Here is a 72089-nt window from a genome sequence, read left to right as displayed (position 1 = left end):
GGACCAAGCAAAAGAGAAACACCGATGTTGCTGGAATTAGTGTCACTGGCCCAACCCTTCCTTCAAATTCCAAGCCTGGCTTGCTCCTCTGTGACTTTCCGTTGTTTCTGAATATAACTTGTCAGCCTACCCTCCATTACAGAGACCAACTGCAGGCTGAAAGAAGGGGAAGGAGAGGCTGGAGCCATTTAAGCTGTCACTGGCATGATCAGTGTTTTTAAATCACTGCCATAGAATAACACAGCTATATATTCATGCTCAGAAAACCTTATTACTAAAAATCATCCACAGGACAGAATAAATGAACAGTCTGGTCCCCTTGATGGCTTTCTGTCTGAGGGCAATGCAACCCCCCCTAAGCAGATCGACAATGCCTCTCTTCCACACACTGTGAGCACAAATGAGAGGCACTTTCTAGTTTATGGCTCTATCACAAGCATCGTGCTGCATCACACCAAGGTCCCATGAGGGAGTATTTCTACATATTTTTCTTACTGTTCTCTCATTTATGATCGACTGATGGTTTGATAGAATATATTATCCACATTTCATTATTAAAAGTGATCCTAATGCAGGAGTATAACATGCAGCAAAAACAACAGAACCATATAACATTCCAACAGTCATTTAAAAAACAGGATAACCGCAAGAGAAGATGGAATAGCACAGACTCATGAAAGGGAATCCTTAGCTGGTGCCAGAAGTATTCAAGAGTCAATGTTAGGCACAGTTAAACAAGGAAATTATTAGAGAATTGGATGCTATCTCTAAGGAAGCCATACCCTAAGACACTGTATTATGGACCATACAGTCTTCTCTTGACCTTTTAGTTTCTTTTGAACTGCCTTACAGCTCACATTTTTCCTATTTTTTGTGTAGGTAAAAAATAGACTTAATAATGCTTGAAATGTGACACATTAAATGTGATATTATGATACTGTATGTGCTTTCTCTGTCTCCTGCTTAGCATCTCTCACTGGCAAATTGTCCCCCCAGTTTTGTTTTATGAGGAAGATCTTCAGTATGATTATGTCCTAGGCCACACAGAGGGTCTACCTGCTTTTTAACTATATAAATTATTTATTGTTTGTTTGTTTATTTAGCTATTTATTTATATGTCAAATTTCATCACCATCCATCTTACATGAAGCGACTCAAACTCAGATTTGATTTGTGCACATACTCCCTTTGATTTCCATTGAAAAACTTAAATGAATATCAATTTCTTTGCAAGCCAAAGACTCTGTGCCTAAAAATAGCAGCCATCCCCATATTGCGCTAAATGATAGTGTGAATACTTGTGACTTGTTAGATATGTTTAGGATTGTTTGTGAGTCCTGCCAATTGTGGCTTACTCAAGAAAACATGGTTAAGCAAACCACAGTCCAGTGACATTTTTGAACCAGGTTAGTAAATGAAAGTGGGAGTCTTTATTTATTTATTTATTTGATTTCTATAGCCGCCCATCTCATCAAGTGACTCTGGGAGTTCTCTGCCTAATTTCAAAAGCCCTTTGCCATCAACCAATTAATATATTTTGATAGAAAATTTTGTTCCTTTTCTGGCAGCTTTCTAGATGGACAGGAAGGCAGAGAAAGAATATAGCTGAAAAATTGCTGATGTTCTCTGTCTTGTCAGCACGGTATTTTCTTTCCTTAGGACTATTTAGGTTCCCCTGAAAGATACAATTACAGTGTCAAATCTTATTTGTTAGGATGATGATGATGATGATGATGATGATTTAACTAGATTTCTATCCTACCTCGCCACCAATGTCTCAAGGCAATATATGCAGCATTCCTTCCTTCCATTTTTCCCCATGAAAACCTTATGAGATAGGTTGAGTTGAGAGATGGTTAATGGCCCAAAGTCACCCAGTAAGCTTCTATGCCTGAGGCTGCATTTGAACTTTTCCTTTACCACTGCCCCAGAAGCAGCAGCCAAAATGAACAGCATCTTCTGTGAATTATAGAAAAAATAATAGGAAGGAATTTGGCAGAAACATTTTCTGCCCCTAAAGTTTTCATTTCACCCTGAAGATGTTTACCCCTGAAAATCTGACCCAGCTTAGCTGTGTTTTCCTTATAACACTTCAACTTCCATTGGCTGTAATCTTATATCTCCTTACCTGGGAACAAACCTCATTTAATTCAGCTGGAATGATTTCTGAGTATGAGAACTGGCACTGCAGATAGTGAGTGAGTTTGTCTCATCACCATAGTGCTGAACTCATACTTGAAAGTCTTTTCCTTATCCCTGAACTCACCCAGCAGTATTTTTGTGCTATATGCAATGCAAGCAAAGGCTTCTGCAATATGAAAGAGATGCAGTGATGCACATAGAAGAATTTCATCTTACTTTATGCTCACACAGAGGATCCCATTTGCAGGTTGTTGAGGTTGTTTTTTGGGGGAGGGGACAAATGGTATGTTAATTACCGCTTTCTTTAAAAGAAAAAGGAAAACGATAGCTTTTTGCCTTGTGGACTTCACCAGTTTTTTCACTGAATTGAAAGGGCCATGATGAAGAGACAGGGTTGATTAACTCACAGGAATTCAGCCTTTGTCTTTGATTGCCTCATATTAACTGTATAAAATTATACCCTTTTGGAGGCCACATGTAAAAAAAATTTTTTTTTTAAATGTCAAAAGAAAGAGAAAATATCGATGCTGGAGATAACGGAAACAATGGCTTGGTTAAATTAGAGCCTTTTAAAGACAGCAAAACAAGTCCTCATGTGAACAAAAGGGAGGGCAGAGAAAGAGATTCTAGCTACTTTCCATCTTAACGAAGTAATAGAAATCCAGGGAAGAGGTGGACTTCGGGAAATAATGGGAGCTGGCCATGGTGCTGAAATGTGGTTCATTGTCCTCAGCCTACAGTACAAGGCAGAAAAAAGAAATTTACAATGGATGCAATCTCATCTCATATGAAATAGCAGTTCATTAAGTTGTTTAAGTTGTAATCTCAGCCAACCAAAATAGCCCAATGGTATTACTTGTGCAGGGAAGAGTCGTTGTATGCAAGATGGGCGGTAGAGAAATATGACAGACAAATAAATAAATAGATAGGCCCTGAGTTTGCTGAAAGGATAAGTGATTCATCCTAGCTTTGCCTCAGCCCAATCTGATAGTAGTCTACCATATATTTTTGTATATTATGTCAGCTTTGCATACAGCACACTACAGCACACCTGGCATTGGTCACTGTTGTCAGAGCAATGGTATCAGCCTTGATTGTTATGCCTAGCAGTGAGTTGGTTCAGGGTAGTGGTGCAATGCTGAAAACTGTGGCATTTTGTCAGCACAGCAGTTCTGATGCCCAATGCAACCTACATATTTGCCAACACAGCAGCTCAGGGGATTTAACCATAAAGTACCATCTGTATTTACAAAAAGGAAGAAGCAGCAGCTCAAATGCATAACTATGAGATCTGGTTTATCAGAATGAAGCAATTTTTGTGGAGTCAGTTTGACCTCAAGAAGTGACTCATCAACATACATTGCCCAAGATAGATTAAACCATCTCCGTATGTGCAGACTAGTGAAATGAGGTGGAAAACTGATCTAGATCTTACAAATTACTGTTGAACTATAGTCCCTCCCTCCTACCTCCCTCTTAATCCAGAAGTCACAGAAGCTTTTAAATGCTTTGAAAGTGAAAGGGATGATAGAAATGATGGCATGAAGATAACATTTTTAGAGGATAATTAAGAAATGGTTATCTTAGACAAAAGGGGACTTGCTTCCCATAGGTCTGAGATTCTAGCCCTTCTAATATGCAGAAAGGTCTGCCCCATTCAGTAGTCCATGCATATGAGGACATTTACAGGACATTTGCTTCCTTTATTCTAAATAAGGGATCCATTCTTTAACTCTCTGATTAGTAACAGCACCAAGGGTCTTTTGAATTTCTCTGTTTCTGCAGGTTAAACAAAATTGACTATAAAGAATATTATAATGGACATTTGAATACAGCATGTATATTAAGACATTTAGGAAGTAATGTTTGATGACCTAGTTGCATTTAATGTCTATGGTACCCATGAGCACAGTACATAGATTGAATAATTAGTGTGTTTAGATTTTAGTATGTTTGTACGTTATTGATTCAAAATGTTTGTATGTCTCACTGAGGACTGATGTAGAGTATGGCATAAAAATCTTGCAGATGAGTGGGTGGGTGGGTGGATGACACCAGAAGCATGGACTCAACTGTTGCCTTTCTTTTGGGCTGAACCACAACTGTGGGAATGACATTCTGCATGATTAGTCCAACCCACAAGTACTGGCTTTATAATACCACCACAGGAAAAACAACTTTCACATAGTGCAAATAACAGATCTTTGTGGTTCTTTTCTTTTACTAAACGAACAGTAAAAGTATATGTCTTCTACAATATAACCTAAAGAACTTTTTTAAGTGGATGAGTGATCCTGCCTGCCTGCCTGCCTGCCAGGAACTACTCATTATTTGTGAATTAAGAGGACTTTTATAGCAATCAAACAAGTTTTTAAACTTCTTTGAATGCAGTACAACTGAGCAGTCTGCAACCTACTGTATCTACCACAGTTCTGTTATTTTTGTTATGGCTACCTGCACTAAGCTGGATTTTGGGGAAGGAGAAAGCATAAATATGTACATGGCTATATATATATATCCCCCTCCCAGTGCAGAACCAGATAAAAATGTTGCTTCCTCTTACATTGAAGCTTAGAGTGACTGGTGACTGTAGCTGCCCTCTTAGAGTGGTGTCAGCTGCTGGTCTTCAAGGCCCATTCACTTGAATTCAACCTGTGTCACTATCCTAAAGAGAAGCATAAGATAAGTAAAATGCTTTCCCATCTCTTTACTTTACTCACGCTTAAAGGGAACAGCAGAATAAGCAACAACTGCGAGGAGGACTAGCAGAAGGATCAAGAGATTTCAGAGGTGGACTATAGGCCCCTTGCAGGGTCTGGACATTGGCAAGTACATTACCTATCCCTAATATAGCATTAGGCCATCCCTTCAGGTTTTTATATTGTATAAAGGCTTTGAAGCATCTGTGCCATAGTCAGTAAGTCCAAGTGTGTGTATGTGTGTCTGTCTGTCTATCATTGTGTATCTACTGTATCTATCTATCTTCATGCTTTTTTATTTCCTACATTAAAGAGAAATGATTTTCACTTTAAGGGTACTATTCATCATTGTGGTACTGAGCTATACACATGACACAAACAGCCCAACAGCTGTAAGAAGGAGTTAATCAGTTTCTAGTTGACTGTGTCACAATTTGCTTGAGTAATAACTTTTATAAAGAACAATATCAGGAAATGTAATTTTTAAAAGGAAGACTACTAAATCAATAGGCGCTACATAACTAATCATTTTCTATTTATTCAGTGGAGAAAGGTAGATGTAATGGATGCCTCGTTTCCCAATAAGGCATGGACTCACTTAGATGGGGCTAAGGATTTCCGTTTATTGAGTACAGAGTGCACGCACGCAAAAAGACGGGAATGCGGGCGTGGTTGCGGGGTACCCCGTATATACCCGCGTGGCAGACCTTGTCCTCCTCCACCCCCTATTGTCCCACAAGCTAGATCCGGATCCTTGATGGGCAATCTGGAAACGATACCAGTCTGTTGATGGGCAATTAGGGTGATCACCGCCGGTTTCCTCTGTCTTCTCTCCTTGTCCGGTGCAGGTGCGTCCCCCGGGGTAATGTGTGGAAGTTCCGCCGATCTGTTGATGGCTCCTCTGGTCCGGGCAAAGGCGTGCCTCCTTTGTCCTTGTGATTGCTTTTAGTGTTTGAGTGCTTAAAGGATTAGGGTTATCCCTTCCTCCTTCCTGAAAGGCATGTTCCCCGTTGTGATGCATGGATGCCTTGCAACGGGGAACATGACAGTAGAGCTGTGAGCAGAAATCCCAGACACAGAGGTGAGATGGTGCAACAGCATTCAGAATGGCAGTAACCAGAGAGAGTAGATCCTTTTTGTCATTATAGCAGAAATGTAGGGCTGGCAAAAAGATGGTAACAATGTGCATTTTTAAGGAAGCGAATAAAGTGTTTGGATAGTTAAGGCAGGCAGTCTTTTTGTCACCAAGGGAGATATGTATGTAATTATTATTATTTATAAATTTATTAAATTTATATGCAACCCAACTCCCCATGTCTGTGGGCAGTTTACAATTGTTAAAATATTTAAAAAACAGAGAACAATACAAAATATATGAAAACAGCACAAGACAGAGGAACAATGATGGCAAGGAAAATAAACCCAGAGGGGAACAGAAAGGAAGAATGAGGCATCAGTCATCTTCACCAAAGGCCTGGGCAAAGAGCCCGGTCTTTAAGGCCCTTCAAAATACCAGTAGGTGGGAGCCATTCAAATTTTGGAGAGAACCTCATTCCAGGGGGCAGGTGCTGCTACAGAGAAGGCATGTTTCCGGTGTCCTGAAAGGTGGCATTGTTTAATTGATGGAACCCAGAGCACGCCAATCCTGCCAGTTCAAACTGGTCGCGCAGAGACTGTAGGAGACAGGCAGTGTCTCTAGTAACCAAGCTCTATGAAATGGACCAGCACCTTGAATCTCACCTGGAAGCAAACTGGCAACTAGTGCAGTTCACAAAGCAGAGGTGTTACATGGGAGTATCGAGGCATGCCCATCACTGCCACACCACTGTATTCTGAACCAGCTGAAGCTTCCGGGTGTCTTCAACAGCAGCCCCACGTAGAGTGCATAGCAGTAGTCAAGCTATGAGGTGACCAGACCATGAGTGACTACATGAAGGGCCTCCTGATCTAGGAAAGGGTGCAACTGGTACACCAGATGTAGCTGGACAAAAGCCTTCCTAGCCACAGCTGCCACCTGCTCATTGAGCAGGAGCCTTGAGTCCAGGAAGACCCCTAAATTGCACACCATCCTTGAATGGGGAAGTGCAACCACATCCAAGGTCAAAGTTGGAATATTCTCAGATCTGGGCAGTCCAAATACCCACAGCCACTCAGTCTTGGTAAGATTGAGTCGGCGATGGTTCCTCCCCATCCAAACCCACACAGCATCCAGGCAGTGGGATAGAAACTCAACAGCCTAATTTGGCTGGCCTGGAGTTGAAAGATATAAACTGGTGGATGACATCATCCAGTTGTTTCATGTAGATGTAAAAAAGGAGGGGAGAGAGAGTAGGACCCTGCAGTACCCCACATAGAAGGGGCCTAGGGAGCAATCTCCCCCCCACCCCACCCACAACCAATATCAACTGGAACTGGCCCCAGAAAAAGGAACAGAACCACCGTAAAACAGTGCTCCCAATCCCCAACCTATGGAATTGGCTCAGAAGGATACTATGGTTGATGGTATTGAAGGCTGCTGGGAGATCAAGGAGCACAAGGATGGATGTACCACCACCATCCCGGCTCCACCAATGGTCATCAACAAGCACAACTAAAGTTGTCTCAGCACTAAATCCTGGCCTGAAACCCAAATGAAATGGGTCTAGAAAACCTATTTCCTCCAGGGTTCTCTGATTTACTCTGTACCAATAAGCACGTATCTGCATGTGTGGAAAATATCAGAATCAACTCAAAACAATTAGAATGCAAAAATCATGGCAAGAAATAAACTGGTCAAAAAAAAAAAAAGACAAAATACAAACTGAGCTGTAAAATTCATACAAAGAGAAAAAGGCTTTACTGCTTGCCAGCTTTGAAGGCCTGCTCCAGGACTACATGCCATCCTACCATTGCCTGATTTTTTGGGAGGGCTGCATCTAAGGCTGGCTAGATAGGCACCCATCTCCTCAATAGTAGCTACTCCCAAGAGGCTGCTCCCTTGAGAGAACCACTTTGGGGTAACATAAAGGTGAGGGACTTACTTGTCCTGCTGTGGTCTTTGTCTTTCTCTGTGAGAACCTCAAGTGAATGTCATGTTCCTTAGTGAGAACCAAGAATAGCTGGAAAGGATGCATAGGAAAGCCCAAGCTGGTCTATTTGTGAGAGGTGAAGTGCTGACAGATGACAGCCTTGGTCACATTCTGGTTACCCTTTAAGGAACATAGACTTTGTATCACCATGCTTATCCCTAAACTGAATAGCATGATGGGTATATATCAGCTATTTTTCATTCTTTAAAATTTTGGTTTCTGTTTTATTGACAAGTATCTAAAAAAAACCTTAATAGTTGATGCTGTGTGTGTGTGTGAGTGGATGGATGGATGAATGCATGGATAGATGGATGGTTTGGGAGAATCAGATGGCTTTTGCCTGTTGTTTAAAAAATATTGAGTTTTAGGTACTTGCTGAAACAAGTTGCAGTACAAAATACCTCTCCCTGCTCACCTTCAGTAGTGGAGAAATAGATAACCTTAAGAAGGCACATACAGAGAAAGGCATTCTTCTAGGTATCTGGGATCCAACCAATTTAGGAACTCATATATAATGCTTTCTTTTATATCAAGTGAGCATTTTATGTTTCCTCATTCATCAATACCATCAGGGTGGACAATACTACTGAACTACTTGAACCAAAATGAGTATATGGCTGTTCTGAAAGCTCATTATTATGACAGCTTTCTAGTATATAACTTATACTTAAATTATATAAAGTTATATAATTTATATAACTTTATTAAGATTTTAACAAAAACTAACAGAAAACTAACAGAAACTAATATTTAGAAGAAAGAAAAGAAAGAAAAAAAGACAAAGCCAAAAGTGCAGAAAAAAAGAAAGAAAATATAAAGAAGTAATTTCTGATTTTCCTTACAGCGGTTATAAGTATAAATTTGCCTCTTACTCTATGGTTACAGCATGAATTTCAATTCTTCAATAATCTATTTTTTTCTAATCATCAGAACCATCTATCATAAGTTCATGTGTTTCTCTTTCACACAAAAAGTCTATAAGGGTTTCCAATCAGCAATAGACAATGTCTTTTCTCTGATCAAAGATGTCAGTTTGGCCATCTCTGCAAGTTCCATCATCTTCACTGTCCATTCCTCCACTGTGGGTTCCTCCGTTTGTGCATATAATAATGTTGCTGCAGTTATCATGTACAAAAATAAAGTTCCATGACTTTTTTCCAGCTATGCATTGATCACTCCCCAAAGAAAAGCCCCTGGCTTCAATTGTATATTAATCTTTAAAATCTTCTGAATTAAAGTATGTATTTGAGTCCAGAATTTTCTGTCTTTTTGCATGTCTACCAAGCATGATAAAATGTCCCCTGTTATTGTTCACATTTCCAATATAAATTTGAAATACCTTTATACATTCTAGACAATTTCTCTGGTGACATATACCAATGATACATCATTTTATAAACATTTTCTTTAAGATTATAACATAATACAAATTTAAATCCTTCAACCACATATTCTCCCACTGTTCCATTTGTATATTGTAACCCAAGTTTTTACCCACTTGATCATACATTCTTTCATTTATACTTCTGTTTCAAATTTCAACAGACTTTTATACATTTTAGCAATAACATGTTCATCTTGACATTCTCCTTGACAAAATTTTAATATGTCATGATAAGTTATCCATTTGTGCTTATTTATCATTTCTCTTCTATGAAATGCTTCTTGTGCTGAGAACCACGAAGTATTTTCAGATACAACCTGGGTTTGTATCTATTCCATATTCTCAGTACAGCACATCTAACAAAATGGTTTTTAAAATCTACATTAACCTCAGGTGTGTCCTACCATAAATATCCATGCCACCCAAATCTCAAGTCATGTCCTTCTGAGTCCAAAAGCCTTCTATTTCTCAGCAACATCCACTCTTTCATCCAAACTAAACAACAAGCTGCAAATATAATTTCAAATCAGGTAGGCCAAATCCTCCTCTTTCTTTTACAACTTGTAACACCTTATCTTTAACTCATGTTTTTTTCCCCTGCCACACAAATTTAGATATATCTTTCTGCCATTGTTTAATTGGTACATCAGTTGTCAAAACACGTATTGTCTGAAACAAAAATAACATTCTAGGCAAAACATTCATCTTAATCACAGAAATTCTCCCCAACAATGACAATTGTATTTTCTCCCATCTTAACATATATTTTTTAACTTCATTCAATGTCTTAACATAGTTATTTTGAAATAACTTACAATTCATATTTGTCCTAGTAATACCCAAGTATTTTACCTTCTTCTCGATCTTAAAAACCATTTTATTCATCAATTCTGTTTGATCTTGTATCTTCATTTTTTTTGTCAACATCTTTGTCATCTGTTTGTTAATCTTGAAACTGCTAGTGCACTGAATTCTTTTATTAGCTCTATTACATCAAATGTTGTTTATACACTGAAATAAATGCGCAGGCCTCCAAAAATTACAGTTCAGCTACAGCTCAACTAACATTTGGCTTCTCCTACTATATCAGTCACATAGAGCTGGATGGTGACTGCAGAGCAAATGAATGGTCCCAACACTCTGAGCATTGGTGCATAGAGGTATATTGCCTCCTTTCTGCAACACTGGGAGAAAAGCCCTATCTCAACCTTCAGCCATTTCTGCTGCACAAACATTATTAAGGGCAAAGCACAGTAGACTGATAGAGAAAATCATTATGAGGGTCTTTGTACCTTAGGCAGAAGAGAGTTCCCACATTCTAGCTGCAGTAGCAGAGGTACTTTAGGCAAATTATTTAATAAGAAGGATTGATTTCATCTGTTAGTAAGCTTTGGCTGCCCAGATCACCTTGGATTTCTAGGTGGTTTGAGTTCATAAGCAGTCCAACAGCTCTATATGTAAATCAAGGCCTATTAATACACATATTGAGGCCTATTGAGAAGAAAGGAAGCAGTTCTTTATTCTCTGGGGCAATTTCTCCAACTGGCACCAAAGGCTAAGCTGATGGGGGACAATGGGAATTGTTACCCAATACATCTGGAGGACTTAAACTTGGGAAAGGCCATTCTCAGGAACAATTAGGAACTTAGGAACCAGAATTGTACTGCCTTCCTAGTAAATACTATTTCTAAAGTTGTTTTTATGTCAAAGATACAATAGAAGTGCCATTGCCCTTCCTAAGGAAACTGAGAGTTTATGTAGAGCTTGCAGTTTAAACTTGATGATAAATAAGTTAATAACAGTTTCCCTACACCGATCTAAATACTTTTCAAAAGGAGGGAAGAGGGAGTTATTTATCATGGTGTCCTTGGAAAATACAACTGAGACTTGGGGTTGGGGGGAGAGGGAAAGTAGAAATGTACAATAATATGGATTTCCTTAAAAGAAGGGGGCTTCTGGGCAGGAAGAGGAAAATCAGTTTGGGTTGCAGTCCCAATGCCTTTACTTGGAAGTAAGTTCCATTCTAATTAATTATATACTAGCATTGATGAGTCTACAAAGATGTTAAATTAAAATCTAAACTTGCATTGTAATAAAATGATCATCATATGCTATCAGTGCTATTTAATTGTATCCCGAACATTCTGTGAATGAAAATAAAATCCAAATTTTACAAAACAAAAGAGGGGGGCAAGTTCTATGTATGGATTTAGATTCAGTCCTAATAAGAGCAAACCTGTGGAACTCAATGAGACAAGTTAATCACAACTATCCTAAATCCCACTGATCTTAATAAATCTAAGCATGATTAAGTTTGAATCCAACTCAATCTCTATATGTGTAATCCCTTGAATTAGGCATAGTTTTGATGCTAGCTTCTAAAAATTGACTCAGATCTAAAATAGTCAGAAAAACAGTCAGGTTGGCCCAGTGGTTTGAACTTATTTTGGATTCCTGGAATAATAAATTCTTAAATCTCTTACAAGCTATCATTAATAGTACAATGCTGATATAAGGGTATATGGGAGGATATATAGTTTTGTGGCTGATAGCTGTATTTACCAATGAGGCAGTAGTTTTACTAGAGGGCCATTTAGGCCCCTGGTTCCAGCCCCTGCTTAGTGCAAGTATCCAAATTAAAACATCCCAAGCAAATGTCTGTCTAATCTCTACCTGAATATATCCAATGAAGGGAATCCCAATGGATCATTAGTTCCACAGTTCTTACTTTTAGGAAAGTTTTTTTCCCCCTAACATTCAGTCAAAATCCTTCAGTCAAAACCAATGCTTCTCAGAAAGATAACTAGAGCATGCCCCAGAATCACTGGAGTACTTTGTATAAACTGTGTGAATTTTTTGTAGTATCCAGGCCACATCAAAATTATTCGTGAAGTAGAGTTTGCATTTTTTGCCAATACAATCTTGTTATTCCACTACAGACCAGTCATTTCCTAAACTCATTCTGAAGTCAATCTCTTCTGTCCCAATATTCTTAGGTAACTCCAGTGTCTGTAATCTGAATCTAACCTGCATTTCTAATTGTTAAGTAGCTCGGTTTGCACAACATGCTTAAGGTGATTACTAAATTAACTCTCTTTATGGCCCTGACCCCCACAACATGCTTAATGGGGTAAATGGAGAACAGGTGTATTGTGAAAGCTCCAAAAAGTCCTCCATGAAAAAAATGGAAGAGAAATATTGACTGAAAACACAATTATCTCCATTAGAGAACCCACTGCCAAGACCTAACAGCACAGAATGCAAATGCTGATTGGTTGGAGTCCCCAAGCCAGGCCTGATTGGTCAGTGGGAGCTAGGGATGCCATGAGGCCTTGCCAGTACTGGGCATTCCTGGATAAAATGAGCAGGCATAAACAGAGATAAGGTGATGGGGTAGAAAACCAATCAAGCATGTGTCAGGACATGCATGGGAAAGAATGCAGAACTAGAGAGGAGTAGAAAGAGACAGAGAGGGGAACAATGACTGCACCTCTGCACCTGCCCATTCACCTTTGCACCTTCTGTGCATAGGATATACCGGATAGGTCAGGAGACAAATATTTTAGATCTGGTTTGGATAAGGGAAATTTAATTTCAAATTCCTCCTCATCTATAGAGCTCATGGTATGACCGTTTATGTAGTTAAAGTTGTACCACTATGTAGAATTACTTGAAATAAGTCCAGCTGAACTCAGTGACCCCCATACTGCAGTAAATATGCCCTTGGCTGATCCATCCATCTATTCATCTATTATCTATCTATCCTACTACTATCTATCTATCTATCATTTATTTGTGCCTTCTGGTCTGGATTTTATCCATGGGATAAAGAATAGTAAAGCACTTTGCAGACATTTATAGATGTTATGCATAATGATGAAGTCAGCGTTCCAGAAAACCTGTTTAGGTGTTTGGCATATAAAAGCAATAGGGATCAATGATGCTGCCTGTTCATGCATCAGTCTCCACTCTTTAAGAATTTCACAGCAACAGATTGTTGGTTTGTTTTAATAATTACTCACACCCTTGGAGAGCTTTCAGGTAAGGAACATAATCTTTTAAAAATATTAATTAAGCTTTAGGTGATTCTATGATATTGCACAGTGCACCAGAGCAACGAACAGGTAAATATGTTACCCAAAGTTGAATATGGAATAGGAGCCAGTTCAACAGCAGAAGCAGAAACTTGTAATGTTGTTTACTAAGGTTACATGGCATTTCAAAATCTCCATTCATTTTACAGAAGATAGATTAGGCAGCTGAAAAAATATCAACAGGAAACTAGCTGTAGAGTCCTGGTGAGGGGTTCAGTTAATACAGTAACAGACGGTGTGAAACAGCGACATTACAAATTACAAATATGGGTTGCAATGATGCTCCATCTAGAGCATCTGCTTTAACATTTGACCAGCAGAACATATGGCATCCCATCCTGAGGTCAAAAATTGTTCAACTAGCATCTGCTGCTGACACAGATCCAATAACGGCATTAGCGGGATCTTTCTACACCCAGAGCCATGAGGTAATGTTATTTAAAATAAGAAAATACTGGACTTGCCCTTTTTAATCAGCACCTTAATTTCAGAGGATCCTCATGCTGATATTAGTGTTCTCTTGAGAAACCCAGCTGCTTGTGTCTTCCAAATTAATGTTTCATGCACACATGTAGCACTTCCAGAATAGCCTTTAAAAAAAGGAAAGGAAAGCAGCTTGGGAAGGGAATAATTGGAAAGCAACAAACAGTATGAGGAATGAGGTGCTCAATGCTTTCCCCACTTGTCAGATATGACTCCAAATTGCTCTCTTTCTGCTGCTTTCTACCCTCACTCCAATGTGGTAGGAACTAGACTCCATTTCTAGTTATTCTAGAAAGTTTCATGACAGAAAAGAGGAATGATTCGTACATTTGCAGGGAAGGTGATGCATCCAGAGCAGTGTTGCTCAACCTTGGGAACTTTAAGATGTGTGGACTTTGACTGGCTGGAGAATTCTGGGAGTTGAAGTCCACACATCTTAAAGTTCCCAAGGTTGAGCAACAGTGATCTAGAGACGCCATAAAATAACTTTTGTATTTGCACACACCATTAGCATAAGCTAAGACAGGGTTGCATTGTTTATGAGTCAGCATGTGATAGGAAACCAGCCACTGTCCTAATATGCTATGTGCATCAGGACAGCACCTTAACCTGTAATATGATTTATTTGGACATAACATGTTATCTGAACAGAGCAATCTTGTTTTCTTGACAGGGTGTAGCATGCTGTCTGAGCACAGCTAATGGATCATGTGAACATAATTCACAGATAAACTTTTCAGACACCTTTCCTCCCCAGAAAATGAGAGGAAGCTTTTGAGGGTGAGTATATCTGCACGTCACCTTCCCTTTATTTGAATATATCTGTCCCATATTGGGTTTTGATATGACAACATTATAGATAGATAGATAGATCTATAGAACTAGGTTTAATGACACATACAGTAAATGTCAAATGTTTTAGAAGCAGAAGTATGGATAATGTGTCTATGCCATTTTACCCTCTACATCATTTTAACCTGTCATTTACTGGTGATATTCATTCTCAGAATATAAAGACTATCAGTGTGATACATTTTGCAAATTGTCTAGAATCTGAAGAACCTGCAAAGAAAGAAAGTACAAAAGGCGGTTTGTAATAAGACACAGCAGTGTTCAGCTGTTCAAGAAAAGCAATCACGCAGAAAGTGCAAGGTGACTGCATGGTTCGAGCAGCTCTTTGAATCCAAGCTAATGCCAGTGTATTTGTATTTACTTCTCAAATACCTGTAGTTTACTCCAGCAGTAACTTCAGCCATGAAATATTTGTATCTAGGGCTATGGACTGGTATTATCTGAAAGGACGATATACAATACATGAAAAATCCTTCATAGCAGACCTTTCTGAAATTGTACAGATAGTCCTTGCTTAATGACCACAATTGAGATCAGAATTTCAGCTGCTAAGCAACATGGTCATTAAGCAAATACGACCCAATTTTATGACCTTTTTTGCAGTGGTCATTAAGTGAATCACCACAGTCGTTAAGTGAATCATGTGATTCTTACGTGAATCATGCAGTTTCCCATTGATTTTGCTTGCCGGAAGTTGGCTGGGAAGGTCGAAAATGGTGATCATGTGACCACAGGATGCTATGATGGTCATAAAAGCCAACCTGTTGCCAAGCACCCAAATCACGATCATGTGACCGCAGGGATGCTGCAACAGTCATAAGTGTGAGCACTGGTTGTCAGTCAGTTTTTTCAGCACTGTCGTAAGTCTGAACCATCACTAAACAAATGGTCATTAAGTGAGGACTTCCTGTAAATATTCGACGAATAACTATACTATGATGCTATCCAGAGGAAAGATTGCTACTTCAGTACCTTAGACAGCTCTTCTAACTTGACTGCTTATTACAGATTTTTGTTTTTAAAAAGTTGCTGCCTAAAAGATCCTCTTCTCAACCTCCTCCAGTTTTCCACAACGTATAGTGCCATGATTTCCCAGCTCAAAGATTGTGACTACTTTGGTTTGTTGGCACAAACCTGACCAACTAATTTATTCAACAAGCCATGCTTAAATCACAGCTAAGTTTGTATGGGAACCCAGTTCACTGATGTTAGTGCACATTACTGAATGTTATTCATGACAGTGAGAAATTAACTGACATTTTAAAGTCATATCATCTGGAAATTGCTAATAGAGATTAATTATTGTCACATTTTAGTTATTTAGTGTCTGTTTAGCATTAGTTTTTGAAACTTTCACATTTATCACAATTTTGTTTCATTTAAAACAGCTTGCTTCACCCCTTAAAATATTATCAACCTCTCCAATTTTATATTTCCCTGAGATTTAAAATGATGTCCACTCTTTCATCTTCAGCAAAGGATCGTTACCTTGTCATGGTGCTGGAGCTTGAGCACCTCAATGATGCCATGAGCTAAACCGTGAAGGGCCACCCAAGACGGGAAGGTCATGACAGAGAGGTCAGACTAAATGCGATCCCTGGGGAAGGTAATGGCAACCCACCCCAGTATTCTTGCCGTGAAAACTAAATGGAACACTACAACCAGAGATATGTCGGTATACCATCGGAAGGTGAGACCCCCAGGTCGGAAGACGGTCAAAATGCTACTGGGGAGGAACAGAGGATGAGTTCAACTAGCCCCAGACGTGATGATGCAGCAAGCTCAAAGCCGAAAGGATGGCTAGCAGCCGACGGTGCTGGTGGTGAACAGCGAATCCGATGTTCTAAGGATCAACACACCATTGGAACCTGGAATGTAAGATCTATGAGCCAGGGCAAATTGGATGTGGTTATTGGTGAGATGTCAAGATTAAAGATAGACATTTTGGGTGTCAGTGAACTGAAATGGACTGGAATGGGCCACTTCACATCAAATGACCACCAGATCTACGACTGTGGACAAGAGGACCACAGAAGAAATGGAGTAGCCTTCATAATTAATAGTAAAGTGGCTAAAGCAGTGCTTGGATACAATCCAAAAAACGACAGCATGATCTCAATTTGAATTCAGGGCAAGCCATCTAACATCACAGTGATCCAAATATACGCCCCAACCACAGATGCTGAAGAAGCTGAAGTAGAGCAGTTCTATGAGGATCTGCAGCACCTACTGGACAACATGCCTAAAAGAGATGTTATTTTCATCACGGGAGACTGGAATGCTAAGGTGGGCAGTCAAATGACACCTGGAATTACAGGTAAGTATGGCCTGGGAGAAAAAAACGAAGCAGGACATAGGCTGATAGAATTTTGCCAAGACAATTCACTCTGCATAACAAACACTCTCTTCCAACAACCTAAGAGACGGCTTTATACATGGACTTCACCAGATGGACAACACCAAAATCAGATTGACTACATCCTTTGCAGCCAAAGGTGGCGAACATCTATACAGTCGGTAAAAACAAGACCTGGAGCTGACTGTAGTTCAGATCACGAACTTCTCCTTGCACAAATTAGGATCAGACTAAAGAGATTAGGGAAGACCCACAGATCAGCTAGATATGAGCTCACTAATATTCCTAAGGAATATGCAGTGGAGGTGAAGAATAGATTTAAGGGACCGGACTTAGTAGATAGGGTCCCGGAAGAACTCTGGACAGAAGTTCACAGCATTGTTCAGGAGGCGGCAACAAAATACATCCCAAAGAAAGAGAAAACCAAGAAGGCAAAATGGCTGTCTGCTGAGACACTAGAAGTAGCCCAAGAAAGAAGGAAAGCAAAAGGCAACAGTGATAGGGGGAGATATGCCCAATTAAATGCAAAATTCCAGAGGTTAGCCAGAAGAGATAAGGAATTATTTGTAAACAAGCAATGCGCGGAAGTGGAAGAAGACAAAAGAATAGGAAGGACAAGAGACCTCTTCCAGAACATTAGAAACATTGGAGGTAAATTCCAGGCCAAAATGGGTATGATCAAAAACAAAGATGGCAAGGACCTAACAGAAGAAGAGATCAAGAAAAGGTGGCAAGAATATACGGAAGACCTGTATAGGAAGGATAACAATATGGGGGATAGCTTTGACGGTGTGGTCAGTGAGCTAGAGCCAGACATCCTGAAGAGTGAGGTTGAATGGGCCTTAAGAAGCATTGCTAATAACAAGGCAGCAGGAGATGACGGCATCCCAGCTGAACTGTTCAAAATTTTGCAAGATGATGCTGTCAAGGTAATGCATGCTATATGCCAGCAAATTTGGAAAACACAGGAATGGCCATCAGATTGGAAAAAATCAGCTTATAACCCCATACCAAAAAAGGGAAACACTAAAGAACGTTCAAACTATCGAACAGTGGCACTCATTTCACATGCCAGTAAGGTAATGCTCAAGATCCTGCAAGGTAGACTTCAGCAATTAATGGAGCGAGAATTGCCAGTTGCACAAGCTGGGTTTAGAAAAGGCAGAGGAACTAGGGACCAAATTGCCAATATCTGCTGGATAATGGAAAAAGCCAGGGAGTTTCAGAAAAACATCCATTTCTGTTTTATTGACTATTCTAAAGCCTTTGACTGTGTGGACCATAACAAATTGTGGCAAGTTCTTAGCGGTATGGGGATACCAAGTCATCTTGTCTGCCTCCTGAAGAATCTGTATAACGACCAAGTAGCAACAGTAAGAACACACCACAGAACAACGGACTGGTTTAAGATTGGGAAAGGAGTACGGCAGGGCTGTATACTCTCACCCTACCTATTCAACTTGTATGCAGAACACATCATGCGACAAGCTGGGCTTGAGGAATCCAAGGCTCGGGTTAAAATCGCTGGAAGAAACATTAACAATCTCAGATATGCAGATGATACCACTTTGATGGCTGAAAGTGAAGAGAAACTGAGGAGCCTTATGATGAAGGTGAAAGAAGAAAGTGCAAAAGCTGGCTTGCAGCTAAACCTCAAAAAAACCAAGATTATGGCAACCAGCTTGATTGATAACTGGCAAATAGAGGGAGAAAATATAGAAGCAGTGAAAGACTTTGTATTCCTAGGTGCAAAGATTACTGCAGATGCTGACTGCAGTCAGAAAATCAGAAGTCGCTTAATCCTTGGGAGAAGAGCAATGACAAATCTCGATAAAATAGTTAAGAGCAGAGAGATCACACTGACAACAAAGGCCCGCATAGTTAAAGCAATGGTGTTCCCCATAGTAACATATGGCTGCGAGAGCTGGACCATAAGGAAGGCTGAGCGAAGGAAGATCGATGCTTTTGAACTGTGGTGTTGGAGGAAAATTCTGAGAGTGCCTTGGACTGCAAGAAGATCAAACCAGTCCATACTCCAGGAAATAAAGCCAGACTGGTCACTTGAGGGAATGATATTAAAGGCAAAACTGAAATACTTTGGCCACACAATGAGAAGACAGGACACCCTGGAGAAGATGCTGATGCTAGGGAGAGTGGAAGGCAAAAGGAAGAGGGGCCGACCAAGGGCAAGATGGATGGATGATATTCTAGAGGTGATGGATTCGTCCCTGGGGGAGCTGGGGGTGTTGACGACCGACAGGAAGCTCTGGCGTGGGCTGGTCCATGAAGTCACGAAGAGTCGGAAGCGACTAAACGAATAAACAACAACAACCACTCTTTCATTGAAGATAAAATATCGCAAAAGCAATCTTGCAAACTATTAGCAAATGAACTGATATCTATGGCCACTGTTAAGCTGCTGCCTGTGGAGGGGGAAGTTAATAACAACCTAAAAACTTATTTAAAATGCTGCTTTTCAAATTAGTTAATATGGTCGAATAACGAATATTTATTTATTGAAGTTATTATGTACATCGAAGTGAATAAGAATGTTTTAAATTTGGGCACAACAAATTGACAAAAAACTTTACTTAATAGAGAGATGACATTTTATTTGACAAAATTCATTAGTGTGTATGTGTGTATTTGCCTGGACTTTAATATCTTTTGACACCTTCAAAGCCATTTGCAGTAGCATAACTTTTACTGCATTTGTTTATTCTATGTTGACCTCATATAAGGTATTTAATTATCAGCCATCTTATCTGACCCAAATATATGTTTAGGCAGGGTAGAGATACAAGTTCATAAGAAATATTTCCATTATAGGTATGAGAAGCTTACAGAAAAATCAAGAACTATATTACAGAATGAATCGATACAAACATTGGTTCTGCTAAAACAAAAAATATTAGCATTTCAAACTGAACACAATTCTCTAGAGAAAGATATTTGCAAGGAGGCATACCTACATGCATAGAAACAGAGAAAGTACTGTATATGGAGGCTTCAACGGCCAACGATATCTATTCTAGTTTTCAAGAAGGCCTCTTGGAATTTAACTTTGCTCTCCTAACAAGCCCAAAGATTCTGGAAGAGCAAAGCAGTAGGGCTTTTTTCTCCACCCTTGAGCCTCAGGAGTAGCAAGCCTAAAGCATCTCCATTTGTCATCTTCATGCTTCCAGATGATGAAGAATGATGGTTCCTCTAGATTAATTTCCTACACTGGCCCACTTATTATGACCAGATTCCACTCCTAAGTACTGCCAATCATTGATATACTTTGACTGTGTCCTTAGTTTTACCCTCCTTGTGTTACTGAGGCAACTGTTCCTATATTACCCCTGCAGGATTATCCCCAACCACCAGTTTCTTCTCATTTCTCCCCCACTTTCTTGCTGCTGACTGTTTTGATCTGGGGTGGAGTGGCCCACTGTGATCTGTGAGCTACTCCAGACTGTGTTGGGTGAGAAGGTAAGGTGTGTGGGAGGTACTTGGTTTGAAAAGACAGTGAATGGGGTGGAGGGGTATGGGTGGCTGATATCTCATAGCATTGATTTACTTCCAAGCCTCTGAGTGACAAGTTCAGGAGCAGCTGGGGGGGGGGCATTACTGTGGTGGAGATGGGAGGTGGGGGGAAAGTATGTATGGCTTGGGAGGATGATAATGCATGTGGGAAGAGTTTGCAAGGGAAGCAAGAGTAGGTAGTTCCCATCAAGATGGTGGTGGGCAGAGGGACATATGGTGGGAATAGGATGACAGGCTGCTTGCAGGAATGGGAGGACTAGCATCTTAAACCTGTCTGACCTGCTGTTACCTGAGGGACCAATGTATATGAAATGAGGCAGAAAGGGAGCAGAAACACCTGAACCCCCTCCAGCCCTGCTACAGTGGAATTCATAACAGTGGCGGTCAGATCAGGCCATCTTGACTTTTTACCATTAGCTAAGTACTTACCCAGCACCCTAAAAGAGGTTATGCAAATAGGTGCAATCTAGAACAACAGGTAAAAAAGAAAAACTTGGTCAGTTTAAAAAAATATTTTTAGCTACCAAGTTCATCTCAGTATGGAGGCCCAAATACAAAACTACAATAATTCAGGTTGTGAATCCTCTCCAAACGACTTCCTTGTCCTTTTGAGCACTGTCCAACACCCAAGAGTTGGGAGGGTGAACGCTGGGATCATATACCCTCCTATTGCTCTATCCTCACACCATCTGAGATGCTTGGGCTTTGGAGATATATGGACGTAGGCTAACGTTTTATATCCTGCCCATCAAATCTGGCTGGATGGACTATCGATGTTCCAAATGAGAGGAGGAACATGGAATATTGCTAGCTTCTTTCCACTTACTGTTTTGCAGTGTTATCATTAGGCCTACCATCTCAAATGAGAAATACGTGGATAAGTTGTTCTGTTGATAGCTAACCGCAGAGGAAAAAAGGGAATTGTTTCTTCCAGTAACCAAGGAGGAGGAGGTGAGGGCTTCTGCAGGAAGCATATGTCCACAGGAATATAACAACCACATTTTCTTTGTTTGTTGCCTCTCTATGTTGACAGTTGTCAATCTCCCTGCCTTTTCTGAAACCTGTGAAAGAGTTCCTTTAATCTTCTGCAATTATAGTCAAGCTGTTGTCATCAATTCCTTTTCAAATATTTCTTCCTCAAAGGCATGTACACACCTTTGACATTATCCCAGTTTGGCTATACATCTTTTAGATGTGGTTGAAGTTTACTTGGAAGGACTACATGCTCCAGGAAGAAGCTGTCCAATATTTTGACAGGTGCAAGATCATAATAAATGATTCATCCTGCACTCTTGACTCTCTTACTTTCTCATGTCTTTCCTGGGTTAATGCAAAGTGGTGATCTGGCAGTCTCTTGCTATTTCATATCTATATAAACCAAAAAGTGGGGGGTAAGTCAAAGTGGAAATAAACTATATGTAAGCTTCTCTCTCCTAGACTGAATATACCCTAAAATCTTGTGTCCAAGGAACATTGCTGAAGGCCTTCTGCTTCTTTAGCGTTCTCATTCTTTATGTGCTACTTCCTTCTTCTGGATTTTGAGTTGAATTCAAGTCCAGTGACATAAAGGTAACATAGCCAGGTAGCGAAAGGAAATGTGGTGATTGATCACTGTTAGGACTGTGCTGCGATGGGATTTGTAGTGACACATTTACAAGGGACCAGACTGCCAAGAAATCTAGCATTAGACCTCAGGGAACTATTGGAGCAGAATGGGAGCTTTGCCCACATTACAATTATTCATCCATCCATCCATCCATCCATCCATCCATCCATCCATCCATCCCACCTTTATTATTTTTATAAATAACTCAAGGCGGTGAACATACCTAATACTCACCTTTGTCCTAAATCAGGTCACTGGTCCACTGAAGTTCAATATCTTAGTGACTGGCAGCAGCTTTCTAGGGTTTTAGGCAGGAATTCCCCACCCCAGCCCTGCATCTCTACTTGGCTTTATTCGATACTGAATCTGGGACTTTTTATATGCAAAGCATGTGCTGTCCTTGAAGCTCTGCAACCTGATCAGATTATACTTTGTTCCCTCAAGTTGCTTTAAACATCTTTTTTTTAAAATGAGGGTTCCAAACACAAATCGTTTGTCATTTCATCCAGATGCAAAGAACTGGCACAGAATAACACAGGATGATAGAATTGAGAGGGGTCAGTTAAATAATCAACTCCAGCCTCTTGTTCAGTGCAGGAATCCAAAATTGAAGTATCCAGATAAATGGCTGTCTAGCTTTTGAACACATTCAATGAAGGCGGAAAACTCACCTCTCTGGGTCATTGGTTCAACTATCAGATAGCTCTTACTGTCTTCATATAATCTAAATCCATTATTCCATGTGTTGAACTGAGTCTTGATCTTCCAGATCTGGGTCTTTTTCTGAGTGACACTCCTTCAGGTTCTTAGAAAATGCTATTGTATCACCTCCATGTCTTCTTGTCTCAGGGATAAAGATGCCCGTTTCCTACAATCTCCTTTTGTTAAGAGCTTCTTTCCACTTGTTTGATGTCTCTGAAACTTGTTTAAAATGGGATGCCCAGAATTGCACACTACTCAAAATGGAGTCTGTACTGAATATAATGGAACAATTACTTCCCATGATGTTGTAAAAATTATTCTGCAAGGCTGACCAGAACTTGAATTTCTTTACTAGTCAAGCTAGTCTCTTCCTGCTACTTCTTCCAAGAAAGCCCCGCTGCCTCCTGGGCTGCCAGGCTGAGGAAATAAGGCACCTGTGGGCTCCCCTTTTCAATGCTAATAGCCTTTCCATTCCTGCTGTCAGTGTAATTAACCCTTTGCTCTCCCTGATCATGTAACTAGCTTCCTGTTTCCATCAATTTATCTACTGCAAGCAGCTTGGGGAGCAGGAAGTGCCCTTGTTCCCACACACATGCTTTTACTATGAATGCACAAATGTCAATCTCATGATCAATCACCCTGGCACCATTTTCTGGTGCCAGATGGGAGGGGAAGCTGGCACTTACATAGACCTGAGTGCTAAAGAACCCATAGTTACTGACACATCATGGCAAAGTACCTCTCCCACCACTGTCTGTCATGGCTGATTGGGATGAGATCTCCCCTGTGTAAGTATGTTGCTTCTGCTGCTTAATAAAGATTTGAATGTTGCTATAATCCTGGCATCCATTGTCCATTTTATCTCTGGAATCTCCGCAGATGGGTGGCTATTGCCCTCCACACACACAACCCATGGTTTTGATACTATACTTTGATTAATGTAGCTGTCCTAACAGTCAGGAACCACGCTGAGACGAGGAATAGGTCTCTAGTGTTTTATCACTGCTACTTGAGACAGAAAATCCTAACAACTGAAGAAGCGTGGGAAAATCCAGACAGATAAACCCCAAAAGTCAAGGCGGGTCTCTTCAGTGTCTCTTTGAATGGCTGCTCAACTCCTCACTACTACGTATGCATTTTCCCCCCTGGATAGGGGCCCCCTCCTGCTCACCATCAGTGCTCATGACATCAGCCTAAAATTGTATTCACCCTTTTAGCAACCAAGTCACACTGCCAACTCATATTCACCTTATGAACAACTGTAATATTTTCTTCACTAAAATCAAGCTAGTAACTCTTATGTTCTACCTGTGTATTTTATTTCTTTTTCCTACATGAAGAACTTTGCATTTGTCTCTATTAAATTTAGTATAACCTCATTTCTCTAACTTATCAAGAACATTTGCAATTTTGTTTCTATCTTCTAAAGCACTGTTTCTCAAAATGTAGGTTTTGACCCCTAGGAGTGTTATGAAACAATGGATAAAGGGACACCAGAGATAACTTCCTTTCTGAGCAGGTTTAACCATCTTAATGGATGCTGAATGAAAAGCAACAATATGATTCCAGAGGCCTGTATGGAGCCTGAGTGGTTTTTTAATTATTATTTTGTCTTTTAGCACATTGCGTTTGCCTTTCAAAAGAAATATAGTCATGCCTAGAGGTGCAATGGTATGTGGGAATGACGTTGGGAGGCAGGAGGAAGAGCTGCAGACTAGCCAATGGTCAGACAAGCAGCAGCTGAGTCCGCAGAAGGAATGGGGGTGTGGCAAACATTTCAGAAGGGACCCTTCCTAGTTTCTTGGACTGTCATGGCAAGGGGTGGGGGAGATGTGCTTTCAGACTTGCAAGATTCTGTTAATGTAACCTTACAATAAGGTTAGAGGTAGTGCTTCTGGGTGTACTTCTCATCTGGACTACTCCGCAGGGCTGACAAGAGGGCACAAAGCTTCTATGCCAAACTCTGACCATATGACCTGACATACTCAGTAGAGGGAATCAGGGGCGAGGGCTGTCTTGATATGGCTGCCTCGGGAAAGAGAAAGTTAAATCAGTTTAAACCTGCCAGTGTTTTGCAAGTTGTAGCAGTTTAAGAGTAGTTTAAGAGAATTTGGTTTAAGACAAGGAAACACTCTTCATTGTTTTGTTTCGTTTTCTGACACTGATGAATGAAAGTGGCTACCTTCAAAATGAAAATGAAACCCAGATTTCAGGAATGATGTAAGCAAGATCATCCTTCCCTTTAAAGATGTGGTCAAATTTTATTGGGGATGTGTATTATTATTATTATTATTATTTATTGATGTTGCTGTCTGTTCCTAATGAAACTGTTTTATTTTATGAACTTGTACAGATCTTTTCTTTGCTATAAAGATCAACATTTAATTTTTAAGAATAAATGGTGTATTTATTTCTTGCCCACTCCTAGGTCCAATGAAATCATTAGTGGGGGTGGGGTGGGAGTCGCATTTTAGAGGATCATAGTACTTCAGCGCTCTAGAATATTAGTTATCTTTCCCATTTGTGTCATCTTAAAATTTAACAAGCTTTCTTCCAGATGTTCATCTAATGCATTGAAAAGTATTAGTGTAATAACACCCTCCTTCATATTTCACTCCACTTTGATGAGGACTCGTTGAGAAGCATTATTCGAGGAGAGTTTTCAAACCAGTTCTGTATCTTTCTAATAAGCATGTCATCCAGGAAGTTAACTTGCTAATAGAATGTCATGGGATAACTTGTCAAATGTTTTGCTGAAGTTGAGATATATTATTCCTATAGCATTCATAGAATCTACCGAAGAGGTTCTTTTATAGAAAATGAATAATGCTAACCTTATAAGAGTTGATTTTGAAAAATACATGCTGAACTCTTGCAATCACTGTATAATTTTTAAGTAGCTCAGAGACCATAACTGTCTTATGATTTCATCTAGAATGATCCCAGATATCAATGTTGGGCTGGTTGGTTTGTAATTCCATGAGTCTACAAACTTAGTCAGAAAAAGTCTTCTCATTCAGTTGCCCACAATGCACAATCAATAAATCACAGGACCCACCCCTTGCTATCAACATCTATTCAGGAGTATCTTTTCACCCCACATTGAACTCTTAGTCTTTCCCAAAGTACAAGTTCCTTCTTTCCATGTTTTTTTGTCTTGATTAATACTATTGCTAAAATCCTGTTAGCTCCCCCTGTTTGCTTACTCAGTGAAATCACTGACTGGAAAGTAAGGGAGATAAAATCTCACATACACTGAAATCTGTTTGTTTTAGTGTAGAATCCATGACCATACAACAAATAATGACAGTGTCATGTCTAGTGAATGGCTTTGATACTTCTACAGAAAAACATGGTGGCCTGTGAGATAAATAAGGACTATCTGGAAAATTCAAGACTTCTTGGAAGTTCAGAATCTTTTAGGTCTGAACTGTAACCTTCTGAGATATTCCTGGCACAGGTTACATGGTCACATCCTGGGATGAAAGAGAGATGAAAATGCCTCTTTTGTAATGGTCATGTACATCTGTCTGGTCTTTGTATGTCTGTCACAGTGTGACTGGGTTCTTTTTGAACTGGAGGTATATTTCCTTTGTAAAAGAATATATAGAAAAACAAGACAGTGGAGGCTTTTATGCTTTTTTACTATTTATAGTGAGCCCATTTACAAGTATTTACAACACAGTCCTGATGTTCACTTGGTGTCAGGTGTCCTCCTCAGTCTCCCTCCCAGAGACTTTCTTCCTCTAGCTCTCCTGCTACCTGCTTTGCTTTCCTCCCCTTTAACTCCAGCTCCCTCCCCTGTTTCTGGGCTTAACAAGAGAGAGAGTGAAAAGAAAGGAATGGGCTGGAATTTTACTGTCGTGCGTGCAGCATGGCTGGATCCGCTCAGCCAAACACCTACTGCTGCTCTGTTGGGGGAAGGACCTCCTTCAGGGTCTTCTGCCCAGTCCTTCCCCAGAGACCAGGGCTTTGCCACTGACAGCCAATCCCCTCCTTCCCATCTTGGGTGTTGGGTGGAGCTCTCATCCCTCTGGCTCTTCAATTCCCTTCTTCCAGGGAAGCCACCCCTGGACTTTTCTTCCTCCTCTCCAGCCAGGAACCAACAACTGCTCCACACACTTAACTTGTCTCTCCAACTTTTCTCTCCAGCTACTCAGTTTTGCACAGTCTTTTTCTCTCCTCTCCCCTCTCTCTCCAATTTTGGGTCAGACCAACAGCATGTCCCCTAGCAACTGAGGAGGTGATGTCTCCCCAGGGCTCTACTGCCCCATCACCTACATACTTCGCTGCACCAGTGGGACTGCTGCCTCTACATCTCACTAAACAGACCTGGCTAGCAGCCAGGTCAGCTCATCAGCCCTCAGGACAGCACAGCTACCCTTCAAGGCCAGAGCGGCTTTTCCTTTTTATTCACTCCATATGCCAGCTCATGCCAGCAGAACAGCAGCCAGGCCAGGCCACTAAAAACCCATATGCCACATAGTTATAAATAATTGTTTTTAGATAAGGATTGATTTCCCTCCTGTCTTTTAACACTGTAACTCACCTTAAGAAAATTTATTTATTTACTTACTTACTTACTTACTTTTTATCCTGCCTTTATTATTTTTATATTTACATTAAAACGTTTCGATATATGGGATCTCAGTGGACAAAATGTTGTCTGAGTGTGCAATTTTGTTTCGCTTTTCGACACTGCACAAGTTTTTTCCTTTTTTGAATGAAACATTCTTTTCCTGCTGCAACTTTATAATTCAAAAGGTTAATCACACAGTTGGTAATCTGGACTAATGTAAAGGTGCAGGACTACCTTTATGTATTTTGTTACTGTACTATATATTTTGTTATTGTAATGCCTTCTTTAAAAAATGAACTGAAAGCATCACAGGCATTGGGCATTGTGGAATATAGATACGCAAGCATATGTTCACACCACATCTGACACCGTATTGGAGTGGGAGAAAGATTGTGTCCAATGCCCCATTGCATGCATGGAACTGTCAGTTTCATTTACAGTATGTGGACCAGCACATTTGGCTAGTTTATCTAATACAGCTCAGTCATATTTGCAGAGCTGTCATAGTTATCCACAATGTGGTTATATATAACAAGCTGAAATAGAAGAGTACAAAGTGTCAGGAGTAAAAACAAGAATCTGAAAAAAACAAAATAAAAATGGAGGTTTTTGTTGTTGTTTATTCATTTAGTCGCTTCCGACTCTCCGTGACTTCATGGACCAGCCCACGCCAGAGCTTCCTGTTGGTCGTCAACACCCCCAGCTCCCCCAGGGACGGGTCCGTCACCTCTAGAATATCATCCATCCACCTTGCCCTTGGTCAGCCCCTCTTCCTTTTGCCCTCCACTCTCCCCAGCATCAGCATCTTCTCCAGGGTGTCCTGTCTTCTCATTTTGTGGCCAAAGTATTTCGGTTTTGCCTTTAATATCATTCCCACTTCAGCAAAGGATCGTTACCTTGTCGTGGTGCTGGAGCTTGAGCACCTCAATGATGCCATGAGCTAAACCGTGAAGGGCCACCCAAGACGGGAAGGTCATGACAGAGAGGTCAGACTAAATGCGATCCCTGGGGAAGGTAATGGCAACCCACCCCAGTATTCTTGCCGTGAAAACTAAATGGATCAGTACAACCAGAGATATGTCGGTATACCATCGGAAGGTGAGACCCCCAGGTCGGAAGATGGTCAAAATGCTACTGGGGAGGAACAGAGGATGAGCTCAACTAGCCCCAGACGTGATGACGCAGCTAGCTCAAAGCCGAAAGGACGGTTAGCGGCCGACGGTGCTGGTGGTGAACGGCGAATCCGATGTTCTAAGGATCAACACGCCATTGGAACCTGGAATGTAAGATCTATGAGCCAGGGCAAATTGGATGTGGTTATTGGTGAGATGTCAAGATTAAAGATAGACATTTTGGGCATCAGCGAACTGAAATGGACTGGAATGGGCCACTTCACATCAAATGACCACCAGATCTACAACTGTGGACAAGAGGACCACAGAAGAAATAGAGTAGCCTTCATAATTAATAGTAAAGTGGCTAAAGCAGTGCTTGGATACAATCCAAAAAACGATAGAATGATCTCAATTCGAATTCAGGGCAAGCCATCTAACATCACAGTGATCCAAATATACGCCCCAACCACAGATGCTGAAGAAGCTGAAGTAGAGCGGTTCTAGGAGGATCTGCAGCACCTACTGGACAACACGCCGAAAAGAGATGTTATTTTCATCACGGGAGACTGGAATGCTAAGTTGGGCAGTCAAATGACACCTGGAATTACAGGTAAGCATGGCCTGGGAGAACAAAATGAAGCAGGACATAGGCTGATAGAATTTTGTCAAGACAACTCACTCTGCATAACAAACACTCTCTTCCAACAACCTAAGAGACGGCTTTATACATGGACTTCACCAGATGGACAACACCGAAATCAGATTGACTACATCCTTTGCAGCCAAAGGTGGCGGACATCTGTACAGTCGGTAAAAACAAGACCTGGAGCTGACTGTAGTTCAGATCACGAACTTCTTCTTGCACAATTTAGGATCAGACTAAAGAGATTAGGGAAGACCCACAGATCAGCTAGATATGAGCTCACTAATATCCCTCAGGAATATGCAGTGGAGGTAAAGAATCGATTTAAGGGACTGGACTTAGTAGATAGGGTCCCGGAAGAACTCTGGACAGAAGTTCGCAACATTGTTCAGGAGGCGGCAACAAAATACATCCCAAACAAAGAGAAAATCAAGAAGGCAAAATGGCTGTCTGCTGAGACACTAGAAGTAGCCCAAGAAAGAAGGAAAGCAAAAGGCAACATTGATAGGGGGAGATATGCCCAATTAAATGCAAAATTCCAGATGTTAGCCAGAAGAGATAAGGAATTATTTGTAAACAAGCAATGCGTGGAAGTGGAAGAAGACAATAGAATAGGAAGGACAAGAGACCTCTTCCAGAAAATTAGAAACATTGGAGGTAAATTCCAGGCCAAAATGGGTATGATCAAAAACAAAGATGGCAAGGACCTAACAGAAGAAGAAGAGATCAAGAAAAGGTGGCAAGAATATACAGAAGACCTGTATAGGAAGGATAACAATATCGGGGATAGCTTTGACGGTGTGGTCAGTGAGCTAGAGCCAGACATCCTGAAGAGTGAGGTTGAATGGGCCTTAAGAAGCATTGCTAATAACAAGGCAACGGGAGATGACGGCATCCCAGCTGAACTGTTCAAAATCTTGCAAGATGATGCTGTCAAGGTAATGCATGCTATATGCCAGCAAATTTGGAAAACACAGGAATGGCCATCAGATTGGAAAAAATCAGCTTATAACCCCATACCAAAAAAGGGAAACACTAAAGAATGTTCAAACTATCGAACAGTGGCACTCATTTCACATGCCAGTAAGGTAATGCTCAAGGTCCTGCAGGGTAGACTTCAGCAATTCATGGAGCGAGAATTGCCAGATGTACAAGCTGGGTTTAGAAAAGGCAGAGGAACTAGGGACCAAATTGCCAATATCTGCTGGATAATGGAAAAAGCCAGGGAGTTTCAGAAAAACATCTATTTCTGTTTTATTGACTATTCTAAAGCCTTTGCTCACTTGAGGGAATGATATTAAAGGCAAAACTGAAATACTTTGGCCACACAATGAGAAGACAGGACACCCTGGAGAAGATGCTGATGCTAGGAAGAGTGGAGGGCAAAAGGAAGAGGGGCCGACCAAGGGCAAGGTGGATGGATGATATTCTAGAGGTGACCGACTCGTTCCTGGGGGAGCTGAGGGTGTTGACGACCGACAGGAAGCTCTGGCGTGGGCTGGTCCATGAAGTCACGAAGAGTCGGAAATGACTGAATGAATAAACAACAACAAATCATTCCCACAAGTGAGCAGTCTGGCTTTATTTCCTGGAGTATGGACTGGTTTGATCTTCTTGCAGTCCAAGGCACTCTCAGAATTTTCCTACAACACCACAGTTCAAAAGCGTTGATCTTCCTTCGGTCAGCCTTCCTTATGGTCCAGCTCTCGCAGCCATATGTTACTATGGGGAACACCATTGCTTTAACTATGCGGACCTTTGTTGTCAGTGTGATGTCTCTGCTCTTAACTATTTTATCGAGATTTGTCATTGCTCTTCTCCCAAGGATTAAGCGTCTTCTGATTTCCTGACTGCAGTCAGCATCTGCAGTAATCTTTGCATCTAGGAATACAAAGTCTTTCACCGCTTCTACATTTTCTCCCTCTATTTGCCAGTTATCCATCAAGCTGGTTGCCATAATCTTGGTTTTTTTGAGGTTTAGCTGCAAGCCAGCTTTTGCACTTTCTTCTTTCACCTTCATCATAAGGCTCCTCAGTTCCTCTTCACTTTCAGCCATCAAAGTGGTATCATCTGCATATCTGAGATTGTTAATGTTTCTTCCAGAGATTTTAACTTCAGCCTTGGATTCCTCAAGCCCAGCTTGTCACATGATGTGTTCTGCATGCAAGTTGAATAGGTAGGGTGAGAGTATACAGCCCTGCCGTACTCCTTTCCCAATCTTAAACCAGTCCGTTGTTCCGTGGTGTGTTCTTACTGTTGCTACTTGGTCGTTATACAGATTCTTCAGGAGGCAGACAAGATGACTTGATTATCCCCATACCACTAAGAACTTGCCACAATTTGTTATGGTCCACACAGTCAAAGGCTTTAGAATAGTCAATAAAACAGAGATGGATGTTTTTCTGAAACTCCCTGGCTTTTTCCAATATCCAGCGGATATTGGCAATTTAGTCCCTAGTTCCTCTGCCTTTTCTAAACCCAGCTTGTACATCTGGCAATTCTCGCTCCATGAACTGCTGAAGTCTACCTTGCAGGATCTTGAGCATTACCTTACTGGCATGTGAAATGAGTGCCACTGTTTGATAGTTTGAACATTCTTTAGTGTTCCCCTTTTTTGATATGGGGATATAAGTTGATTTTTTCCAATCTGATGGCCATTCCTGTGTTTTCCAAATTTGCTGGCATATAGCATGCATTACCTTGACAGCATCATCTTGCAAGATTTTGAACAGTTCAGCTGGGATGCCGTCATCTCCTGCTGCCTTGTTATTAGCAATGCTTCTTAAGGCCCACTCAACCTCACTCTTCAGAATGTCTGGCTGTAGCTCACTGACCACACCGTCAAAGCTATCCCCGATATTGTTATCCTTCCTATACAGATCTTCCGTATATTCTTGCCACCTTTTCTTGATCTCTTCTTCTTCTGTTAGATCCTTGCCATCTTTGTTTTTGATCATACCCATTTTGGCCTGGAATTTACCTCCAATGTTTCTAATTTTCTGGAAGAGGTCTCTTGTCCTTCCTATTCTATTGTCTTCTTCCATTTCCGCGCATTGCTTGTTTACAAATAATTCCTTATCTCTTCTGGCTAACATCTGGAATTTTGCATTTAATTGGGCATATCTCCCCCTATCACTGTTGCCTTTTGCTTTCCTTCTTTCTTGGGCTACTTCTAGTGTCTCAGCAGACAGCCATTTTGCCTTCTTGGTTTTCTCTTTCTTTGGGATGTATTTTGTTGCTGCCTCCTGAACAATGTTGCAAACGTCTGTCCATAGTTCTTCCGGGACCCTATCTACTAAGTCCAGTCCCTTAAATCGATTCTTCACCTCCTCTGCATATTCCTTAGGGATATTAGTGAGCTCATATCTAGCTGATCTGTGGGTCTTCCCTAATCTCTTTAGTCTGATCCTAAATTGTGCAAGAAGAAGTTCGTGATCTGAACTATAGTCACCTCCAGGTCTTGTTTTTACCGACTGTACAGATGTCCGCCACCTTTGGCTGCAAAGGATGTAGTCAATCTGATTTCGGTGTTGTCCATCTGGTGAAGTCCATGTATAAAGCCGTCTCTTAGGTTGTTGGAAGAGAGTGTTTGTTATGCAGAGCGAATTGTCTTGGCAAAATTCTATCAGCCTATGTCCTGCTTCATTTTGTTCTCCCAGGCCATACTTACCTGTAATTCCAGGTGTCATTTGACTGCCCACCTTAGCATTCCAGTCTCCTGTGATGAAAATAACATCTCTTTTAGGCTTGTTGTCCAGTAGGTGCTGCAGATCCTCCTAGAACTGCTCTACTTCAGCTTCTTCAGCATTTGTGGTTGGGGCGTATATTTGGATCACTGTGATGTTAGATGGCTTGCCCTGAATTCAAATTGAGATGATACTGTTGTTTTTTGGATTGTATCCAAGCACTGCTTTAGCCACTTTACTATTAATTATGAAGGCTACTCCATTTCTTCTGTGGTCCTCTTGTCCACAGTCGTAGATCTGGTGGTCATTTGATGTGAAGTGGCCCATTCCAGTCCATTTCAGTTCACTGACGCCCAAAATGTCTATCTTTAATCTTGACATCTCACCAATAACCACATCCAATTTGCCCTGGCTCATAGATCTTACATTCCAGGTTCCAATGGTGTGTTGATCCTTAGAACATCGGATTCGCCATTCACCACCAGCACCGTCGGCCACTAGCCGTCCTTTCGGCTTTGAGCTAGCTGCGTCATCACATCTGGGGCTAGTTGAACTCATCCTCTGTTCCTCCTCAGTAGCATTTTGACCATCTTCCGACCTGGGGGTCTCATCTTCTGATGGTATACTGACATATCTCTGGTTGTACCGATCCATTTAGTTTTCATGGCAAGAATACTGGGGTGGGTTGCCATTACCTTCCCCAGGGATTGCATTTAGTCTGACCTCTCTGTCATGACCTTCCCGTCTTGGGTGGCCCTTCACGGTTTAGCTCATGGCATCATTGAGGTGCTCAAGCTCCAGCACCACGACAAGGTAACGATCCTTTGCTGAAGAAAATGGAGGTAGGCTGGATTAATTTAACTCAATATTCTGAATACAGGTAGTCCTTGACTTACGACCACAATAAGGACCAAAAAATTCACTGTTAAGTGGTATGGTTATTAAATGAGGCATCACACAACCGCACCCAATTTTACAGTATTTTTTGCAGTGGCCATTAAGCAAATCATGTGGTCCTTAAGTGAATAATGTGGTTTTCCATAGATTTTGCTTGTGGCTTCCATTTGCGATCACATGACCCCGGGATACTGCAACCATCATAAATACATGCTGGTTGCCAAGCATCCGAATTTTGATCATGTGACTGTGATGGTCGGAAGAGTGAGGACCGGTTGTAAGACTTTTTTCAGCACAATCTTAATTTTGAATGGTTGCTAAACGAATGGTTGTAAGTCGAGGACTGCCTGTATGGCCAAAGCAGCTGCCATAAATAGATGGGTCCAATACACAATAAGGATCACTGGGCATTGTCATAAGTGTTAAATATGAATTTGATGCATGTGACACTTAATACACATGACACAGATCTTGCAAGGTAAATTCACCCGGTAGGCCTTGTATAGCCAAGTCATGGCTTATTTATATTAGATTAACTGAAAGAGACCACAACTCTGTGCAGAGACTTAAAGATATTCTTGTAAACAGTTGCACTGGGGAAGACAATTATTACAAGGCTTATTTTATAGATATATGCAGAAACATTTTATGGAGAAGATTATTGCAAAAAAAACAGTCTAAACTGTATTCTTAAATATGCCTTATAGTAATGGGGAAAAATTAGCCTTAACAAACTGATATTTTGGCTGCACATCGTTGGATGGATATACAGTGTGACTTCTGTAAAACAGTAACTGCCCTTGTGCAGCAGAAAGAGATGGATCATATAATGGGGTTTCTCCAACCTGATTGCTTCCCACGACATTAGAAGGGAAACTTGGGAGGCAACCAGATTCTATATAAAGAGCTGCTAATTTCTGTTTAATTTTCTCCCCTTTATTACTAATCATCTCACTGCAAACATAGTTTACAGCAATATAAATAGGAGCTGTAGCTGAAGGGAATTGTGCAGCTTCTGTCAAGTTTTTAGCACCCAAATGTGAAACAGAAGCAATTAAACTCCAAGGGGAAAATGTAACAGCGTGGAACATATAAAAAACTGGGTCATGAATTCACACAGATGGGAAAGCCAGGAAACAGTGGGAAAGCAGAATTTGATTGACTCACCATCAACAGTAAATGAGCCACAAGAGTGTTACTGTCTAATTCTTTCTTTTAATCTACAAGTTCCATAGGTCAAGTTCAGTACGGGGGTGGTGAAAATGTTGGAAGTAATGAAATGAAGGAAATGCAAGTAGAACAAAGTCAGGCCAAACTCTTAAGCAATTTATTTACTGGTTCTAAACTGAAAATAGTTCACTGGCTGAAATTCTCATACCCTATCACCTCAATAAATCCTGCTAAAGAAAACACGGTGAGAATGGTGCTTGGAAAAGAATATTTTTGCCTAAAGAATCTGCCAAAGACCTGACAGAGAATGCAATTTTGGGGGCCCCCTTATCCAGGGAAATTTCAAAATTTAATAAAGGAGAGGAATGCCCTAGAGGTTCTATTCACTACCTTGAATAGTGCTTGTGTAGTGTGATCCCTGATGCCATATGGGCTATTCTATTTTAATCTAGTTGAAGTCTGCAGTCTTCATGGGTAATCATTCTAGGGTGTTCCTCATGAACACTTCAATGTACAAATAGAGCAGCTAGGTCATCCTTCATCATACTTCTTTCAAATTCTAACCAGGAAATAAGAATTCTATTTGATTCTTGTATATTGCATCAAATGACTCTTACTTTAGCCATCAAGCCTTCCTAACGTGGTTCTGTCTAGCTGCATTAGACCTCTGTAATCCCCAAATAACATGGCCAATAAAAATTGAAGTCCAACATATCGAAAGTCACCAATTTGGGGGAGAGAGTTATATATCCTCTTCTAAGTACATAAAGGCATCTGATGACTCTCTGTGAGTAGTAAAGCAGGACCACCTTCCATATAGCCTCAGTAGCTATACCATATGGCTGTTCCACCATGGTACTAGTTATCAAGGAGGTGAGTAGAAAGATATCTACTGTACGATGGCAGGCCGGCAGGAAATTTAAGTTGCTTACTTTGTTTGTATAAATGTTGAATCTCAGGGGTTTCTTATATAATGTTGTTATTTTCTTTGTGGAAATGTTCAATCTGTCCTCAGAAATAGAAAGGAAAAGATTGTATGCAAGTCAATCCTTATGAATCTGGCTTAATAATTATACTGCTTTAACTTTAATATGATTCCACTGAGCAAGTATTACACTCAGTATGAATTCTAAGATAATCATACCATCTCCGTAATGTTGCAGAATGTTAATTGTGCTAAGTTCATTGGTGATGAGAATTATCTTTCTTTCTGGAAAAAAACCTGGTGACTTCTGGGAGAAGTACAATTCAATGAATATAATATTTAATCAACATGAATGAATGTGGCAAAAGCCAGACATTATTTCACTTTTCATATAATGACTTCAATGGACTCCATCTGGCCTATGCACAGTATGAGCTGTGAAACATGCCTCTAACGTTTATAGGACAAAATTGCATAGTACTGGTTGTGAAATAATATACAGTTGTATAATTAAAGGTACTTATGTGGTGCATGCTCTGATGAATTGGGGTTGTGAGTGTGTAGCCTCTAATATGCTTTTTCCCACATAGGGATGTGCAGGACTGGAGTAAGGAAAGTCATAAATGTATTTTGAAAAGCAAAAATAGAGAACAGAATAAGTTATATAGAGGAGATCCTTTCATCTTATATTTTTAAAGCTGCCTATTGGAGCCAGGTGTTTGTGACAAAGTTCTGGGGTTCAAACTAAGCATGCAAAGTTGCATGCAGATGCCTATATACAGTAAATGGAGCAGAAGAACAACAGGCTCTTTTTAGAAGCTTAAGAATTATAGCCTTCAATTTTAAGGTGTTTAGCTCAAGAGGCAGATATATCTTAAAATATGCTGATATACATGCTAGTTCAGGAACTCAGAAGAATATTTCCAATAGAAATGTAATCAAATTACATGTCTTTCATTTCAGTGGAGTCTAGTTTTCTTTCAAGAATTTTCAGCTACTTAGCAAAAGGTGTTTATTAGATTATCCTTACAGTATTACTCAACTTCCCAGAAGGAGCTGACAAGTTAAACATGTTCCTTCCACCATCTCTGATTTGCTACAAAGTCCTTCTTTGGAAACTGCTTCTCCCTGGGGGGAAATGGAGTCTCAAATCTGACAGATTAATAGCATATTTCTGGAAATGGAATCCTATTTGATGATTCTACCACCAGAATTCTGAGGATCATCTGCTTAGGTGCATCTCCTTTACATAATCCTATTAGCACTAATTGGTGATTCTATATTGGGTGTTGGATCAAAACCCAGAAGGGCCTAGAAGAGGCTGGAATTTCAGATTAAATGCACATGGATGGTGCTTGTTGGTTGATTGATTGATTGATTGATTGATTGATTGATTTTAAAGGCTGGCAATGTCAGCCCCACTAGGTAGACCAGACCAGGAAATAATCCACAGGAAGACTAGAAATAATTGTATTGAAATTGGCTATAATAACAGAATATTGCAAGCCTTCTTATAAGAACTCAGGGACGCATCTGCCTGGGCCACTTTTAAATATTATCTTGTTTCTCAGGGCTTAAAACACATTTCAGAGCCCTTTGCCTAGGTAGCAATTCCTGCATATTTCCATCAAGGTCATTTTCCTTATTCTCTACACCTCAACTCCAAACAACTCTGGAGAGCATACACTTTAAAAGCAAGAACAATTTTAAAAAATTAAGAAATAATTCATAGAGAAAAACTGAACATAAAAACAACAAAAAACAGCCTACAGGGGATCAGTAGCCACCCTAAACAAGACTTAGGAGAACAGTCAGGTTTTCAAAGACTTTTGACACCATAAGGGTCAGAGCCATAAGGATCCCTAGGAGAATACAAGTGCAGGGGGCAGGCACCACAACAGAGAAGTCCTTGCACTTATTTAGTGACAAGGTGCCTTTAAGTGTACAATCATCCTGATGGCCTCCTGCACTTGAATTAAATCCTATGATGGAACTTCTCTCCCTGGAGTTCAGATTGGGAAACATGGGCAAGAAGAGAAGCTGTAGAATTACAGGAACACGATAACCAACAACAGCAACATCAGTAATACCCACCACCACCTCCAGATGTGCGGCAGATAAAGGCAGGTTAACCAATTCTGATTTCACAGCCTATCTCTATCAGCTTTTTTGGTTACAAACTTAAAATTGCTTATCATCATTGACTGAGTGTATGTGTGCCCAAGAGATTTTCTGACTTATTTGTCTGCACTGGAGAAAAACAGAGCCATTGGTCCCTCCAGGCTTTGGGTCCTAATAGCCAATCAATATCAGATCTCAGCAATTCTGATTTTTTATATGCTGACAGATTGATTGTGCTGTGGAACCCGATTGGAGAGATTTTCCATTCTGTAGAGATGTATGTCCAGAAAATGTCACTAACTGGGGAATATTATGTTGAAAAATATGGACCATGAATAAGACCACATGCTGCAACAACAGTCCAGGTGGACTAAGGTGGTATATAAATTTCATACCTATAATGCGACTTAAAGAAGTTTATTATAACATAAGCTTTCATGGATGAAAATTAATTAATTAGAAGAATGGAGTATTATTGTGAGATAAGTATTTGTAAGTGTATGCATATAAATGCGCTCACATATTTTTAAAAAAGAGGGGAAGAGGAAAAGACATAGATGGAAATGAAATGTAGAGGCACAAACAGTGGAAACTGCTTACAAATAGTGGTCATTAACAAAACAGCTGTTGGATGTAAAATCTTTGCATTGATGAGCTAATTAACACATATTGTAATAGCAAATTTTGGTCTTCTTTAATCCATGAATAGCAGTGTTCAATCAAATTATTATAGTTTAGCCATTTTTCAACAAAATCAGTCTTCCTAATTTAGTAACCCTCAACCATGGAAACTCATTGGGTGACTTTGGATCAGGCACTCCTTATTTAGTGCTGTTGTGAGGATAAAAGGAAGACAGATTCCCATGTAAGCTTTTGTGAGCTTCTTTCTTGAGCTTCTGTGTTGAAGTATGATTCAGCTACCAGCGTGGTACACAGAGGGTTAAAGAGTACCATCTTCTTGAGGCCACAGAATGTCTTTGTTGGCCCTGGACTGGTAGATCAGTTATTCCTGCAAATGAAAAATGGGAGAACTGAATACTTTTATATTCTTTCCTATGAGAACTGCTTTATATGTAGACTGAGATGGCCTCACTGGGGAAAATGAAAATGCCTTTACATAGAGCAACATTTATATATCAGAGCTTTCTATTGATCAGACATCACATGCTTTTGGTAAGAATTTCCACATGAACTTTAAAATTAAATCTGGCTAGAATCTATACGAATAAAAAAAGTAAAAATGAAGTTTATATAGCTTGCAAACTTCATGCACTTTTCTATGAAAAAATATATTCAGTACTACACCCAAATGTAACCCAGCCGTTTAGCTTTGTTGTGATTTTCAAAATGAGAGAAATAAAAAGAATAGGTAGTAAATAGTTCAACATGCCTATTTGTCGTACATTTCTTTAGTACAGTATAAAATGAAAATATTGTTTTATCCCACAGAATTAATACCAATCCCACCTGTAAAAAAGGCACAACAAGATGCATCGCAAAGATGGCCAAACATGGGAAAAATCAATCAAACTTATTCAAATTGCACCAGGAGATATTCTCCTGTGAGGTATTGTTACATAGCAACATGCAGAATGCAACTGGCAAAAACCCCTTTTAAAGCACTTTTGGTCAGATCTTTCACAGCACACTGCCTGCCCTCTATCTAAGCGCCACATCTAGTCTTCTGACTCCAGTAAAAAAATAAGTCAATATTCTTTTCTGAAGAGTGGTTGTCCTGTGACCATAGCTTCCTGCCCTATCTTATGGTTATGCAGGCAATAAACCATTTCATTAACATATTTATATACCATCACATCTTGCCATTCTTGGTGGTTATCATTATTAAGCATCTGTAGATTGCATCCAAAGTTGGAACAAGAAAAACAGATTATTTTTCTTCCTTCGGTAATATGCAACAGCTCAACTGAAAATCTTGGTCCTCCTTCCCCACCAATAGTTCTCTTTTCCTTTTATTTTATTTATTAAATGTATTTATTTATTAAATGTATTTATTTATTAAATTTCTTTGCCACCCATCTCACACATGACGACTCTGGGTGGCCTGCAAACCATAAAAATAGCAAATCATTAAAACAGTTCCATATATATATACCTTAAAATACATAGACAAATATGAAATATGAAATATACAATATAAAATAAAAAATTCCAGATGGGACAATCTTAACCTTGGCACCCTCATGTGGCCAACCACCACCCAGGAATAACTGTCCCTGCTCCCATCCCAGGCGGCATAACCAAGTTTTTACTCCCTTCTGAAGTAGGGAGTAACTCCTTTTCCTTTTGCATCTCCAAATATTTCCTTCAGTAACCACACTTTGATAAAGCACTTGTGTTTTTCATCTGGATGAGAACTGAAGGATGTAATTAGAGATATAGGTCAAACCTGGCCACAGGCTCTGGAAGGAATATCTAATAATCTAGGTACTGACAGCATCCATAGAAATATGCCAGAATGACAAGCTCATGCTGATATGTTCATCCAGATGCTGTGGTTATTTGTGTCAGAAGTACAGAAATCATGGCATTTGTGTGATGATGTCACCAAGTGCATGTTACCGTTTCCCCCTTGCCCACCTGCAGTGGACAGCCAGGCCAGTTAGAAGGGGCTGTCTACTATTTTCTTGCTCATTTTTAAAAGGAGAGGTAGAAAATTGTGATGGAAAGAAAAGGCTCACTCAGAAGTGGAAATGGCTCCCTCTTATTTCCTTTATAGCAATGAACATTAGCAGTTCTGAGACAATGAGGTAATTTTTCAGATTTCAGGATTATGCTATATCCAAAACTTATGTAAGAGAAAAGCCAAGATCCAGAGACATTTCAAGGCAGAGATCTCAGTTATGTCAACAGCCAATAGCCAGCTTCAAGGCCATGCAGTAAGTATAAAAGGATAATATATCCTCATGCTCATAGAAGGTAGTCAACAGTTTAATGTGGCTTCAGCCTAGTTGTGATCAACATGCTTCCCTACAGTGCCTTTCAAGTATTTGGAAGATTTCTGCCAGGGTGGAGCTCAGCAGCCAACTTAAGCCATGTACAGCCCAAGGTTGGAGATTCACAGCTGAATCCAGGTCTGGGAAGCCTGAAAATTCACACAGAGAAGACACAAAAGCTATTACCCAGTATTTGAATGACTGGAGTGACAGACCTCCTTAACTTCAAGGTGCTGGTTGTCGCCTATAAAGCCCTGCATGGCATAGAGACAGGCTATTTGTGGGACCACCTTTCTCCCACTGTTTCTGCTCAACCTGCCAGGTCTAGCAGAGAGGGCACACTCTAGGTCCCTTCTATTAAACAATCTCATTTTGTTGGACCTATGAGTCGAGCCTTCTCAGTGGCAGCACCTGCCTTGTAGAAGAGCGTGCCCCTGCAGATCCAGATGGCCCTGACCCTACTGGCTTTTTGTAAAGCTCTGAAGACCTGGCTGTTTCCCCAGGCATTTGGGCCAAGCAGTTAGCCTAGTCCTATTGTTTATGTGTTTTTTATGATTAGACGCATCCCACAGTGCCATGGGTTATTGTTTTAAGTGTTCGGTTTTAATCTTTGTACATCACCCAGAGCCACCATTGTGAGATAGGTGGCCATATAAATTACTTAACGAAAAAAGGAAAATAAAGAAAAAGGGTTTGTTCATGTATTTGTGGGCCTGACTCTGACTATGGGCCTGACTCTGCCACTGTGTATGTGCCAGCCCCACTACGTAGACCAGCCCAGGAAATCAACTCCACAGGGAGACTAGGACCACTTTTATTAAGATTGGCTATAGTAACAGGATTTTGCAAATCTGATAGTACTGTACCTTCCCCATTCCTTGCTCCTTCTTATACTTCAGTGAATCAGGGAAGGTTCTACCTGAGCTGCTTCTGAATGTTATCTGTCTGAGGGCTTAAAAAATGTTTTGGTCCCCTTTGCATGGATAACAGCTCTTGAATATTTCTCTCAAGATCATCTTCCTTACTCTCTACAATACATTAGATAAAATAGAGGACAATAAATAGTGAAAATGTCAAACATTTATATCATTTATATTATTATTATTATTTATATCATTATCATTATTTATATCATCTATATTATATATTATAGTCTTTTGGTAAAATTGAGACTTGGGTAACCAGGTGAATAAATTACTTACTTGGAAAATCTGACTGGGATGAGCAGGAGTGTGCTGCAAGATTTTCTACCTTGGGGAATATTATTAATTATTAGATGTTTCAAGATGAATAACAAAAGTGGGCCTTTCTGCTTAATTCAGAGTTCTAAGACTAGCAACCACTAAGAAATATGAACCAATGATATCAAGAAAGATAGTCTCTCTAGTTACTTCTGCTGAGAGTGGGATGAATTCTGTTTTTTGAAGATTTGAGAGCTAAACGCTTAAATTGTGAGTCTTTGGTACTCCACATGCAGCATCTGCACAGTTTCCAATCAGCTTTGCATCCTTGTGACCCCAAGCCATTGTCTCTGTGCACAACTGGGCTGATTTATTTCTGTATCAGCTGCAGCACATCAGACATTGCTGCAAGTCTGGTTTTCCATGTGAAATGATGGAGCTTTGCAGACCTGCAGAGAGCTGTTTTCCTTTTGGCTGGAAATCATGCCTCCATGTTCTGGCTCTCCTCCCAGCTCCCACTGGCAAGCCACCACAGCTTCACCCCAGCAGTTCATCAGTCTTTTGAGCACAAAAGACTGGGTCTTTTTAAAAAATCACCAAACACAACGTGGAGAAATATGGGATGCTCTTTGGGTATCATTAGCTTTCTAAGTGGCCTGCTGGGAGGAGCAGTGCTTGGCTCATGTGCTGTTCTTAGTAAGGGTGTGCAAGGTGGTCATACTTGGCCTCAGTGAGATGAGGAAGCAATGCCAGTTGGCTCATCCCAGTCTGGAGTCAATGCAGTTTGCCCCATGGAAGCACTTTATACCACCTCCAACAGGTGCAAGAGAATTTTGCACACAAACTAAGCATGCCTAGAAGCTGCATTGGGTGCTCTTAGTAGCTGCCTGAATGAGAAACTTTGCTTTCTGAAGATGAGGTACTCCTTCAAAGTTTGCACAACCTTGGTTTTTAGCATTTCAAGATTCACTGCTGTGAGGACAAACCTGGGCTGGCTAAAAAAGGTGGTGGTGTGGAAGGGAACTAAATCTCAAGATAAATGGATGTGGGTCTCCAATAAATTTTCCTAAGCCCTGATAGTTCTTAAATTTGCCTTCTGTTGACAGAATCTATCCTCTTGAATCTCAGCTATTCCTATCATTTTTTGCCAAGGGCCAGAGCCTTTCTGTTCATCCATGCCTTAGATTATTTTGAGGCCTTTCCCATATATCACCAACTTCTTATTTATTCTACTGCCTGTGGCTTACTTGGAAAAAGAAACACAGCCCACAGTATTCCAGTAATAACCATTTGGGGCAGCCCTGGCTTTCTGATAAGGAATTCAGTTTTACAGCACAAGGCCACATTGAGCTGCGCTGTAAATGGTTACGTCCATCACTTTCCCACTTACAAATATCTCTTCATCTGTGTTTCTAAAGCCCCAGTCAATGTAGCAGCTAGGCAGTAACAATTAATAGTCTCACTGACAGGACTCGAGGCGTTGCACTCCTGTGCATTTGGTTTGCTTCCTTTGAATGATCCAGTTTGCTTTCCAGTCTTTCTAAGACCAAATGTTCTTTCGACAGCTGTAAGGCGAAGAACAGTACAGTAGTAAAAAGAGGGGATTTGAAGCCCAGACAGAATAGACTGGCACTCCATGCAACAGAGCTGCTCTGTGTGTGTGTGTGTATACACATACATACATGATTTATTTATTTGACAATGGTTATCGTCCACCCCAATCTGAATTATTCTGGCAGTACAGACATATGTATGTATATTTTGAGCCTGAGGTTCCCTCACCACCACCAAAAGGTGACACTGGCACACAAATTATTACTTTTATTCATGCATAATACATAAAACATGCATTGCTCTGGAAGTTAAAAAGAAACCCATCCCATCAGCATATAAAAGCTCAGCACTCTCATGCAGGGCAATCCAAGCAAGTAGCTTTAGGCAGCAGCTCAATCGATGCTTGCAGGGATATGCCCACGGATCATTCCAGGGTGCTGAATTTGGGTAGATGGCCTCTGATTAGTTTATTGGCAGTGCCTAATGGGGGGCAGGAATACGCATCACAGGCCAAGTAATCATGAGGTTCAGATGGATCATTGTTTCCCACGCAAGTCATCCAATGCACTGGACCAGCGCTTCTCTGTGCCACACAATTACAACTTTGAGTCTCCATTTGATAGTGCAAAACTGTCTTCATAGCCTGAGATAGGGAGAACACACAAATAGCAAAGCCAATAAACCAACAATGTAATTAGATGTGCTGGTTAGGTGAAATTGGGTGATAAATTAAAAAATGGTCCTGCGGGAAGTGTATCCCATGGATATTGACGATCTTCAGGTGATCTAAAAACTATCAGAGGGGAATTTATTAATTAGATGCTGACATTTAATTCCCTTTCTCCATCAACTCTCAGCACTATGGTTCTTGTTTACTTGTGCCTTTGGCAAAGGCAGCAGGTAAATTTCTTTAATCTTTGTTCTCTATCTGTGTCAAAGGACCATGAAGTGGAAATACAAAGCTCATTAAATGCAGAAGGGTAGCCTTTAGTCTTGATCCCCACATCTTTCACTGCTAGTGCTGATAACTTTTTTCCGTACAAAAGTCCCTGGTATACTTCTGTCTTCTACAGAGAAATGCCCTCTGTGGAAACAACAACCCATTATGCCTCCCCAGGTTTGTGGGACAAATGAACCCATAGTTGTCTCCATAACCCTTTTCTTACTGGAACAGAAACTTGTGTCTGTGCTATATAACTTCAGACTGCAGAAAAGGACATTACCTCACTCCAGATGCATTGGGTTATTTCTCCTATCATCCCCTGAACAGAATGAGATGATAAGAAACAAAGTCTAACCAACTGGAGGGCACAAACCTGGAGAATGCTGGTTCACTTAACTGAATGCTTTGAAATATGTTATTCCCTCCATAATGAAAATTTGATGTCATGGAGTCACATTCTAGTCTATTCTTTCCTCAATATACAGCATTCTAAATTTTTTATTCTTTATTTTGGTCAGGAGGAACAGTCAGTCATGTGAAACATGACCATATGAATATCAACCAGGTGCAGATTATGATGTTAAAAACTAAGCACAATTGTTCTGGGATGAGACTGATCCCCAATCCATAAAGGTGTCAAACATTTTTTAAGTTCATAGAATCACAGACTGAGTGATGATGATTGTATACCACCAAGACAGTGTTGACTCTTAGCAACCACGTAGATAGATTTTCTCCAAGACAATCTGTCCCTAACCTGGTCTTTCAGGTCTTCCAATGGTGCAGTCATCACCCCTATAACTGAGTCTACCCATCTTGCTGCTGGTCATCCTCTTTCCTTCCACCTTCCCAGCATTATAGATTACTCCAGAGAGCTAGGTCTTCGCATAAGGTGTCTGAAGTAGGATAATTGGAATCTGGTCATTTGTACCTCAAGTGAGAACTCTGGGTTGATTTGTTTGATGAACTATTTGTTCGCTTGTTTTTTGGCTGCCCACAGTATTCCAGGAGTCTTCTCCAACACTAAAGTTTCCATAAAGTGTTACAGGGAATACCATTGCTTGCACTATTCTGATATTTGTAGGTATAGAGAGACATCATGGCATTTGAATATCTTTTCCAAGGCCTTATGGCTGCTTTATCAAGTGCTAGTCCACAGTGTATTTCTTAGCTGCTTGCTTTATGGTGTTAATGGTTGATCCTAAAAGGAATAAGCTATCTACCACTTCAAAATTTTCATTGTCAATTCTAAGGATAGTTGTTGCATCTGTTGTCATTAGTTTGGTCTTCTTTATATTTAATGTTAATCCCATTTTTTCACTATGTTCCTTGATTTTTATTACTAGAGTTTGCAGACCCTTTGCACTTTTGGCTATCAGAGTAGTGTCAGCATCATAGATAGATGATGACGTTTCTTAGATATTGACGTTTCTTCCTCCAGTTTTAAAACCATGCTCATCTTCTTCCAATCCAGCTTCTCTTAATAAGTACTCAGCATATCAGTTGAGGAAAACAGTGGACAGTATACAGCCGTGTCTCACTCTTTGGCTAACTTGGAACCAGTCTGTCTCACCATGTTCTCTCCATACTTGGCTTCCTGACCTGTATATTGAACATGACAACAATGAGATGTTCTGGGATTCCCATTTTTTCTAAAAACATTCCACCACTTGACATGATGGACACAATTGAAGGCCTTCCTATAATCAATGCAGCAGAACTGTTGACTAATGAATCACAAATATTCAGTCAGCATACGATGTCAATGCCACTGACTTATTTTATGCCTCCACCCACTAAGTGTTATCCATGGAACACAGTTGGTAACTAAAGGAAATAATGAGCAGTACTTATATATAATTTATAGAACATTTAAAATTTCCACTAATGCAAAATTCAGGTTCGCATTGTGCTTATAATATTACAAGCAGCTAAGCTACTGTACGTATTTGCCATTTGACTCTAGGGGAAATTAATCAGACTGACAATTTGTGGCCTTGCATCCCATGATTCTTGACACTAAATTGGAAGGGAGATAGAATGTTCTTCTCTCTTTCTTCTATTAAACATAAAATCAACACAGGACCACAAAAGCTTTCCTAAGATTTATTTTTCATGTCTAGTTAGCCATGGGGCCTAAGGGTTTCCCCAATCTGATTTATGTGTCTTTTCACTGGCCCTTAAAGTTAATCTGTTCTCATGAGCTGTCGGCAACAGAAAACAGGCAAAAATTATGAACAATTGAAAAGGGCTAAAAGTCTCAGAGCTGTTTTTTAAAAAATATGGAGATATGAGTGGGTACCTGAGGCAAAAGCAAATGCATGCGACCATCACCTTTTGTCCAAACAAAAATATAAGACTAAAGTGACAATTATTATAGACAACTGTTGGTAATGTTTTGGTATTTTAGTGTTATTGTTTAAATTTAGTTCAGGTATTTTGTTCATAAAACAGGCCCAATTAGTCTCAGATTAATCTGATAACTCCCCTAATTTGATTCAAGGCCAAATTTGAAGTGTAATTTGGAAATACGAAGCTTTCTGACTTCTATTGACTATATGTGGAAAATAACAAATGGCCATTTTTTTCTCTTAACTGGCAGAACTGGCTGAAATTAAGAGGGCTAACTTCAGGCAAAAAACAGTGCAAGGTTTTGTGCCAGACTCCTTTAAATTTTAATTTGAAAAGTGTCTTTTTCTTTTCCACTTTTTCAAATAAATAGATAAAGAGTTTTCAGACAGAATGCTGAATCTGTGATAATAGCCTGATCAAAAAGGCAGGCAGAGTTGCCACTTATATGGGGATAAAATTCCCTATATTTCAAAAGTCATTGTACAATGGAACTTTAAATGTGGAACTCTGTGGTGGTGGTAGTTTTGTGTAAGACACATCAGTGCTTTGGCATGGGAAAAGAATCAACGGATTTCCTTTGCACATACAGCAACCACACAGTTGTACAGATGATGAATTGCACACATCCAATAAGAGATTAGACCATCATATGTCTGGGATGATCTGAGGATTCTTGCCCTGGGGAGTGGGTTGGACTAGAAGACCTCCAACGTTTCTTCCAACCCTTTGATTCTATGATTCTACATGAAATACAAGGCAAAATTTTCAGTGAGAGTGAATCAAAGGAAATTAGAAAAAGAATTGGAGGACTTCTGGTGAGGACATGGCAGACTGAATAGCTGTGCCTGTGGGCTCTGCGGGCAGAACTGACATGATGGCATTTTGGGGGGGGCTCAGGCAGGTTTTCCTGAAGCCCAGAAGCATTTTTCTGGAGAAAGGAAAACATTCAAAATCACCCCATCTGTCCTTTGGACAGCAGCTTACAGCCAGAAGATCACAACCAGCGTTTGCATGCGACTGGTAAGAGCAACCAGGAGGCTGGAGCATCACCATTTCCAAGCTGCGCTGCAGTCTTAAAGGGACATTAAGACCAGCCACCCCATTTCTAAATCACCCAATTTATTTTTCTTTTAAGTATGCATACTCTAAGAGAGGCTTGCTACAGCAAGGAGAAACCGGTTGTCTTAGTGCTTATTGTTATTTTTGTGATTTTTTTTTAAAGTTTTGGACTTTGCTTTCCATCCAAATACTAAGGAGGGTTGAGAGTACGTAATCGTCTCCCTGTTATTATTTTTGTACTAAATTTGAAGATATTTGCATTTCCCTAGGGGAAGATATTAGTACCAAGGGGGCACCCTAATCTACTGCATGAGTCATGGAGGATTTCAATCAGACTTTTTCTGACTTCCATTGAAACTTTAAACAGATGCTTTCTGATTCCTGCCAAGCTCTTAAGCTTCAGGATATTGTGGAAAAAATTAGATTTAAAATGTGTCATCTGGTTGGGGATGTTGTGGATGAAACTGAAGAATGTTCAATTTTTTGTTCTGTTATGGTGAACAATGGCAGAGGTGGAAGGAACTTTAATTTTCTCAAAACCAAGATAACAATTCAGTATACTCTTCTTTGACCTTCTGTCCAAGGATAGTTCAATCTGTGTAAGCAGTTACGTAGGTGAGCAGAGTCAAGGCATACCAGACTATAAGTGCCTTTCACTGAATTGTTTTTCTTTCTACTTTTTAAGCATCTTTTTTAAAGGGTGAGAATTTTGCATCTTGAGTTGGTTCTCATGCAGCCATATCTGCAGTGTAACGGTTCTAGCACTTATTTTCAGAGCAGCACAATGATTTTGGTGTTGGGACACTTACCTGTCAGGAAAGTTTCCTGATTATTTCAAAACACGAAGATTTCTAAGAGTTTTGAGATTAAAAGTGTGTAAAAATTGCATTCCTGTCTTATAACCTCCTTACCTATTCAAAATGGGTGTTAAAGTTATGTGACATTGCAGGCTCTGCTCTTCATAGGGCTCTTTGGGGACTCTCTTTTGTATCCCCATTGAAGTTCAGGGGGCTGGGGCTGGGGCTGGAGATTGATAATGTTCCATTTTTTATTCCTATTGGCCACATAAATAGATTTTCTCCATGCTGATCTATCCCTAACCCATTCTTTCAAGTCTCCCAGCTGAGTCCATCCACCTTGCTGCTGGTCATTCTCTTCTTCTCTTTCCTTCCCCCTTTCCCAGCATTAGAGCCTTCTCCAGAGAGCTGGGTCTTTGCATAATGTGTCCGAAGTAGGATAATTTGAGCCTGGCCATTTGTGCCTCAAGTGAGCTGGGGGTGGAGAGAATAGCCCTAAACTGAGCTTAGATCCCAAGTTGGAGCAGCAGCCTTCTAAGCTCCATCTAACCTTAATTGAAAGGTTTGACTGAAAGGTTGATTGATTGAAAGGCCCCATTCTGCAGAAGATGATTTTTGGAATCACAGATCATTGCTAGAGGGAGGAATTATTTTTTCGTGAACTTCCTCTTGTTTTATAATCCAAGTCAATTCATGACAGAAGATACTGAGAAAAGCATTATTGTGCCATCAAGACTTAAATGTGCCTTTTGGTATTCTAATGTGTTGTTGTTGGCAACAGATGAAGCACTTTGCTGTTCATCCAGTGGCTGAATAAAATGAATCTCTAGAACAAATGAATAAAAATTATTTCACATGGAGCAGGTAATGGGAGATCTTTCTTCAATTCCATTTTTTTCTGCTGGATAATTTATTTGCTTTCAGCCTCAATGCAGGAATACTATTATCTTATTGCCATTTACAAATCAAATTAGGATCAATAAGTTAGCAAATCTATCTGTGCTATATTGTCCTGCCTGCACCCAATAAAAGCGTGTGGTTGAAGAACATTGGTTTTTGCTCATGACAGTAATATCTGGCTTGAGCTATACTGTTATTAAAAAACAAAAAAAATACCTAGATAGTTCTTCCTATCTCAGGAAGGATTAGAAGAAGAAAACAAATGAATCTCTCCTCCTTTCCTCTCCTGTTTGAGCTCACATCAGAGGAAGAATACTAGACAACCAGAGAATACAATTATTCATGTGACAGTCACTAAGGAGTGACAGCATTGCAGCTCTCCTGGGCTGTGAAGTGGCAAAGTTGTTCAAAAAAGAGAAAAAGGGGGAAAGAAAAGAAACTAGATAAGATTATGATTTTCTTTCTGAACTTGAAAAACTCTGGATAAGACCCATCCTTGAAGACTCTGAACCTATAAAATATCTTGTGAACAAAGTATGGTTTTGCGATCAGTGGAAAATACAGTGTACCCTTGCTGGATCCATGCCTGATTATTTAAGAAGTTCTTTACATATCATACAGCCCAGGACATCAACAGTGAAACTTCTAGAATGGGCAGTGATTGTACAGGGCATGTCAAATTAATCTGGGGTCAAAGAGACAAGAGAATGATCTTAACATAATGCACTCAGAGGTGCCCCCTGGGTCTGATTGCAGAATGCTGGCTTCTAAATATGCCTTTTAAATGCATGGTCCACTTCAGTAGAAGACAAGTTTCCATGCATCATAAAGAAATATGTATTTTGTTTTGTAGCATTGCTGGGTAACAACAGATCTGGATCAAGCTACAATGCAAAGTCTAGTGAGCACAAAATGGAGTCTGAGCATGTCTGCCAAAATGGAGCAGACTATACCAACTAAGGAACAGGAGACACAGATCAGAAAGGGCAGGAAGCCAGCCATGTAGGAATCCAATTAACAGAAGCCGAGTAAGTCAATGACAACAGCAAAGAAACTTAAATGAGGATGTTGTTCCAGCAGTGGTCTGTCCTTCACTAAAGGCTTTTGTGCTATTACCTCCAGAATCACCACAGTACATCAGGGATTAGCTGGTCAAAGGAGCTATTTCTGCATTAACTTGTTATTTCAGGGAGCCTTTCCATGTAACTGAGCTCCATTGCTTTTCTTTGTTCTCTGAATCTTGAGCCCTCTGTGTTCTTGTAGGCTCAACAGAGTCTGAGCATGTGACATCTGGAATGAAATAATACTTTTAAGCTTTTCGCACTTTTTCACTTCATACAAGTTTATATTTAAAAAGTTTGGAGTTTGCTACAGTAGTATATCCTCTCTTCCCCAGATCTGCCAGTTGATCGTATCTCTTTTCTTTATCATTTTCACTTTCCTACCACTGCTCAGAAAGGTCAAAGGAAATCAACAGAAGTGGGAGGTTAGGGATAACAGAAGGTGATCTCAGCTGGATTCCAATTAAAATGAAGTGCAATTGGTTGTACACAGAAAGATACAAAGTGTAGCTTCATTTCCTAATCCATAGGATGAGGGAACAGAAAACAACAAAGCTGTCATGGATTTCACTCTTACAGGATCCATGGCTAACAGGGCAAATTAAGCAGAAATTAGGAAGACCCAATTTTCTAACTCATGAAATATATTTGCCAGTAGGCAATACAGCAGGTATTAATTACTATAAAATCAGAAGTGTTGCTTTCTGCAGAAATAGTCCATTCATGCATATAAAACATATAGAATTTCCTTTGCTCCCTACTGGGCCTGCCTCACCCAACCAGGACAGACCAGAGTGATGCAGCAGTTACTGTCTTCAGATGATATACGCTGTCACTACTTCCTTGTCCTCTCCTAAATGAGAGATAGAGAAGCAAGGGCAAAAGGAGACTGCCTTCCCTGTTCTGTTAAGCGAAAAATACAAGGCCAGCTTAAACAGACAAGACATAAAATGACAGCAGCACTGAGAGTTTGTTAAAACACATATCAAAGAGAAACATGGATGTTAGGTTTAAAGAAAAGGCATAGGATTCAAAGAGCAACTGTAAACAAACAAATGGTGGGCCTATCCAAAATGGAGAACAAGCCTCACAGAAAAAGAGCAGGGAAAGAAACAGGCAAGGCTTGAGCATATCCCAAAATACAATCAAAACTCTAATGCATTCTACCTGATTACCTATTGCATCTACAGTAGAATCAGGGTGGAAATCATCCCTAGCTAAATTGTAGAAGATTGCACTTCAGAATTTGGAGAAGCCTTGCATTCTCCCTTCCCTCACACCCAGCAACTGCTCTCCAGGAAGATTCCAAGAACAAAAACATCCAGCAAACTCCACTCTGTTTATCTACCTCAAAGGAAAGGAATTAATTGTGCTCAGGAATTTAACAAATTGGCCCTCCTGGGCTTCCTTAGGAGAGAAAGGAAGGATTGGATTGCAGGTCAGTTGCGGGGACATTTGTGGAGGCTTGTCTCGCTAGAGGTTTGGTTTTTTTTAGTACCTTCAAGTCAGTGTTGACTCCTGGCAATTGCCTGGACCAAGTTCCTGCAGTTGTCTTGGCAAGATTTTGGAAGTGGTTTGACATCGTCTGCTTCCTAGGGCTGAGAGAGAGTGACTGGCCCAAGGTCTGGCTTTGTGCTGAGGGCAGGACTAGAACTCACCATCTCCTGGTTTCTAGTCTGATGCCTTAACCGCTACGCCAAACTGGCTCTCTCTCTTCTCTTACTAGAGGTACCTATCACAAATTTACATTACTTTAGATGCTGGCTGGAGAATTCTGGGAGTTGAAGTCCAAGCATCTTAAAGTTGCTGAGGTTGAGAAACACTGCTTTAGATTTTCATTTGGGGACTCTATGTTATGTGTATTGTACTTGACTATTTTTTGTTTATACATACTCTTATTATCGTCACCTTGTCATAATAAAAGAAACCTCTAACGTGAGACTATAAAACATAATAAAAATGGAATCATATAAAATTCCAACAAGTGTATACACAGATGCATACGTTACTGAACTCATCACTGTGTTCAAAATGTTTTTAAATTCTTGGGATGCCAAGGAAGGAAGCATTGTTTTACACTGCTTTTATTTAGTTATTTATTTAAGTTTTATCCTGCCTTTATTATTTTGATAAATAACTCAAGGCTGTGAACATACCAAATACCCCTTCCTCCTCCTATTTTCCCCACAACAGCAACCCTGTGAGGTGAGTTGGGCTGAGAGAGAGTGACTGGCCCAAGGTCATCCAGCCGGCTTTCGTGCCTAAGGCGGGACTAGAACTCACAGACTCCTGGTTTCTAGCCCAGCACCTTAACCACTAGATACATAATTGTAACAGAAATAATTGATGATAGGATGAAGATCTAGCAAAGGTTCCCACATTCAATACATATACAAGTTCCTTCCTTCCTAGACCAAAATGACTCTGGGCAGCTTTGCAAAGTTAAAAGCACTTTACCTAAAAACAACAGCCAAACATTAATCAAGTGTCCGATGGAACAGGACCATCCTTCCATCTCACTGAACAACCATCTGATCCCAAGACCTGGTGGGGAGCAGGGAGCCAGATCTTTAAAGAACATTTGAAGGCAGGCAAGGTGGAGGTCATAAGATTCTCCAAGGGGATGCTCTTCCAAAAACAGGTGCAGTGACAGAGAAGTTGGGCTGGAAAAGGGTCTAGTCTAATAGTCTGGAAAGTTGGTGAGAGGAGTGAAAAGCAAGATGGGCCAATGTTCTGAGTCTGTAAGATGCCTTCTTATGTTGTTCAGCTCTGTTATCCAAAGATTTCTTACTCCTTCAGATGACTATATTTCAATCATTACTCAGTATAGCGAAATTTTAACACTGGAATTTGTATAAGAGCTTTCAATAAATGTACTTTCTCTTCCAAAAACTAATATATTTTGACCAATTTTTATAATATTATTTTCTTGCATTTATATATTGTTGTTTATTCGTTTAGTCACTTCCAACTCTTCGTGACTTCATGGACAAGCCCGCGCCAGAGCTTCCTGTTGGTCGTCAACACCCCCAGCTCCCCCAGGGACGAGTCCGTCACCTCTACAATATCATCCATCCATCTTGCCCTTGGTCGGCCCCTCTTCCTTTTGCCTTCCACTCTCCCTAGCATCAGCATCTTCTCCAGGGTGTCCTGTCTTCTCATTGTGTGGCCAAAGTATTTCAGTTTTGCCTTTAATATCATTCCCTCAAGTGAGCAGTCTGGCTTTATTTCCTGGAGTATGGACTGGTTTGATCTTCTTGCAGTCCAAGGCACTCTCAGAATTTTCCTCCAACACCACAGTTCAAAAGCATCTATCTTCCTTCGCTCAGCCTTCCTTATGGTCCAGCTCTCGCAGCCATATGTTACTATGGGGAACACCATTGCTTTAACTATGCGGACCTTTGTTGTCAGTGTGATCTCTCTGCTCTTAACTATTTTATCGAGATTTGTCATTGCTCTTCTCCCAAGGATTAAGCGACTTCTGATTTTCTGACTGCAGTCAGCATCTGCAGTAATCTTTGCACCTAGAAATACAAAGTCTTTCACTGCTTCTACATTTTCTCCCTCTATTTGCCAGTTATCAGTCAAGCTGGTTGCCATAATCTTGGGTTTTTTGAGGTTTAGCTGCAAGCCAGCTTTTGCACTTTCTTCTTTCACCTTCATCATAAGGCTCCTCAGTTCCTCTTCGCTTTCAGCCATCAAAGTGGTATCATCTGCATATCTGAGATTGTTAATGTTTCCTCCAGCAATTTTAACTCCAGCCTTGGATTCCTTAAGCCCAGCACGTCGCATGATGTGTTCTGCATACAAGTTGAATAGGTAGGGTGAGAGTATACAGCCCTGCCGTACTCCTTTCCCAATCTTAAACCAGTCCGTTGTTCCGTGGTCTGTTCTTACTGTTGCTACTTGGTCGTTATACAGATTCTTCAGGAGGCATACAACATGACTTGGTATCCCCATACCACTAAGAACTTGCCACAATTTGTTATGGTCCACACAGTCAAAGGCTTTAGAATAGTCAATAAAACAGAAATGGATGTTTTTCTGAAACTCCCTGGCTTTTTCCGTTATCCAGCGGATATTGGCAATTTGGTCCCTAGTTCCTCTGCCTTTTCTAAACCCAGCTTGTACATCTGGCAATTCTCGCTCCATGAATTGCTGAAGTCTACCTTGCAGGATCTTGAGCATTACCTTACTGGCATGTGAAATGAATGCCACTGTTCGATAGTTTGAACATTCTTTAGTGTTTCCCTTTTTTGGTATGGGGATATAAGTTGATTTTTTCCAGTCTGATGGCCATTCTTGTGTTTTCCAAATTTGCTGGCATATAGCATGCATTACCTTGACAGCATCATCTTGCAAGATTTTGAACAGTTCAGCTGGGATGCCGTCATCTCCCGTTGCCTTGTTATTAGCAATGCTTCTTAAGGCCCATTCAACCTCACTCTTCAGGATGTCTGGCTCTAGCTCACTGACCACACCGTCAAAGCTATCCCCCATATTGTTATCCTTCCTATACAGGATTTCCGTATATTCTTGCCACCTTTTCTTGATCTCTTCTTCTGTTAGGTCCTTGCCATCTTTGTGTTTGATCATACCCATTTTGGCCTGGAATTTACCTCCAATGTTTCTAATGTTCTGGAAGAGGTCTCTTGTCCTTCCTATTCTATTGTCTTCTTCCACTTCTGCGCATTGCTTGTTTACAAATAATTCCTTATCTCTTCTGGCTAACCTCTGGAATTTTGCATTTAATTGGGCATATCTCCCCCTATCACTGTTGCCTCTTGCTTTCCGTCTTTCTTGGGCTACTTCTAGTGTCTCAGCAGACAGCCACTTTGCCTTCTTGGTTTTCTCTTTCTTTGGGATGTATTTTGTTGCTGCTTCCTGAACTATGTTGCGAACTTCTGTCCAGAGTTCTTCCGGGACCCTACCTACTAAGTCCAGTCCCTTAAATCTATTCTTCACCTCCACTGCATATTCCTTAGGAATATTAGTGAGCTCATATCTAGCTGATCTGTGGGTCTTCCCTAATCTCTTTAGTCTGATCCTAAATTGTGCAAGAAGAAGTTCGTGATCAGAACTACAGTCAGCTCCGGGTCTTGTTTTTACCGACTGTACAGATGTCCGCCACCTTTGGCTGCAAAGGATGTAGTCAATCTGATTTCGGTGTTGTCCATTTGGTGAAGTCCATGTATAAAGCCGTCTCTTAGGTTGTTGGAAGAGAGTGTTTGTTATGCAGAGTGAGTTGTCTTGGCAAAATTCTATCAGCCTATGTCCTGCTTCGTTTTGTTCTCCCAGGCCATGCTTACCTGTAATTCCAGTTGTCATTTGACTGCCCACCTTAGCATTCCAGTCTCCTGTGATGAAAATAACATCTCTTTTAGGCGTGTTGTCCAGTAGGTGCTGCAGATCCTCATAGAACTGCTCTACTTCAGCTTCTTCAGCATCTGTGGTTGGGGCGTATATTTGGATCACTGTGATGTTAGATGGCTTGCCCTGAATTCAAATTGAGATCATTCTATTGTTTTTTGTATTGTATCCAAGCACTGCTTTAGCCACTTTACTATTAATTATGAAGGCTACTCCATTTCTTCTGTGGTCCTCTTGTCCACAGTCGTAGATCTGGTGGTCATTTGATGTGAAGTGGCCCATTCCAGTCCATTTCAGTTCACTGACACCCAAAATGCCTATCTTTAATCTTGACATCTCACCAATAACCACATCCAATTTGCCCTGGCTCATAGATCTTACATTCCAGGTTCCAATGGTGTGTTGATCCTTAGAACATCAGATTCGCCGTTCACCACCAGCACCGTCAGCTGCTAGCCGTCCTTTCGGCTTTGAGCTAGCTGCGTCATCACATCTGGGGCTAGTTGAACTCATCCTCTGTTCCTCCCCAGTAGCATTATGACCATCTTCCGACCTGGGGGTCTCATCTTCCAATGGTATACCAACTGTCATGAGTGCCGTTGAGCTAAAGTCATCAGCGCAATGGCACACATGACAATGACAAGGAAATAGGTGAAGGGGTACAAGTTAAGTAGCCATCAACCTACAACGACTAACGGCCAACAAACAATAGCCAAATGAATCACGGAGCCACCCAAACCATCAGCGGCAATACAACGGGGATCGCCCAGCTGAAAGCAATCAGCAGAAGAATGGAAACCTGATGATGGGCGATCCCGGAAAACCTCACCCACCGGCCACCCAGCCGCGGGAGGAGTAGACGGCGAGAAGACCAGCAAGATGAGGCCGGAACGGCGCGGGCAAGGAGGGCGAGCCGCGCGGCAAGAGACAGAGGAGGACCGACCAAGGCCAGAGGCACCGCGGACTCCCGGAGCCATGGACGCCCACCCCACCCGACCCGAGCCTCAGCTCCAACCCCAAGGGGAGATGGCGACGGAGGCAACCCGACCGCGGGAGGGAGCAGCACGACTTCCGAAACCAGCGGAGGACCCCGCGCCCCACATCGCACCCCAGCAACGGGCGTGGAGCGACAGCCCCACGGCGCTCAACACGGAGGACGACGGAGACACCCATCAGACGGCGGAGGAAGCGGACCCGCGGCAGAGGGACGATGAACCCCGCCGGCAACCCACCCCCGAGGACGCGCCAACGGAACCGGCCCCAGCGGCGGCGCGGGCTGTGGACGAGGAGGCACGAGCTGAACTCGCGGCCATGCAGGCTCAGCTGACGGAACTCCGGACCATGCTCCAGGCGCTTATGCCCCCCGCGCCACCCAACGACGTCCCCGCACAAGCCCACACCCCGAGCGAAGCATCGAACCCACACGGGCCAGCGGAGGGCCAGCGGACGGCACAGGCGGCCGACACCACACCCCGAGAAGCGAGAGGCGGGGCCGCACAAAACGCCCGGGCCCCAAAGGACTTCCCCATCTTCTTCGATGGGACCCCCACAAAACTCTCGTTTTTTGTGACCAACGCTAGGGAGTTCATGGGGAGGCACGGACACTCCTATGACTCCGAGGCCGACAAGATCGCCGCCGTGGCGATCAAACTCCAAGACAGGGCGGCGGACTGGTACGTCCAACTGTATGAGTCCAGCTCCCCCGCCCTCGCCACCTTCCCTGCTTTCATCAAAGAGATGAAAAACTACTTCGAAGACCCCCTAGCCAAAGTACGGGCGAAAAGCGCACTCCAAAGACTTAAACAGGGCACCCGCACGGTCCCTGACTACGCCCTGGAGTTCAAAGCCCTCGCGGGGAAGGTCAGCGACTGGTCCGAGACCACCCTGCTGGAAATCTTCAAAAGGGGGCTCAACCGCGATGTTCTCCAATGGGCCCTCTACCGCGACGACCCAGAAACGTTACACGGGTGGATCCACCTCGCGGGGAAAGCCGAACACGCGCACCGCACCTTCCTCATGACAACCACGGAAGACACAAACGATGCCGGGAAAAAGGTACCCGCACCACACGGGGGGATGGCCGGCCCCATATACCCTAAAAAGAAGTTCAACCGGGAGCCCTGCGGGAGGTGTGGCAAATTAGGGCACAAGACGGCGGATTGCTTCGCCAACCGACCGCCGACCAGCGCGCCCAAGCCCACCCCGAAAATTAGCCCCAAACCACCCAACCCGGGGCCGCCGCCTCACCGCCGAATGACCGTGGCCACAGCGACACCGAAAGAGGGCTGGGACGCTTACTGGGGGGAAGAGGACAATACCGACCCCGACCAGCCGGCGGGAAATGCTCCCCGCCTGCTCTGAGACGCGTGGCGAGGCAGGCGGTGGGACAGCAACGCGGACCACCTCAACGAAACGACAAAAGCTCCGTAATATTGGCAGCAATTCAACTCTCTACCGGCAATGGAGCCACCACGGCCGCGGCACTAGTGGACTCGGGGTGCTCAAAAAACCTCATCCACCCCGACCTAGTCGCCAAACTCGACCTCCGCTGCTTCCCCCTCCCCACGCCGCTGGCATTCCACCAGCTGGACGGCTCTACAGCGGGAGGGAAACCAGCCACGCTACAAACCGAGCCGGTCACCCTGCAAATGGGCACTCACACTGAGCGCACATCGTTCGTAGTCACGCACATCGGACGGCCCATTGCAGTCCTGGGGATGCCATGGCTCGCGACAAACAACCCGCGGATCAACTGGGCGACCCGCACCTTCACATTCGGCGACGGCGAGTATCGAGCACCAGTTCCAGCCGGCAAAAGCAACCCCACGGTAGGACGAGCGGAGGCGACCACACAAGACAACGCCGCTAACACAGCAGACCTACCAGAACAATACGCCGACTTCTCCGAGGTCTTCGGAGAGGCAGAGGCTGACCAACTACCCCCCCACCGCAAGACGGATTGCCGGATCGACCTACTGCCCGACGTCCCCTTACCTCGACCAAAAATCTATTCGATGACCCCGAAGGAGATGGCAACCCTCCGGGAGTTCATCGATAAAAACCTAGACAGGGGATTCATAGAGCCAGCATGCTCACCGGTCGGAGCCCCCGTCTTATTCCGGGAGAAGAAAGACGGGACCCTACGGCTCTGCACCGACTACCGGGGCCTAAACGCGGCTTCCCTGTCCAACAAATACCCCTTACCCCTGGTGAAGGACATGCTCGCCCACCTGTCCACGGGCAAAGTCTTTTCCAAATTGGACCTTCGCGAGGCGTACTATCGCATCCGAATCAGGGAGGGGGACGAATGGAAGACGGCCTTTAACTGCCCCCTAGGCGCTTTCCAGTACAAGGTACTGCCCTTCGGACTCGCGGGGGCCCCTGGGGTGTTCATGCAGCTCATCAATGAGGTACTGCATGAACACCTGTTTAAAGGGGTCCTGGTCTACATCGACGACGTCCTTATTTACACAAAAACACACGAGGAACACGTAACCTTAGTCAGGCAAGTCCTCGACAAGCTCAGAAGGGCGCAGCTCTATGCGAAGCCTACAAAGTGCGAGTTTCACAAAGAGCGCCTAGACTATTTGGGGTATCGAATCTCCGGGGACGGCATCGAAATGGACCCCGCAAAAGTCGAAGCAGTGCTAAACTGGGAGCGGCCCCGCAACAGACGGCAACTACAGAGCTTCCTGGGATTCGCGAATTTCTACAGGTCATTCGCCCGGGGGTTCGCTGAGATAGCCCTCCCCTTAACGGACCTCCTCAAAACCAAAGGGGTGGGGGACACCCGACGCGCCAAGAACCCAGGCACAGTGCTGAATTGGACTCCCGCGTGCCAGACCGCATTCGACAAGCTGAAAGCGCTGTTCACTACGGAGCCAATCCTCGCGCACCCGGACCCAGAACGGCCGTTCGTGGTCCAAGCCGACGCCTCAGACTTCTCCCTGGGAGCCATCCTGCTACAGAAAGACTCCACGGGGCTCCTGAAACCATGCGCCTACCTGTCAAGGAAGTTCTCCGAGACAGAGAGGCGATGGCACGTCTGGGAGAAAGAAGCCTTCGCGGTGAAATCGGCACTAGAGACATGGCGACACCTACTCGAGGGAGCCACCCAACCATTCGAGGTCTGGACGGACCACCGGAACCTCGAGGCCCTACGAACGCCTAGACGCCTTAGCCCAAAACAGGTCCGATGGGCCCAATTCTTCAGCCGCTTTGATTTCCAGCTGAAGTTCATGCCGGGCAAGAAGAACTTCCTGGCCGACGCCCTCTCCCGACTGCCCCAAGACGAAGAGCCCGCCCCAGACACCATTGGGACGGTCCTATCCGCCTCGCAACTGGGGATGGCCGTGACCACCCGAAGCGGCGCACGGAGGCAGCTCGACGCTACGGCGCAGCCGACGGCGGGACAACCGGCGACGGAAAGAAGCCAACCGCAACTACCAGGGGGAATGCGCACGGACCTCGCCGCCGCCCTCAAAACCGACCCCTGGTTCCTGGCGAACCCCGACAAGGTAACGATGGCGCAAGACCTGGCATGGGGGGAAGGCAGAATCTACGTCCCGGACTCGCAACGCCAGGCGATCTTGCATAGGTCACACGACGCCAAGCAAGCGGGACACTTTGGGTTCCTCAAGACCCTACACCTAACACGGCGCCAATTCTGGTGGCCCGCGCTCAGGCGAGACGTAAAAACCTACGTGGCGTCCTGCCCAACGTGCGCTAGGGCCAAACGGGCACCAGGCAAACCCGCGGGGCTATTGCAACGGGTGGCAGAACCCTCCCGCCCATGGGAGGAAATCTCTATGGATTTTATAGTGGACCTCCCACCCAGCCAGAAGAAAACGGCCATTTGGGTGGTGAAGGACTACTTCTCAAAGCAGGCCCACTTCATCCCCTGCACGTCGGTCCCATCCTCACAACAGCTAGCCAAACTCTTCCTCATCCACGTGTACAGGCTACACGGATGTCCCGCACGTGTGGTGACCGACAGGGGCACACAGTTCACCTCCAAATTCTGGCGGGCCTTCCTGAAGCTGACGGGGACCCAACAGGCCCTATCTACGGCTTGGCATCCTCAGACGGACGGAGCCACTGAGGTTCTTAATGCCACCTTAGAGCAATTTATACGATCATATACGAACTACCACCAAGACGACTGGGCTGAACTGCTCCCGTTCGCCGAAGTCGCATACAACAACGCCGTCCACACGAGCACGGGGAAAACTCCGTTCGAAGTAGTCTCGGGGCGCGACTTCGTCCCCATACCGGAGCTACCTCAACCCCCGGAACCCCAGGTGGACGCCAGCGACTGGGGACGGAAGATCGCGGAAGCATGGCCAGTAATCACGGCGGCGCTGAAGGAGGCACAGGCTGCTTACAAAGAGCAGGCCGACAAGCACCAGCGCCAACAACCGACGTTCCAGGCGGGGGATATGGCCTATCTATCCACCAAGTTCCTAAAGTCAACCCAACCCTCGAAAAAACTGGGGCCTAAGTACATCGGGCCGTTCCGAGTCACGCAAATAGTGAACCCGGTAGCAATACGCCTGGACCTGCCACACAACCTCCGGAGACTCCACCCGGTGTTCCACACCAGCCTCCTAAAACCGGCAACCACCTCCCGATGGCACCCAAGCACGCCACAGCCCGCACCGCTAATGATCGACGGGCAACACCACTTCGAGATAAGGGACATCCTCGACTCCCGCAAGCAACGAGGAACTCTACACTATCTGGTCAGGTGGAAACACTTCCCCCACCCGGAATGGGTGGCGGCGCACAACGTTAACGCGCCTGACCTGACCAGAGCATTTCACCGGGCATACCCCGACAAACCGCAACCAAGGTCAGCAAAACCAACCCCCCCCCCGCAGGCCCCCCCCCGCCACCCGTGCCCCAAGGGAAAGGGCCCCCCCCAAGCCCGCGACTTGGGTGGACCTTCCCCCCCCCGGGACTCACTCCCCCCGCCCCGGGCCCACGGGGTGGTGACAAACGATCGCCAGCACCCTCCCCCCGCCCCTCGGCCGCGGGGGAGTGGCAAGCAAGTCAACAGGGCAACCTGGGGGCAACGCCCAGGAGACACAACAAAGGCGACGCACTCTAAATAAGAAAAGAAGGGCCCTACCTGGAGCTGAGAAGCACCCGACCAGCCACGCCTCTCGCCTCGCCGAACTGAGCCAAACAAACAGGGTGTGGTTGGAGCATGCGCACGCCAGGTCAGAACCCGAGCATGCGCACCATGGACACACCCTGGGAAGGCACGTGGTAGAGGGAGGAGCAAAGGGAGGGGCGACAACTACTCCGGCGGGAACTTTGAAAAAAAAAAAAAAAAAAAAATGTGGCGTTTTGACAGCTCCACGGGGAAAACCCAGAAACCCGGGGGAGAACACTATTCGAAAAAGGGGGCAGTATGTCATGAGTGCCGTTGAGCTAAAGTCATCAGCGCAATGGCACACATGACAATGACAAGGAAATAGGTGAAGGGGTACAAGTTAAGTAGCCATCAACCTACAACGACTAACGGCCAACAAACAATAGCCAAATGAATCACGGAGCCACCCAAACCATCAGCGGCAATACAACGGGGATCGCCCAGCTGAAAGCAATCAGCAGAAGAATGGAAACCTGATGATGGGCGATCCCGGAAAACCTCACCCACCGGCAGGGCAACGCATGGGACAAAGGGGGGTGACGTGACCGTGAGCGAGGGGGCGCTGACCGGCGCGGGGTATTTAAACCCCGCACCGGCGCGCTCCTGTCACTCTCAGCTTTTTTCTACCAACGCTGTACCTGCCCTGCAATAAACCAGAGCCTGATTCGCAAACCAGTGTCTTATTGTTATTCAGGGGGAGGCAGCGCATGACACCAACATATCTCTGGTTGTACTGATCCATTTAGTTTTCACAGCAAGAATACTGGGGTGGGTTGCCATTACCTTCCCCAGGGATCGCATTTGGTCCGACCTCTCTGTCATGACCTTCCCGTCTTGGGTGGCCCTTCACGGTTTAGCTCATGGCATCATTGAGGTGCTCAAGCTCCAGCACCACGACAAGGTAACGATCCTTTGCTGAAGGGTTCAGCTCTACTCTCCTGAAAATTTAACAATTGGCTCTCATAAGCTGGTACAAGCCAAATAATGCATACTTCTAGAAATTAAGATGATGAGCCTGTACTCTTAGTACAGAAAGGCAAATCTGACTGATTGGTAATAAGAAAAATCTGGTATGATGATTCCCATCATTCCAATAGTGCGATTCAAGGACACAGCTTTGTTCAAAAGGAATGGAAGCCATGGAAAAGCAGGAGAGGTTGCATTAGACATGAAAACTATCCACCTCTGCCCTGAAATCCAAATTAATGGACCTGGAATACTATACAGAGCATCTGAATTAAAATTAGTGGAGGAATTAGTGAAACCAATATGGTATCAAAATTCCCCTCTCAAAGCAAGGAGAAGATTTGCTTTCCAAAAGTAAACTGCAGATTGAAAGATCTTTGAATTGTCAATTAGCCCAGCATCTTTTAGGAGGCAACGTAGGCAAGCATGGTCTGTCCAGAATAGCCTCACTTTGTCATGCTGTCACCATTTTCATTCAGGGGTAGAGGAAGGCACAGGAAGATCCTAACCAAAGGAAGCCTTTGCTGAGGAAGTGATAGTAGCAGCCCCATTGCTGAAAAGTTGCCACATAATGCTGGAGTTTTGATTTTGATAATACTTGATTTTAAGGGAAGCTAACGCTGATATAGTCAGTCAAAGATTTATCCTGGGCTTCCAAAAAAGCTCATTTTAATAAACTCAGTGCAGTGATAAGTAGGATTCCATGACCAGAAAAGCTAATGGGGAAAGGAACTCAAGATGAGTGGGAGTTCCTTAAAAAGGAGATATTAAGAGCACAGTTGCAAACAATTACTACAAGGGGAAAGAAAATGAAAGCCAGCAGGAGAAGAGCCAATCTGGTTCACAAAAAACTTAATGAAGATCTGTTGTTGTTTTGAAAGGTACATATAGGAAGTTGAAAGATGAACAAGTTATCAAAGAAGAGTACAGTCAGAATTATAGTCTAGAATTATAAAGAAGGTATCAAAGTGAGCTTAGACTGAAGAAAGATGCTTACATAGCTCTTTTTGGTGGCCCTATTTTTTCTATGATGGATAGTTAAGAGTTCCAGAAAGCTGGTCCAGAAGGGAAAATCCCAGCCATTTTAAGTCCCTGTTACCTCATTTTTATCCAAACCTGCTGCCAACACTCAGACTGGCAAAGAGCTCCAAGGGGCAGTTCCCCTGCCCACCACAGTTCTAGTAAGATCCAAATGCTTCTAGCTATGAATAGGAAATACACCATTATGTTTATGCATTTAGAACCAAAGGCTGAGAACAGCTGTACTTAACTACTTGCATTAAAACAATAGCCATACAGATCCACAACCAGATTTACGTATAAAGATACCAGAATAACTTTACAAAACATAACTATTGAGCTCAATGTGTTGGAATCTCAGTATCCAAAAGCTCAACCAGTGTCTCCCTCACTTATCCTGGTAGTTTCCTTAAAGGGACAATTGTCATGACCCCGTTGCAAGGCACACAAGAGCCTCACAACGTGGATCATGATCGTCAGGAAAAAAAGGAAGGATATAATCAAATCAATGCTCAACTAATCACCCAAGCACCCACACCCATGAACTGATCTACAGCTTCATAGAAGGACATCACAAGGTAATTCAGATAAGCATTGAAGACACAGAAGGACTCAAGCCTTGTGCCCCGGAGGACGCACCTGCACCAATAAGACAAAGTCGGCAGCCGGGGAAAACGCCCAAACAACCATCACAAATCCCATCAACATCTAAATCTCCCATCCGGTCAGGGGAATGGGGACAATAGAGGGTGGAGGAGCACGGGGTCCGGCAAGGGGGTATAAACAGGACACCATGCCACCACACCTCCATTCCCGTTTTTCATTCTGTCAAGCATTCCGTTCCAATAAAACCGGAAATCCTTAATCCCTATTAAGTGAGTCCGTGACTTATTCGGAGTGAGGCTGACCCTGACATAAAAACGGGAATCCAAGAAATTTTTTCACCTAGCACCTATCCAGCCAGCTTGTGAGGGACCCAGCTAGGTATGGAGAACAACGGAGTGCGGTGACGTGACCACCCGGCAACCAGCGGCGAAGCTCCCCTCCCCTCGGGCGGGATGTGCCTGAGGTCCCGGTGGCGCGACGCCCAGGTAAGCGCGGGATCCAGCTTGGAGGAAGAGGAAAGGGGGGGAAACACCTAGGCATCCCGTGGCCCGCGGGCCACCGCGGACGAGACGGGGGGATCCTCTCTAGGTTTGCCCGGCACCCTGGAGGAACTGAGGGATGGACCGTCATCCACAGCGGCCGGAGTCAAGGGTGAGCGGAGAGTCGAGCGCACCCGAAGGAGTTCGCAGACGGCGGCAAGGCTAAGCACGCTGGAGGAGGGGCTGGAGGCGGTACAGCTGCTGCTCCAGAAGCTGACGGTGGCGCAGGAATCCCGCGGCGGCAGCATCGAGGAGGGCACCGGAGGACTGGAGGCACACCCGGTGGAGAGACGGAGGGGCAACCTAGAGGACGGTGCAGACCGAGGCAGAGCCCAGTCCCAGGAGCCCACCTGACGATTGGAGGCGCACCCGGAGGAGAGACAGAGGGACAACCTAGAGGACAGCGGCAACTATGGGAGAGCCCGGTTCCAGGAGCCCACCAGGTGGGCGACATCCCACCCTCCCACCCTGTCAATGGGACGACCTGTCCACGAAGAGACCCGGCGAGAGAGGACACTGACACCGCCAGACGCCAGGAGACGAGACGACCCATGCCAGCCCCCGCAACGCATTCTGCACAGCCCAGATGTGACCTGGAGCCTGACCAGAATGGCAGCCAAGGACTTTGGCATAAAGTTCGACGAGGACCCCTCGAAACTCTCCTTTTTCCAGACTAATGCCAGGTACTACCTCGAAGAGTGGGGCCCCTGTTTCAGGACAGAAAAGGGCAAAGTTAATGCCCTGGCCATAAAATTGAAAGTGCCAATCAGGCGGCCAGGAGCTGCAGGACAGCAATGAGTTCCTTCGGGTGATGGAACTACACTTCAGGGACCCCCTGGAGAAAGGGCAAAATGGACTTTGAAAGCGCTCCGGCAAGGACAGCGCCCCATAGCAGAGTATGCCATGGAGTTTCAAGCCCTGGCCGGAAAAGTGGAAGTCTGGTCTCAATCAACTCTGATCAAGAAATTTAAAGAAGGACTCGACCTGAACGTACTCAGGTGGGCACTCTGCTGCAACAACCCCAACTCCCTGGCTGAGTGGGTCCGTCTGGCGGGGGAAGCAGAGGATGCCCAAGACACTTTCCTCCAAGCCAAGAGGGAAGCGCAGCAGGCGGAGGCAACGAGAACATCACGCACAGCTGCGGGGCCGGGGAAGGCGAGACCCCACCCGCGGAAGGAGGAATGGGACCGACGATTCGCAAAGGGCCAGTGCCTCAAGTGCGGCAAGGGAGATCACAAGGCGGCGGCTTGCCTCAAAACTAAACCCAGAGAGAGCATGTGGAGGGCACCAGCCACGCCAAGCCCAGCGCCAAGAAAACTGCCAGTGGCGATGGGGGAGAACAGAGCCAAACAGTTTCCCTACAGCTCAGAGGAGGAGGGAAGCAACTCCGACGAGCCGATGGGAAACGCCAGCCACCTGGCTTAACAGGCACCAGAAGACAGGTGGAAAAAGGCAATAGGCACACCGACGGAGGGGTGAGTGAAAAATGCCCCACCCTCTATGTCCATGTTACCCTCACCCATGGGGAAAAGACAGAAAAGGTCTGGGCACTGATCGATTCAGGCTGCTCTAAGTGCTTAATGCACCCAGACCTGGTAGCTGCACTTAACCTCCGCTGCTATCCACTTCAGCACCATTTGGTGTTTACGCAGCTTGATGGATCAGCAGCGGGAGGGGGCCCAGTCACCCGATACACCAGCGAGATCGCGCTACAGCTTGGCAGCCACGAGGAAAAATTGGCTTTCATCGTGGCACCCGTGGGGCAACCCCTACTTATACTAGGGATCCCATGGCTCGTGCAGCATAACCCAGTTATCAACTGGAAAACTAGAGAGATCAAGTTTTCTGATGGGCGCTACCAAGCACCCACAGGGGACAGGGTTCCCTGGGCAGCAATGGGAAGGGCAACAATGACCTCGGAGCACAGAGAGGCCTGCCAACCAACTACACGGACTTCGCAGACGTCTTCTGCGAAAAGGAGGCGGACAGACTCCCCCTCACAGGAAAACAGACTGCACCATCGAACTGGTCCTGGGGGTGCCCCTACCCAAACCCAAAATATATGCAATGACCCAGAGGGAGCTGGCAGCATTAAAGGAGTTTGTGGATAAGAACTTGGCGAGGGGTTTTATCGAGCCTGCAAACTCTCCAGTAGGAGCTCCAGTACTCTTTCGTGAGAAAAAGGACGGGTCACTGCAGCTCTGTACAGATTACCGGGGCCTGAACGCCGCATCTGTATCCAATAAATACCCACTGCCCCTAATAAAGGACATCTTGTCCCACCTGGCAAAGGGTAAGGTATTCTCTAAACTAGATCTAAGGGAAGCCTATTACCGCATAAGAATAAGGGAGGGGGATGAGTGGAAAACGGCCTTCAACTGCCCATTGGGGTCGTTTCAATACAAGGTGCTACCATTCGGACTGGCAGGGGCACCGGGTGTATTTATGCAATTAATCAATGAGGTCCTGCGCGACCACCTTTTTAAGGGGGTGCTGGTTTACCTCGATGATGTATTAATTTACACAGAAACAGAGCGTGAGCACGAACGGTTGTTAAAGGAAGTGCTCAGGAAACTTCGCAAGGCAGAGCTGTTTGCCAAGCTCTCCAAGTGTGAGTTTCATAAACAACAAATTGACTACCTAGGGTATAGGATTTCAAAAAAAGGAATAGAAATGGACCCAAGCAAGGTCCAAGCTATACTGGCGTGGGAATGCCCACACACGAGGAGACAACTCCAAAGTTTCCTCGGATTCACGAATTTCTATAGGGGGTTTATCCTGGGGCTGGCGGAGATTGTATTACCCCTGACTAACCTACTAAGGACCAAGGGCTTGGGGGACACTCACAAATCAAGAAACCCGGGGGCGCTACTAAACTGGACAGCTGACTGCCAAACGGCGTTCGAGAGACTAAAAAACCTATTTACAGCAGAGCCAGTATTACAACACCCCGACCCCACCAGGCCTTTCGTGGTGCAGGTAGACGCCTCCGATTTCTCCATCAGAGCTCTCCTGCTCCAAAAGGACTCTGACAACCAGCTGAAACCCTGCGCGTACCTTTCCCGCAAATTCTCCGAAACAGAGCGGAGATGGCACATATGGGAAAAGGAGGCGTTTGCAGTAAAAGCAGCCCTGGAAACGTGGAGGCACCTACTGGAAGGGGCCTCCTGCCCCTTCGAGGTTTGGACTGACCACAAGAACCTGGAGGCTCTCAGCACGCCTAAACGCCTCAGCCCCAAGCAGGTGCACTGGGCACAGTTCTTCAGCCGGTTCAATTTCACGTTAAAATTTATACCGGGACGGAAGAACTTCCTGGCGGATGCCCTCTCCTGACGGCCACAGGACGCCACGCAAGCCTCAGACATCGTGGGGACAGTATGGACCGACAAACAACTGGGCTGCCCAGCTGTCATGCACAGCCAGATGAGGAATCAGCGCACGCCAGCACGAACGCCAGAAAACGAGCAGAGCCGCCATTCAATTCCACTCGACTGGCAACAAAGACTCGCTCAAGCACTACAAACAGATACATGGTTGCAAGACAACTGACACCATGTATCTCTCAAAGACAACCTAGCCTGGAAAGAGAAAGTTTTGTACATGCCAGAGTCATTGCGGGGGGAAGTTTTAAACCGCTCACACAACGATAAAACTGTGGGGCATTTTGGGTTCGTAAAAACCCTACATTTAACGAGACGGCAATTTTGGTGGCCAACTCTTAGAAAGGACATCAAAGACTATGTCACCACCTGCCCCACATGTGCCACCTCCAAACGGAAGGGGGGGAAACCCCAAGGGCTGTTGCAGCCAGTAGCCAGCCCCTCTCGCCCCTGGGCAGAAATTTCCATGGATTTTATAGTAGACCTACCACCCAGCCAAAGGAAAACAGTCATCTCGGTGGTAAAAGACTACTTTTCAAAACAGGCACACTTTATCCCTTGCGCGACCATCCCCACCGCGCAACAACTGGCACGCCTGTTCCTCACACATACAGGCTCCACGGCGCCCCATCTCGTTTGGTGACCGATAGGGGCACACAGTTCACGTCCAAATTTTGGAGGGAATTTTTAAAACTCATTGGCACCAAACAGGCACTGTCCACTGCGTGGCATCCACACACAGCCGGATCTACAGAGATCCTAAACTCAACCCTTGAACAGTTCCTAAGGGCATTCATAAACTACCAACAGGACAACTGGGTAGACCTACTACCTTTTGCAGAGGTAGCCTACAACAATGCAGTACATCAGAGCACTGGCCACACCCCATTTAAGGTGGTCTATGGAAGGGACTTTGTACCAATACCAGAACTACCTCAACCGGACGCCCCACCCTGCTCACCAGACGACTGGGCGGCACAACTGGCGACAACCTGGCCAATCATCCAAACGGCCCTAGTGGACGCATAAACCACGTACAAGAAATTTGCGGACAATCACAGGGTGGAGGCACCGAACTACAAAGTGGGAGATAGGGTCTACCTCTCCACTAAGTTCATAAAGACCTCACAACCCTCGAAGAAACTGGCACCGAAATTCATCAGACCCTTTAAAATCTCAGAAGTAATCAATCGGGTCACATTCAAACTGGAACTACCCCACAATTTACGATGGATCCATCCAGTATTCCACTGTGCCCTGCTGAAACCAACAAGCCCTTCCAAATGGCACACGGAAAACCCCCGCCTCCACCCATCATGATAGACAAACAACAGCATTTTGAGGTACAGGAGATACTGGACTCAAGAAAGCAAAGGGGCACACTACAATACCTCATCAAATGGAAGCATTTCCCACACCCAGAGTGGGTCCAGGCACAACACGTCTTAGCAAAACAACTGACTAAACGCTTCCACGAGGCATACCCAGGGAAACCAGCACCCTAAAGACATCTTCGGGGGGCAGCATGTCATGACCCCGTTGCAAGGCACACAAGAGCCTCACAACGTGGATCATGATCATCAGGAAAAAAAGGAAGGATATAATCAAATCAATGCTCAACTAATCACCCAAGCACCCACACCCATGAACTGATCTACAGCTTCATAGAAGGACATCACAAGGTAATTCAGATAAGCATCGAAGACACAGAAGGACTCAAGCCTTGTGCCCCAGAGGACGCACCTGCACCAATAAGACAAAGTCGGCAGCCGGGGAAAACGCCCAAACAACCATCACAAATCCCATCAACATCTAAATCTCCCGTCCGGTCAGGGGAATGGGGACAATAGAGGGTGGAGGAGCACGGGGTCCGGCAAGGGGGTATAAACAGGACACCATGCCACCACGCCTCCATTCCCGTTTTTCGTTCTGTCAAGCATTCCGTTCCAATAAAACCGGAAATCCTTAATCCCTATTGAGTCCGTGACTTATTCGGAGCGAGGCTGACCCTGACAGCAATACATTTCAGACCCATAGTACACTTGCATCACAATCCAACTCTTCCCTTGGCAAGGATGCTCAGCCACAGTTGCCTTGGAGACAAACTCCCAGGGGGGCAGGGGCAAGCAGGGCATGTGCCCCAGGCGCTGTGCTGGGGGGGTGCCAAAATGAGCACTGGGGGGTGCCAAAATGGGTGCGGAATCCATGTTTGCCCCGGGTGACACAGACCCTTGTTGCGGGCCTGCAACCTCCCATCTGATGACTTGAACCTGGACCTTCTGGGACCTCCTTTATGGCTCTTCCAGATCCCATCAGCTCCTATTGGTCCCAGCCCAGACCCCCAGCTGTCACACCCTGGGCACATCTTCCTCTCCTGGCTTCAGTCCTCTTCACAGCTGACATACTGGGTGATCCCCTTCATGGTGGAACTTGCTAATTTTTCCACCTTCCTTAAAGCCAAGCTGGAGGCAGGGCATATAGTAGGGCGGGGAGGAAAAGCTCATCCATTCTCCTTTACTCATGAGTAATATTTCTGTCTCTCTCCCAGCTGGATGCTTTGCTCCTTACCTCCCTTTTATTTTCTTAAGCCTAACTCACCAGTAACCTTTTCCTCATTTTTACAGCTTTGTCTTTTTCCTCCCTCACTATTGAACAATCTTTCTGTCTCACTTTAAATTTTGGATTCCTTTTTATCTTTTCAGTTTTTTTTTTTTACTAGCTCACACTTCCTTTTTTAAAAACTACTAGTCATTTCTTCCAGGCTTGATCTCCTGGGGTCAAGCTTGTTGACCTCAAGTAGAGTCCCTAGGTCTGTGAGTTTTTTGCACATCTTTTAGAAATTTTCCAAATTCTAAGTGTCATTTCTGACTCTCACTTTTTCAGGGTGACCTCCCCCCCTCCCTTCTGAAAGTCCCCAGTTCTGCTTTCCTTGCAGGCTCCACTGAGTCCACTAGGAAAGCCCTTATCTCATCCTGTAACATAATCACTATATTTCCCTCCTTCATATCTGAGGTCTCTTTACTACAGCCTGCTAATCACAAACTCTGGGCACCCAGATTCCTAGCACCCAAGTAATTTATTTGCTTCTCATGGCAGCCTCCTACCAGTGTGCACCAGCTTTATTCATTTCCCCAGTTTGACTGCTGCCCCTAGGTTACACTAAGAACAACAAAAAGGATTTCTGGAAAGAAAAGGCAGAG

General features: G+C 43.4%; 1 long non-coding RNA gene across 2 annotated transcripts; it reads left to right on the top strand.

Moving 5' to 3' along the window:
* Window positions 1-14317: 14317 nt before the first annotated feature.
* On the top strand, window positions 14318-25178 carry LOC134489331 (uncharacterized). 2 transcript variants are annotated; one of them, XR_010067101.1, is made up of 4 exons: window positions 14318-15022; window positions 20429-20552; window positions 21443-22175; window positions 24364-25178. It is a non-coding gene; the product is annotated as an uncharacterized LOC134489331 (long non-coding RNA). The 2 variants fall into 2 exon arrangements; XR_010067100.1 differs by lacking the exon at window positions 24364-25178 and having other exon boundaries at window positions 21443-22326.
* The last annotated feature ends 46911 nt before the right edge of the window (window positions 25179-72089 follow it).

Source organism: Candoia aspera, chromosome 2 (genome assembly GCF_035149785.1).
Source record: "Candoia aspera isolate rCanAsp1 chromosome 2, rCanAsp1.hap2, whole genome shotgun sequence".
NCBI lineage: Eukaryota > Metazoa > Chordata > Lepidosauria > Squamata > Boidae > Candoia > Candoia aspera.
This window is presented reverse-complemented; position numbering and strand designations above follow the sequence as displayed.